The sequence below is a fragment of the Amblyraja radiata genome, chromosome 11, assembly GCF_010909765.2.
Source record: "Amblyraja radiata isolate CabotCenter1 chromosome 11, sAmbRad1.1.pri, whole genome shotgun sequence".
NCBI classification, from domain to species: Eukaryota; Metazoa; Chordata; class Chondrichthyes; order Rajiformes; family Rajidae; genus Amblyraja; species Amblyraja radiata.
Window position 1 is genome coordinate 62708480 of NC_045966.1, and position 60224 is coordinate 62768703.

The 60224-nt window shown below is 44.6% G+C and overlaps 1 protein-coding gene across 1 annotated transcript; it reads left to right on the forward strand.

Annotated features, from left to right (window-relative positions):
* Positions 1-489: 489 nt before the first annotated feature.
* Positions 490-38390, forward strand: LOC116978696 (E3 ubiquitin-protein ligase TRIM21-like). Its single transcript, XM_033030014.1, has 6 exons — positions 490-785; positions 6696-6785; positions 17281-17511; positions 23655-23677; positions 30504-30604; positions 37063-38390. The coding sequence occupies exons 1-6, from the start codon at positions 630-632 to the stop codon at positions 37581-37583; spliced, it is 1122 nt and encodes a 373-aa protein (XP_032885905.1). The 5' UTR covers positions 490-629; the 3' UTR covers positions 37584-38390.
* The last annotated feature ends 21834 nt before the right edge of the window (positions 38391-60224 follow it).

Consider the following 60224-nt stretch of genomic DNA (forward strand, 5'->3'; position numbering starts at 1 on the left):
GAGGTTTCCGTTCAGGTTTCCTAAGTGGGACAGGGGCATAACAACATTAAAAATACATTTAAACTGGTACATGCATAGGAAAGGTTTAGAGGGATATGGGCCAAACGCAGGCAAGTAGGACTAGTGTAGATGGGGCACCTTGGTCGGCAGGCTGGGCTGAAGGGCCTATTTTTGTGCTGTATGACTCGATGACTCTCTGTGACTCAAGTTCTTATTAAATCTTTCCCCTCTCACATTAACGTATATCCTAAATGCAGGCAGGTAGGACTAGTGTAGATGGGGCATTTTGATCAGCATTTAGAGGGCTTGTTTCCATGCTGTATGACTATTCCGTCTCTATATTATAAAATTGCAAACTTGGTTTTCCTCTTTTTGTTATGAACTGCTAAGAGCTGCTCATGTTTAACTTGACTGAGTTATAGTGGTGACCACATTGCCACGCCCTCTGTTAAATATTTATAAGGACTTGACTTCCTATTTCCTGTCTAGTGCTGTGCCTATGTCAGTGTGATCGTTGTCTGAAGAACACAATCCAAACTGCGAGGACATGTCTGAAATGTGAAACAGCTGTTTGTTCTCTGAACATAAAACTGAAGTTAATTGGAGCAGTTTACGCCGATCACACCCTAATGGAACCTATGACAGAAAGGCATTGCCTTGAGCACAAGAGACCTCTACTGTTCTACTGTAAAAAGCATGACGTGTGTGTGTGTGACTCCTGCATAACAGAGAAACATCAATCCCATACACTACTGAGTCTGGATCAGGCACAAGCTACAATTAAGGTACGTGGCACAATACACTGTGGGAGCATTTTACAGTTGAATATCACCATTAATTAGAGCGTTTAGTTTAGAGATACCGGAACCCAGGTCTCTGGCGCTGTGAGTCCGCACCGACCAGCGATCCACATACGGGGGACAATTTACATTAACCTGGAGCCAATTCAATTGCTCGGAGAAAACCCAAGCGGTCACGGGGAGAACATACAAACTCCGTTCAGACAGCGCCCGCAGTCAGGATCGAACCCGGAACCCAGGTCTCTGGCGCTGTGAGACAGCAACTCTGCTGCTGCGCCGCGTTGTCGCCCTGATACGATGCCCAGTCAAAGCAGATAGTGGAGATTAAACTTTGTTGCTTGCCCTGTTCTGTGTTTGTGGCTATGTGCTTTGCGTTATTTAGATTTGTTCACTATTAGACTCATAAGGTCACATGGAAATTGGCCTTTTGGCCCAACTTGATCATGCTGACCAAGTTAACATTCTGGATTAGTCAAATGTACCTACACTTAGCCCACATCTCTCTGTGAAACTTTGCTGTCCATGCATCTGTCCACAAATCTTTAGAAATCCAGATGTTTCCTGACGTTGAGCAGAGCTGCCAACACTCATGCATGGTGTATAATATTTTTGACACTGTCATATGCCTTTCTTACATATGCTGTCACTAAACAACCCTTCAGTAATTTTCCTTCCCCCCCATTTCAGAATAATAGTGTTTTAAGCCGATAACTCGACACGAGCACTGGCAATAAATAAATAAATAAATAAATAGTGCATCTTTCCAGCCCCTTATCTCATTGGTCACGCTCGGCTGCAAATCGTTGTCAATCTGGTGGACCATCTTCATCTAGTAGTGGGGGTTGGGGATTGGGGGGGGCTCACAAATGGAACAGCCTCTTCATCTAAATCCGGCCCTGGCCGCGGCCGAGATAGTCTCTGTGCCGAATTCGCCCAGGTGACCGGCATGGACCAGGCTATGGCTCGGTGCATCCTGGAGGATAACCAGTGGCTGCTGGAAGTAAGTACCAAGCACTGGATAGAAACGGTGGAAGATAGTGGCCTTCGAATGGGGGTGGTTGGAGAAAGCATCCTGCTTGCCTGCTAGATTTTCACTTACTGTAACTGCAGAAAAAATGTTCCCGATGTTGGGGGAGTTCAGAACCAGGGGTCACACATAGAAACATAGAAAATAGGTGCAGGAGTAGGCCATTCGGCCCTTTGAGCCTGCACCGCCATTCAATATGATCATGGCTGATCATCCAACTCAGTATCCTGTACCTGCCTTCTTTCCATACCCCCTGATACCTTTAGCCACAAGGGCCACATTTAACTCCCTCTTAAATATAACCAATGAACTGGCCTCAACAACCCATGTGGCAGAGAATTTCAGAGATTCACCACTCTGGAATCACTTCATCGACCAGTGGCACTAACGCCGGTGGTGATGAAGTGCTTTGAGAGGTTGATCATGGAGCAAATCAACTCCTACCTCGACAAAAACCTAGACCCACTGCAGTTCGCATACCGCCACAACAGATCAACGGTGGAAGCGATCTCGCTAGCCCTCCACTCCGCTCTGGACCACTTGGACAACAAAAACTCATATGTCAGGCTGTTATTCATCGATTACAGCTCGGCATTTAACACAATCATCCCCTCCAAGCTGGTTACCAAACTCGCAGAACTGGGTCTCTGTGCTTCCCTCTGCAATTGGAACCTCGACTTCCTCATTCACAGACCACAGTCTGTTCGTATTGGTGGAAATGTGTCAGCCTCGATAACAATCAGCACGGGAGCACCTCAAGGCTGCGTGCTCAGCCCTCTGCTGTACTCACTCTATACCCATGACTGCATAGCCAATCACGGAGCGAACTCCATCATCAAGTTCGCTGACGACACCACTTGTGGGGCGTATCACTGATGGGGATGAGTCAGAGTATAGAAGAGAGATCGAGCAACTGTCCATATGGTGCCAGCGCAATAACCTGGCCCTCAACACCAGCAAAACCAAGGAACTGATTGTGGACTTTGTAAGGAGTAGGAGGGAGACCCACAGCCCCATTTATATCAACGGGTCGATGGTTGAAAGGGTCAAGAGCTTCAAATTCCTGGGCGTGCACATCTCTGAAGATCTTTCCTGGTCCGAGAACACTAATGCCATTATCAAGGAAGGTCATCAGTGCCTCTACTTCCTGAGAAGATTACGGAGAATCGGTTTGTCAAGGAAGACTCTCTCTAACTTCTACAGGTGCACAGTAGAGAGCATGCTGACCGGTTGCATCGTGGCTTGGTTCGGCAATTTGAGCGCCCTGGAGAGGAAAGGACTACAAAAAGTAGTAAACACTGCCCAGTCCATCATCGGCTCTGACCTTCCTTCCATCGAGGGGATTTATCGCAGTCGCTGCCTCAAAAAGGCTGGCAGTATCATCAAAGACCCACACCATCCTGGCCACACACTCATCTCCCTGCTACCTTCAGGTAGAAGGTACAGGAGCCTGAAGACTGCAACAACCAGGTTCAGGAATAGCTACTTCCCCACAGCCATCAGGGTATTAAACCTGGCTCGGACAAAACTCTGATAACCCATTTTCTGTTATTTGCACTTTATCCGTTTATTTATTCATGTGTGTATATATTTGTATCATGGTATATGGACACACTTATCTGTTTTGTAGTAAATGCCTACTATGTTCTGTGTGCTGAAGCAAAGCAAGAATGTCATTGTCCTATACAGGGACACATGACAATAAACTCACTTGAACTTGAACTTGAACTTGAAAAACACAGTTTAAGAATAAGGGGTAGGCCATTTAAGACCGAGATGAGGACAAACTTTCTTCACCCAGAAAGTTTTCAATCTGTGGAATTCTCTGCCACAGAAGGCAGTGGAGGCCAATTCACTGGATGTTTTCAAGAGAGAGTTACATTTAGTTCTTGGGGCTAGCGAAATCAAAGGATATGGGGGAAAAACAGGAAAGAGTGATTTTAGATGAACAGCCATGATCATATTGAATGGCAGTGCTGGCTCGAATGGCCGAATGGCCTATTCCTGCATCTATTTTCTATGTTTCTATGCTTGAGTAAATGGCAATAAAACCCGGCCACTTGATTTTGAAGCATTCATGCATGGTGGAGGTATAATGTAGTCATAGAGTGATACAGTGTGAAAACAGGCCCTTCGGCGCAACTTGCCCACACCCGCCAACATGTCCCAGCTACACTACCTGCTTTTGGTCCATATCTCTCCAAACCTGTCCTATCCGTGTGTAAGAGTCTAACTGCTTCTTAAATGTTGGGATAGAGCTGCCTCCTCTGGCAGCTTGTTCCATGCACCCACCACCCTTTGTGTGGAAAAGGTTATTCCTTAAAAAGTTACCTCTTAAAAATACTTCAAACAAAAAACATTGAAATCATACTTCTACAATGCACTAAAACACGATCATACATCAAATTTGAAAATGTCCCTACCGTGGGAGGGGGGACACCCCTCCTCCCACACCCTCCCCCCACTAAGTTGCTCCACTCCCTCGCCGGGTACCCTCAAAGCCAGTGATCAAGAAAAATCTCATTCGAGAGTCTCGAACAAATTGGTTTATTCAGGGCTTGTACAATCTGGGAAGCACTTCAAGAGAGGCCTCAAAGGTACTCCTCTGATCCAAAATTCTTCCAGCATCTTAGAATATTTGTGTTACAATAGTTGTAGATGGATACTACAATTTCACAATGATTCATAACAAACCACATTTCTTTGTAATCTTTGATCCTTGTTTACCTCTATGGGAGTTACCTGTATGTGCCTGACAAATTTCCTCTGTAAACGTTTCCACTCCCCTTATTTACTCTAACCTCACCCCGTCTAAACGTACAGCCCTCCCTCCGCTCATTCTGCAGCAACCCTGTCAAGTGTGAGGTGTATTTTGGTATGTCAAATCAGGACAAGACTTACACAGTAAATGGTAGACCCCTGAGGAGTGTTGCAGAACAGAAAGATCTGAAAGTACAGGTGTATTATTCCCCAAAAAAGTAATGAACCATTTAACAAGGCGATGAAGTTGGGGTTTGGCACCCCACATGACACGAAGGAAAAGTATTAGTCTCCCCACCCACTCCCCATAGCTCAGATCCTCGATTCCCGGCAACATTCTCAGAAATCATCATAGTTTAGTTGAGAGATACAGTGTGGAAACAGGAGCTTTAGCCAACTGAGTCCGCGCCAAGCAGTGATCACCCATACACTTGTTCTATCCTATATACCAGTTCTATCCTGCACACTAGGGACAATTTTCTGAAGCAAATTAGCCTACAAACCTGCACATCTTTGGAATGTGGGAGGAAACTGGAGAAGCCAGATAAACCCCACATGGTCACAGGGAGAACATTCAGTCAGCACCTGTAGTCGGGATCGAACTCGGGTCTCTGGCGATGTAAGACAACAACTCTACTGCTGCGCCATTGTGATGCCCTTTACAACTTAATGGTATCTTTCTTATTGCACAGTAACCAAAACAGAATATATTTCACCGTACGGCTTCAGCAATGTCTTGTACAACTGTAACATAATGGCCCAACTTCTATACCAACCCCCTGCCAAAAACCGTCCTCGCCATCCACATTGTTCCCTGCGATGCCACTTTCAGGGAACTATGTGGAACGGACCCTTTGGCCCATAATGTCTGTGCTCAATATGATAGAGTGGAAAGTCTCATCTTGGGAACAGATGCAGCAGTCACGTGAAATGCAGAATAGGGGATAGTTTATTTGCAAGAGGCTGAGTTTGAGGAGGTGTAGCCCAGATCACTGCAAGAGTAAATGGATGTATAGGAGATTCAGTCAATTGCCCGCCCCATGTGATGAAACCAGAGAGATGAAGAAAGGGGAGAGAGGTGTCAGAGACAGTCCAAGTGAATCTGTGGAAGTTAGTGGTCAACTTCATGAAAACAATGAGTTCTGCATGGGTTCAGGAGGCTGGCCAGATGCAGTCGATAATGTAGTCGAGGAAGAGTTGGAGGTTGGTGCCAGTGAATGTTTGTGACAAGGACAGTACGACGTAACCAACAAAAAGGCAGGCATGGCTGGGACCCATGCAAATACCCTTGGCTAGACCTTGAACTTGAAGAAAGTGAATGGAGCCTTCTTTAAAAGGTTTAGGAAGTTCGGCACGTCCCCTACAACTCTCACCAACTTCTACAGATGCGCCATGGAAAGCATTTGAACAGGATGCATCACAGCTTGGTTTGGGAACAGTTCCATCCAGGACCACAGGAAATGACAGCTAATTGTGGACGCAAGCCAGACCATCACACAAACCAACCTCCCTTCCATTGACTCCCATTATACCTTTTCCTACCTCACCAAGGCCAGCAGCATAATCAAAGACAAGTCGCACCCTGGCCACTCCCTCTTCTCCACTTTCCCATCGGGCAAAATGTATAGAAGTGTGAAAATGCACACCTCCAGATCCAGGGACAGTTTCTCCTCAGCTGTTATTAGGCAATTGAATCATCCTACCACAACCAGAGAGCAGTCCTATACTACTATCTACTTCATTGATGACCCTTGGACTATCCTTGATTGGACTTTGCTGGCTTTACCTTGCACTAAACATTATCCCCTTATCATGTATCTACATACTGTAAATGAATTTATTGTAATCATATATTGTCTTTCCGCTGACTGGTTAGCATCCAACAAAAGCTTTTCACTGTACCTCGGTACACGTGACAATAAACTAAACTGAACTGAGTTTAAAGACAAGTTGTTGAGAGACATGTTGTCTCCACCTGTGATTAGGTGTTATCTTCTAAATCAATCTGACCAAATACACAGCTACATAGTCCTGTGACTTTGCTTGATGTTAAGCATCCTATGCAGATACATGCAGCTATTTTAAATGCTTCCTCTTTACTTTTGTAGGAAGATTTGAAGACAGATATTGAAAGACTTCAGGAAGAGATCTGCTCCATCAAACAGGATGATTTGAAGAGATCAGAAGCTGATGTAAAGGTAGAGAAAAATATAATTGTATTTAGACAGGGTTTCTCTCCCTGCTGAATGAGACCTTCAACTACATGATGTGTAGTGTGATCTGAATCACACTAGCGGTTCCCATGTGACTGATGGAACAGCTTAGATCTAATTATACCCACCGTTTGAAACGCAACCAGAGACAATGGACTTACTTACATGCCTGGATCATGTGGACATAGGAAGGAAAAGGAGGGACTTTAGTCCCACAGAACATAGAAGGGTACAGCTCTAGAACAGGCTCTTCGGCCCACAATGCCTGTGCTGAACATGACAGCAAGACCATCTCTTATCTACCTGCACATAATCCATATCCCTCCATTCCCTGCATATCCATATGCCTATCCAAAAGCCTCTTAAATGCCACTATTGTGTCTACCTCATTTACCACCCCCAGCAGCGCATCCCAGGCATTCACCACCATCTGTGTAAAATGGTCGCCCAACATCTCTTAACTTTGCCCCTTTCACTTTAAAGCTTAGCCCTCTACAATTTGATGTATCCATTCTGGGATAAAGGTTCTGACTGTCTATCCTATCTATTCTTCTCATCATTTTATATACCTGTCAGGACTCCAGCAAATTCCAGCATTTCAGTGAAAACAATCCAGGTGCATCCAACCTCACACTGTAACTAATATCCTGTAATTCCAGCCATTATTCTGGTAAACCTCCGCTGCACCCTTTCCAAAGCCTCCACATCCTTCCTGTAATGGGGTGACCAGAGCTGCATTCAATACTCCAAATGCAGTTGAACCAAAGTCCTATAAAATGACATCATGATTTCCTAATCCTTATGCCGACCTAGGAAAGTAAGCGGAACGTATGCCTTCTTCGAAACATCATAATAATAATAATAATAATAATAATAATAATAATAATAATAATAATAATAATAATAATAATAATAATAATAATAATAATAATAATAATAATAATAATAATAATAATACATTTTATTGTCATTGTAAATACATACAATGAAATTTCAGGCACACTGCCCGAGCGGAGCTCCAACGTATCAGATAAATAATAATAATGTATATTAATTCTGTTAAGGTTCAAGCCATTAATTGTATATTTTCCTCTTACATTTGACCTCCCAAGGTGTAACACATTACACTTGCTCGAATTAAACTCCATTGGCCATATTGCCACCTATTTCTAATCAATATCCCACAGCATAACTTGACAGCCTGCAACCCCAGCAATCTTGATGTCACCAACCTGTCTACGTTTACGTCCAACTTATTTATATATATTGCAAACTGCAGAGGTCCCCCCACACATATCCCTGCGGAACTCCACTGGCCACAGACCTCCAGCCTGAATATTGTCCTTCCACCACAATCCACTTCCCTATCCTCATCGATCACCTTCCTCAACTCAAAAAACTCGATCAAGTTAGTAAGACATGACCTGCCATGTACAAAGCTATGCTGATTATCCATAATCAACCCATTCTCTTCCAAATGGAAGAAAATCCTATCCTGTAGAATCCTCTCCAAGACCTCCTACCACTGACTCGGGCTTCACGGGCCTATAATGCGCTGGATTCTCTCTACTTGCCTTCTTAAATAATGGAACATTAGCATATGTGTATGAAGGTTGACAAATCTCTCGGGCCTGATCAATGTTCAAGAGCCCCAGAAGCTAGAGAGGTGCCCTGGCTGAGATTTATGAGATCATTAAATATGGGTGAGTTGCCGGAAGACTGAAGGATGGCAAATGTGGTGCCTTTTCAGAACGGCTGCAGGGTAAAGCCTAGGAACTACAAGCCAGTGAGCCTAACATCTGTGGTCAGAAAATTACCAGAGAATATTCCGAGGGAAAAGATATACATGCATTTGGATGGACAAACGTTGATAAGGGTATAACCAGCACGGTTTTGTACATGGGAGATCATGTCTCACAAATCTAATTTTTGCATTTGTGACCAAAAACATCAATGAGGGCAGTGTTGTAGATGTATACATGGATTTCAGTAAAGCATTTGACAAGGTTCCTCATGGTAGGCTGCTCTTGAAGATTAGATCGCATGGGATCCAAGGAGAGATAGCTGAATGGATAGAAAATTGGCTTCATGGAATGAAGTAATGGGTGATGGTGGAAGGTTGTTTTTCAGACTGGAGGTCTGTGACTAATGGTGTGCCTCAGGGTTCGTTGTTGGGTCCATTGCTGTTTATCATCTATATCAATGATTTGGATTAGAACGTACAGGGCATGATTAGTAAGTTAAAGATAGACCCAAAATGCTGGAGTAACTCAGCGGGACAGGCAGTATCTCTGGACAGAAGGGATGGGTGATGTTTCAAGTTAAGACCCTTCTTCAGAGTCGAGGGTCTCGACCCGAAACGTCACCCAATCCTTCTATCCAGAGATGCTGCCTGTCCTGGTGAGTTATTCCAGCATGTTGTATCTATCTCTGGTTTAAAGCAGCATTTGCAGTTCCTTCCTATAACAATGATAAGTAAGTTTGGAGATGACTCAAAAGTGGGTGGTATTGTAGTTAGTGGAGATGGTTGTCAAAAATTGCAGCAGGATCTTGATCGATTGGGCAGGTGGACTGAGGAATGGTTGATGGATACAGAGAAGTGTGAGGTGTTGCATTCAGGTGAAGTCTAACATGGGCAGGACCTACACAGTGAATGGTAGGCCTCTGGGAGTGTTGTAGAGCAGAGGGGTCTCAGAGTGCAGGTGCATAGTACATTGAAAGTGGCATCACAGATAGATAGGGCGTTCAAGAAGCCTTTCGGCACATTAGCCTTCATCTGTCAGAGTACTGAGTATTGAATTTAGGAGGTCATGTCGTAGTTGTGAGACCACATTTATAGTATTGTGTTCAGGGCCAGAAGTCGAGTGCCTGAGCCATAGGAAGAGGTTGAGTAGGCTAGGATTTTATTTATTGGAGCGCAGGAGGATGAGGGGTGATCTTATAGAGATTATAAGATCATGAGAGCAAATGAAAAGAGTATTTTACCCAGAGAAGGGTAATGGAGAACCAGAGGACATGGGTTTATGGTGAGATGGGGGGGGAGGGGGGGGGGGGGGGGGGGGTGGGGGGGGGGGGGGGGGGGGGAGGGGTGGGCAGGGGCCTATTGTACAATCCCATTAGAGTCCGTGCACCTTTCCTGGAGGAGGAACCCTCCAGTATGTCCTCTCTGAGTGCCGCCATTACAGTCTCCCTGATTAGCAGCACAACTCCTCCACCTCTTTTGCCACCATCTTAATCACGCCTGAAACATCAAAAACACTGAGCTGTCAGTCCTCTCCCTCTTGCCACAACATCATCGTCCCAAGCATTGATCCAGGCTCTAGGTTATTGTGCTTTCTCCACAATACTCCTTGCATTGAAATGGTCACACTTCAGCCGATCAGCGTCACCATATTCCTTCACTTGCCTGTCCATCTTTGAGACTTACTGGTCCTAACCTCTACCCTTCCGTCACTCCTTCCAATTTCTGAATCACTACTCTGGTTCCTCTCTAGTTTAAACTCTCCTGAGTAGCACTGGAAAACCTCCCTGCAAGCTTGAATATGTTCCGAGAAGATTTACCAGGATGTTGCCAGGATTCAAGTGACTGTGCAGGCTAGGGCTTTATTCCTTGGAGCGCAGACGGGTGAGGGGTGATCTTATAGTGGTAGGTGTATAGAACAAGCTGCCGGAGGAGGTAGTTGGGGCAGGAACTATCACAATGTTTTAGACACATTTAGACAGGTACATGGATAGGATAGGTTTAAAGCGATATGGGCCAGATGCAGGCTGGTGGAACTAGATGGGCCATGTTGGTCGGTGTGGGCAAGTTAGGCTGAGTGGCCTGTTTCCACGCTGTATCACTATGATTATGCATGGATTTTGATACCCTCCAGTTCAGATGCCATCTACCCCTCTTGTACAGGGAGCCTCTGTCCCAGGAGACATCCCAGTGATCTAAAAATCTGAATCCCTTCTCCCTGTACTAACTCCTGAGCCGTGCATTAATCTATCCTATCTCCCTATTCCTCTGCTCACTAGCACGTGGCACTGGGAGTAATCTGGAAATACCTATCCTCAGCATCCGGCTTTTTAATCTGCCTACTCCCTATAATCACTTTGCAGGACATCATCCCTTTTCCTACCAATGTCATTTGTGCCACTTTGCACAATATCCCGGCTGCTTGTCCCTCCTACCCCCACCCCCCTTCTCCTCTTGACAATGTGCCTGCAACCACTCTGTGACATCCTGGACCCTGGCACCAGGGAGGCAACACATCATCTGGTGTATTGTTTGCCACTACCGTGGCCCTACCTAACGGGTCTCCTATCACTATAGCTATGTCTGGTCTTTCCCTTCCTGGCTGTGACTCAGAGCCAGGCCTAACACCCAGTGGCCAAGCCGAGAGAATTCAATCACCCGTATCACTGATCCTAATCAAAATTATTTACTCTTCTGGGAAAGGCAAATGTAAGTGAAAATGAACACCTGCAGTGAACCTAGGAAGCATGATGAAAAAATCCTTCCCAGATGGTTGGAGCTCCAAACATCATATATTTAGGAGCTCCATGGGATTCCTGGATCATAATTATACTTTTTTTATATATGGGACTTCTTGTGCTGTCATCTCAGTTGATCACACCCGAGAGTCCAATAATCTCTCAGATATTTCAATGATGCCACTGTTGGCCTGTTTCCGCTAAATCACTCTACCTGGAGCCAGAGCTTAAAAGCAAAATCCATCAAAAACTTGTCATTCTGATCAATGCCCCAGTTGGACTGCAAATAGGATCACAGACGAGAAAGTGGTTTTAAAAAGTCAAAATCAAAGGCTCTTTATTTGAATCCGTGAGGTTTTGTGGGTGAATTGGAATAAATGATTTTGTGGCACAATTAGAGATAAATGCGTGTTAACTAACGGCCACTGTATTGTCCGAGAGATATATTGTATGGACTCGGGTTCTTCAGCCCACTGAGTCTGCCCTGATCATCCACCCATTTACACTGATCCATTGTTAATCCTGTTATTACTTCTCTACTCATCCTCTTCAACTCCCCCCAAATTCTCACCCTCAACTCCACGCTGGGGGCAAATTTCAGCAGCCAAGTAATCCACTAATCTGCATGTCCTTGGGATGTGGGAGGAAACGTGAGCACGTGAGGAAAACTCCACACAGACAGCACCCAAGGTTACGATTGTGAGGCAGCAGCTTTACCAGCAGTGTCTCTGTTCCATCTATCACCAAGGGTTCAGGATTTGGCTTCAAGATGACAATCACATGCACACTCCACCCAGGGCTGCAATAGAGCCGTGTGAAATCCCATCTAAGCTGCTGGTGAACCAGCATCCACACCATGATGTACAGCTGTCTCAGGGCAGCAGCTAGAAGGATCTCTTCCTTCTGACTGCGTGAGTAACCCAGCACCTTAAATCGGAATCGGAAACTACATCAAAAGGCCCGACAGTAAACTAACAATGGCTAACTTTTAAAGAAATAATACACCGTCAAAGAGTCATACAGCTTGGAAACAGACCACTCAGCCCAACTTTGATGACCCTCGGACTATCCTTGATCGAACTTTGCTGGCTTTAAAAGTGCAGATATTCATTTCCCCTTATCTACTAACTCAAACAATTCCAACAGATTTGTCAAATATGATTTTTCTTTCATTTATCCATTCACTAAACGTTATTACCTTATCATATATCTATACACTGTAAATGGATCGATTGTAATAATGTATTGTCTTTCTACTGACTGGTTAGCATGCATCAAAAGCTTTTCACTGTACCTCGGTACATGTGACAATAAACTAAACTGAATTGAACTTGCCCAACATGTCCCAGCCATACGAGTCCCACCTGCCTGCTTTTTGGCCCATATCCCTCTAAACCTATCCTATCCGTGTACCTGTTTAATTGTTTCTTAAACATTGCGATAGTCTCTGCCTCAACTACCTCCTCTTGCAGCTCTTCCCATACACCCACCATCCTTTGAGTGAAAAAGTTACCCCTCAAATTAGTTTAGTTCAGAGATACAGCACAGAAACAGGCCCTTCGGCCCACCGAGTGCAGTCCGACCAGCGATCCCCACACATTTACACCTTCCTACACACACTAGGGACAATTTACACATACACAAAGCCAATTAACCTACAAACCTGTACATCTCTGGAGTGTGGGAGAAAACCGAAGATCTCAGAGAAAACCCACACAGGTCACGCGGAGAACGTACAAACTCCGTACAGACAGCACCCGTAGTCAGGATCGAACCCGGATCTCTGGCGCTGTAATGCCCCTGTCCCACTTAGGAGACCTGAACGGAAACCTCTGGAGACTTTGCGCCCCACCCAAGGTTTCCGTGCGGCTCTCAGAGATTTTTGTCAGTCTCCCTACCTGCTTCCACTTCCTGCAACCTCCGGCAACCACCTGCAACCTCCGGGAACCTCACGGAAACCTTGTGTGGGGCGCAAAGTCTCTAGATGTTTCCGTTCAGGTTTCCTAAGTGGGACAGGGGCATAAGGCAGCAACTCTACCACTGCGCCATCATGCGCCTTTTAAATCCTATAAAATCTTTTCCCCTTCACCATAAATCTATGTCCTCTGGTCCACGATTTCTCCTACTCCTGGCAAGAGACTCTGTGCGTCTACCCAATCTAGTCTTCTTGGTTTTCAAAATAATGTTTTCATTTAAAATAAAATATAAGCTGGAAATTGATGCGGCACTTGGTCTCAAGGGAATTAATATCAGTATCAGATCAAAGTTAAAAATAAAAGTGAGGCAAGGAGCGAGATAATTTCAGAATTTAGCAGTATTTAGCAGCCAAGGTATTGATAGGAATGGGAAACTAGAATATGAAGACAGGCTACTGAGAAAAGTAAAATTAGTTGATCTTTCATAGCCACATGGAAAGGAAGAGATTAATAAAAGGTTCCTAGCAAACTAAGAAATGAGAACATGGATTGGATAGTAAGGATATGGCAGAGATATTAAACAAATATTTGTCACTGTCTTTTGTAAAATATCCCAGAAATAGCGGAGAGGTGCAGGGTGAGAGTAAATTCGAAGCTGGAAGATAAGAGCAATAATGAAAAACTAGTTCAGACAAAACTAATGCAAGAGAAAAAGATAAATTCCTTGTAGCTGGGGATTGATATTCTGCTGGTTATGGAGATAGTGGATACATTGGTGGTCATTTTTCAAACTTCCTAAGATTGTAAAATTATTCCCACAGCCTGGATAGACATAATTCCCTTCTTCCAAAGAGAGAGAGAGAAGCAAGGAACTACAGACCAGTTAGCCAGTAGCTGAAATGTAAATATGTAGGAAATTTCATCAGGGCACTGGAAAAATATTGTTAGGATGTGGGAGACAAGGCATGGATAAATGAAAGGGAAATCATATTTGACAAATCTGTTGAAATTGTTTGAGTATAATAGATAAGGGCAAACCAATATCTGCACTTTTAAAATACCTCTAATTTGGTGACACACAGGTGATTATTAAATAAAATTATAGCTTATGTCCATAAAATGCTGGTGTGGATTGTAGATGAGTTAATGGACAGCAAACAAGGACTACTAATGTGACATTTGGACAGACCCACGTCGCAGCGGCCTCTGCAATCCTTCTGGCTTTTTTTATTTTCTTGTCTCGTTTGAGTGTAGTTATAGCGGTTTTTTTAACTGGGTATGTGTGTGTGGGGGGGGGGGGGGGGGGGGTGGTGGGAAAACTTTTAAAATCTTTTCCCTGTACGGAGGACCCAACATTTTCTCTGTCGGGTCTCCGTTGTCGTTGGGGCCTAACACCGTGGAACGGCCTCCAACCGAAACGACCTGGGGCCCCAGTCACGGAGCCTGCGGACTTACCCACCATCGTGGAGCTGACCGAGTTCGGAACGGGAGGAGCTGTGGTGGCTCGCTGCTGCGGCCCGACCCCGGAGATTCGGACGCTCCAGCCGCTGGTCTGGTGGACGGTGACACCAGGAGCCCGCGGGTCCCTTTTCGGAGCTTCCACATGGCAACTTCTCCCGCCCAAGAGTGGTGAATCTGTGGAATTCTCTGCCACAGAAGGTAGTTGAGGCCAGTTCAATGGCTATATTTAAGAGGGAGTTAGATGTGGCCCTTGTGGCTAAAGGGATCAGGGGGTATGGAGAGAAGGCAGGTACAGGATACTGAGTTGGATGATCAGCCATGATCATATCGAATGGCGGTGCAGGCTCGAAGGGCCGAATGGCCTACTCCTGCACCTATTTTCTATGTTTCTATGTTTCTAATATGGGCCAAAAGTGGACAAATGGAACTAGCTTCGATGGGTCATCTTGATGTGGAAAAATGAGTATGACTGAAGGGCTTGTTTCTGAGCTGTATGACGTGGTGACAAAGTGAATAACTTTAGGGGTGGTGGGCTCTGTTGCAAAGGTGCTGGAGGAATGCGGGCTGGGCCCCAGTTGTTCACAATCTACATCAATAATTCGACGAGGGGATCAAATGTAACTGAGCAGAGGTGTTTCAGCAAAACCTGCACTTGGTCTCGCCGATATTTAGCAAGACAATCACCGAGCCTGTTCACCTCCGCTCAGTCCGCCAAAACCAACCTGATCTCTCAGTTGCTAAACACTTTAACTCCCCCTCCCATTCCCACACTGACCTTTCTGTCCTGGGCCTCTTCCATTGTCAAAGTGAGGCCCAGCGCAAATTGGAGGAACAGCACATATTTTGCTTGGGTAGTTTACACCCCGGAGATATGAACATTAACTTCAAGTAGCCCTTGCTTTCTCTCTCTCTCTCCATCCCCTCCCCCTTACCAGTTCTCTGACCAATCTTACTGTCTCCGACTACACTTTATCTGTTTGATTTGTTCCCTTCTCCCAACTAACAATGATCTATTCTCCATTTCCTTTGTTCTGTTTTCATACCTTGCTTTCCTTATCTATACACTTCCTTATCTATGTACCTCCCCTCCCCTGACATCAGTCCGAAGAAGGGTCTCGACCCAAAGCGTCACCCATTCCTTCTCACTTGCTTTCCCTCTCTCTCCATTCCCTCCCCCTTCCCAGTTCTCCCACCAGTCTTGCTGTCTCTGACTACATTCTATCTCTATCCCGCCCACTCCCATGACATCAGTCTGAAGGAGGGTCTTGACCCTAAACGTCACCCATTCCTTCTCTCCAGAGATGCTGCCTGTCCCGTTGAGTTACTCCAGCATTTTGTGTCTATCTTTGATTCAAACCAGCATCTGTAGTTCCTTCCTTCACCTTAAACCTATAACCTCTGGTTTTCGATTTTCCTACCCTGAGTAAAAGACTATGTATTCACCCTGTCAATGCCCCTCATGATTTAATACACTTCTATAAGATCACCCCTTAGCCACATGTGTTCCAAGGAATAAAGTCTAAGCTTGACAAATCTCTCCCTTTCGCTCAGGCCCTCAGGTCCTGGCAACATCCTCGGTATATCTTCTCTGCTCTCATTCCAGATTCATGACATCCTTACTATAGCAGGGTGACCAAACTGAACACATTACTCTAAATGCAGCCTCACCATCATCTTATATAACTGTAACATCCCAACTTCAGTAGTTAATACCCTGAATGATATTCAAGGTACCAAAAGCCTCTTTTACTTCCCTGTTACCTGTGATGCCATTTTTGGAGAACAATGCACCTGTTCTCCTACATGTCTCCTGTACAATATTCCCAAGAGCCATACCATTCACTGTGAAGATCCTCCCCTAGTTTGACTTTCCAAAATGCAACACCTCACAAGTATCTGCATTGAATTCCATTAAGCCATTCTTCTGCCCACTTGCCCAGCTGATCAAGACCTCCTGTAATTTTTGATAACCATCTTCACCATCTATGCTATCACCTACTTTAATGTCTTCTGCAAACTTACTAATCCTGCCTTGTATATTCTCATCCAAATCGTTGACAAACAGCAACAGGCCCAGCATTGATCACAGAGGCACACCACAGGCCTCCAGACTGAAAAACAACCTTCCACCATCACCCTCTGCTTCTTCCTTCCATAAAGCCAATTTTCTATCCAAAATCTGCTGTCAAACCAGGGTAGGACTTTCACAGTGAATGGTAGGACATGGAGAATGTTCTAGAGCAGAGGCACCTCAGAATCCATCTACATTGTCCCTGAAAGGGTAAACAAGAAGGCTTTCAGTACACTGACCTTCATCAGTCAGGGTATTGAGTATAGAAGTTTGTATGTTATGTTACTGTTGTACTGTTGTACAAGATGCTACAAGTGCTGTAAGGCAGCAACTCTACCGCTGCGCCACCTTGCATTCTCCTCATGATCGTATACACCTCTATAAGATCACCTCACAGCCTCCTGTGCTACATGGAATAAAAGCCCTATTTCCAACTACTGCTTGTTCATTTAAATAGAAACCATTTGAAGTTATTTTTACAAGTGATCATTCGTACTTGGGTTAAGAGCTGCATGAAAAGGCAGTTTGTAATGAGAACTGGTTTTGGTTTCAGGCACAGGTCATTGAACTGAAAAGAAAACTATCCAAAAGATACTACGACAGAAAAAAGCAGCTGGAAGAAGATGAAGAATACATCCTGAGATTAATTGATGATGAAGGTCTACGAACTCTGTCGCGGATTAAGAGCTATTCTGAAACATTAACCAGGGAACAGGAACGGATTATACTAATAGATCACGAAGCGCAGAGTCTGGAACAGGGAGACTCCCTCTCCTTTATTCAGGTACATCTTGCATATAAATAGTAACATGGCTCTGGAATTGGAAGGTGTACGTAATGTAATGGGTGTTCACTGGTGCTAGTGTTTCTCTCTTCCCTTACTAAGTTTGTTTTACACTTTTTTTAATTACAATGCAAATGGAGACTAGTTGAAGCGTTGAGTCACTCCAGATTCTTCAAGTTCTTCAATCTGGGTTCTCTCATCCCATTTTATTTTTACTTTGCCCAATCAAACCCTCTCCTTTTGCCACTGGCGATGAGTCGAATCAGTAGTAAAGAAGGCAAACGCTTTGCTAACATTTATTTTAAGAGGGCTAGAATACAAAACAGGGATGTAATGCTGAGGCTCTATAAGGACTCATTTTCAGTATTCTGAGCAATTTTGGGCACCATATTTGAGGAAGGAAGTGCTGGCTCTGGGGTCCTGAGGGGGTTTACAAGAATGATAGACACAAAATGCTGGAGTAACTCAGCGAGACAGACAGCATCTCTGGAGAGAAGGAACGGGTGACATTTTGGATCGAGACCCTTCTTCAGATTGACGTCAGGGGGAGAGGGAGATAGATAGATAAGGAAGTGAAGGTGTGAAAATAGGGCAACGGGAATGAAGATCAAGGAAAATGTAGAATAGACCATTGATCGCTGGGAAAAGGTATCAACAAAGCAAACAGATAAAATGCAGCAGAGACAGTAAGACTGGTCGGAGAACTGGGAAGGGGGAGGGATGGAGAGAAAGGGAAAGCAAGTGCTACTTGAAGTTAGAGAAGTCAATGTTCATACCTCTGGGGTGTAATCTGCCCAAGTGTAATATGAGGTGCTGTTCCTCCATTTTGTATTGGGCATCACTGACAATGGAGGAGGCCCAGGACAGAAAGGTCAGATTGGGAATGGGAGGGGGAGTTAAAGTATTCAGCAACTGGGAGATCAGGTAGGTTCAGGCAGACTGAGCGGAGTTGTTCAGAGAAGCAACCTCCAAGCCTGCACTTGGTCTCGCCGATATACAGGAGTCCACACCTGGAACAGTAGATACTGTAGATGAGGTTGGAGGAGGTGTAAGTGAACCTCTGCCTTACCTGAAAAGACTGTTGGGGTGCTTGGACAGATTTGAGGGAGGAGGTATAGGGACAGGTGGTTTGGGTGGGAAGGGACGAGCTGACCAGGGAGTTGCGGAGGGAACGGTCTATGCGGAAAGTGGAAAGGGGTGGTGTTGGGAAGATGTGGCTGGTGGTGGAATCCTGTTGGTGGGGAAAATGTTGGAGAATTATATGCTGTATGCGACGGTTGATGGAGTGGAAGGTGAGGACTAGGGCAAATCTGTCCCTGTTATGACTGGGGGAGGGGAGCAAGAGAGGAGCTTTGGCGGGGTACCGAGGAGACCCTAGTGTGGACCTCGTCTATGAAACCTCATAGGAGGAATTTATTTAGTCAGAGGACGGTGAATCAGTGGAATTCTTTGCCACAGAAGGCTGTGGAGGCCGTCAATGGATATTTTTAAGGCACAGATAGAGATTCTTGATTGGTGCAGGTCAGGGGCTATGGGGAGAAAGCAGGAGAATGGGGTTGGGAGGGGGAGATAAATCAGCCATGATTGAATGGCGGAGTAGACTTGATAGGCTGAATGGCCTAATTCTTCTCCTATCACTTATGACCTTACGACGTGCCACCACATTTGTCCATTCTGTGGACATTTAGTTTGTGAGATGACCACTTCCTGAAATCCCTTCAACTCTTTCATATCACCAGCAACCTAACCAGTCTCTCATCATGGATGTGGCGATCAAGAAAATGCCTCTGCGTATTTACTTATTTAGGCACCTGAGAAGATTCGTCATGTCCGTGAGGATCCTCTGCAATTTATACTGATGCGCTCTAGAAAGTATTCTGAGCAGGATGCATCTTACCCTGGTATGGCAATTCCTGAATCTTGATCTCCTGAACCTGTGGTGAACACAACCCAGTCCATCACAGGCTCATCACTTCCTTCCATCTTTCACACCCCATCATCAGAGAGTCACAGAACTGTACGACACAGACACAGGCCCTTTATCCTATCTTGTCCATGCCGACCAAGTTGACATACAGGGCTATTCCTATTTGTTTGCCTTTGGATCATAGCCCTCTAAAATCTTGCTATCCACATATCAGTCCAAAGGATTTTTTAAGTTGTCATTGTATCACCTTCTATAGCTTTCTCTGGCAGCTTATTCCAGATAATGTTAAAATTGTACAAGGCATTGGTGAGGCCAATTCTGGAGTATGGTGTACAATTTTGGTCGCCTAATTATAGGAAGGATGTCAACAAAATAGAGAGAGTACAGAGGAGATTTACTAGAATGTTGCCTGGGTTTCAGCAACTAAGTTACAGAGAAAGGTTGAACAAGTTAGGGCTTTATTCTTTGGAGCGCAGAAGGTTAAGGGGGGACTTGATAGAGGTTTTTTAAATGATGAGAGGGATAGACAGAGTTGACGTGGAAAAGCTTTTCCCACTGAGAGTAGGGAAGATTGAAACAAGGGGACATGACTTGAGAATTAAGGGACTGAAGTTTAGGGGTAACATGAGGGGGAACTTCTTTACTCAGAGAGTGGTAGCTGTGTGGAATGAGCTTCCAGTGAAGGTGGTGGAGGCAGGTTCGTTTTTATCATTTAAAAATAAATTGGATAGTTATATGGATGGGAAAGGAATGGAGGGTTATGGTCTGAGCGCAGGTATATGGGACTAGGGGAGATTATGTGTTCGGCACGGACTAGAAGGGTCGAGATGGCCTGTTTCCGTGCTGTAATTGTTATATGGTTATAAGGACTACCGCCTGAGTGAAAACCTTTCCCCTGATGCCCCTCTTAAATCTCTCCTCTCTCACCATTATACCCACTAGTTTTAGAATCCACTATCCTGGGAAAAAGATAGTGAACATTCACTTTATCCATGCCCCTCCAGATCTTGTACACCTCAGGAAGGTCATTCCTCACTGGGATTTTGACCTAATCTTGCACCATTCTGCTGAATTTGTGCTGACAGTGCATTCAGAAAGTATTCAGACCCCTTCACTTTTTCCACATTTTGTTATGTTACAGCCTTATTCTAAAATGGATTAAATTCTTTTTTTAAATCTTCAATCTACACACAATATCCCATAATAAAAAAGTGAAATCAGGTGTTTAAAATGTTTTGCAAAGTAATTAAAAAGAAATAACTGAAGTATCCCATTTACATAAATATTCAGACCCTTTACACAATACCTTGTTGAGGCACCTTTGGCAGTGATTACAGCCTCAAGTCTTCTTGGGTATGACGCTACAAGCTTGACACACCTGTATTTGGGTAATTTCTCCCATTCTTCTCTGCAGATCCTCTCAAGCTCTGTCAGGTTGGATGGGGAGCGTCGATGCACAGCTATTTTCAGGTCTCTCCAGAGATGTTCAATTGGGTTCAAGCCTGGGCTCTGGCGGGGCCACTCAAGGACATTCACAGACTTGTCACGAAGCCACTCCTGCGTTGTCTTGGCTGTGTACTTAGGGTCGTTGTCCTGTTGGAAGGTGAACCTCCGCCCTAGTCTGAGGTCCAGAACACTCTGGAGCAGGTTTTCATCAAGGATCTCTCTGTACTTTGCTTCGTTCATCTTTCCCTCGATCCTGACTAGACTCCCAGTTCCTGCCACTGAAAAACATCCCCACAGCATGATGCTGCCACCACCATGCTTCACCGTATGTATGGTATTGGCCAGGGGATGAGCAGTGCCTGGTTTTCTCCAGATATGATGCTTGGAATTCGGGCCAAAGAGTTCAATCTTGGTTTCATCAGACCAGAGAATCTTGTTTAGGTGCCTTTTGGCAAACTCCAAGTGGGCTGTCATGTGCCTTTTACTGAGGAGTGGCTTCCGTCTGGCCACTACCATAAGGCCTGATTGGTGGAGTGCTGCAGATATAGTTGTCCTTCTGGAAGGTTCTCCCATCTCCACAGAGGAATTTTAGAGCTCTGTCAAAGTGACCATCGGGTTCTTGGTCACCTCCCTGACCAAGGCCCTTCACCCCCGATTGCTCAGTTTGGCCGGGCGGCCAATTCCATGAAGAGTCATGGTGGTTCCAAAGTTCTTCCATTTAAGAATGATGGAGGCCACTGTGTTCTTCGGGACCTGCAATGCTGCAGAAATTGTTTTATACCCTTCCCCAGATCTTTGTCTCAACACAATCCTGTCTCGGTTTACGGACAATTTTTAATGTCATAGCAAAGGGTCTGAATACTTATGTAAATGTGATATTTCAGTTATTTATTTTTAATTACTTTGCAAAAATTTCTAAACACGTGTTTTTGCTTCTTCATTCTGGGGTATTGTGTGTAGATTAATGATGAAAAAAAATTAATCAATTTTAAAATAAGGCTGTAATGTAACAAAATGTAGAAAAAGTGAAGGGGTCTGAATACTTTCTGAATGCACCGTACATTAATTGTTGTATTTATCAATACTGTGTGTATACAGATTACTCTGAGCTTCATATGAACAGGGAATTTCATTGCACCATGCCGTATATGATAATAAACCTGTATGATTTGACATTTCCTCCAAATCTGCTCGTCCTGAACACAAAGACATCTAGATTTCCATCCAGACAGAGGATGCAGTACATTCAACAGGATTTAGACAAACTCCTAAACATCTTTCAACAACAGGGATAAAAACCCTACAAAATTAATCTCTAGGATTGTTGGTGCTTCCTCAGCTTCACCCGTGCCAGGTTCATGTAGTCTCAGCCCAATTCTGGGAATGATGCATCATCTGCCCAAGTCTGAGGTTGTTGGGACACTTTTAGCATAGATTCAAAGGTATCCCCATAGTCCTAGCGTGAGAACAATGAGTGATGGAGACCTATCAGCTCAATGGTGAATGCAACCCTTAGCCCAATAGTGGCATTGTTTAAGTTCCAGTGGAAGAAGCAATAGTGACCAACAGTGGTGCCCACACAGCCCAGCATTGCAAGTGCCAAAGCCCCAGTCTCTGGGAGTACTATTGTTCTGTTAGCACCAGCCTGGGAATAATGGAATCTTGGGATCAATGAAGCGAGTGTTGGAGTCTCCTTGGCCGATCAGTGGGAGTGGAAATACCTGCTCAGATCAACACTGAGATCAATGAAGTCGCTAAAACTCTAAAATGGGTGTGTTGAGTCTCTCCGCTCAACAGCTGAATTGATGAAGCCTCCTTAACCCAATCCCCACACAAACCAATCCAGTGGTGTTAATGTCCCACCAGTCTGTAAATGTCAGTGTTGAGCACCCATCACACAATAACAGGCCCCGTCAGCCTGAGTTTTTAAGGCATGTTTCCCCTCCTAGCCCAATAGTTCTGAAGATTCTCAGTCCAGTGAGTATTAGAGCCAAGCTCCCCAAATCTAATGGTATTTGTCGTCATGCCAACAATGAGCATTGGTAACCCTTCAGCCGAACAACAGGAAAAAGAAGATCCCACAGCTCAAACATCCGAAAACAATGGAGATTTCGCATACCTTGTTTCTCCACCATTTTTGTGTACATCCAAAAACAATGGATCTGTTAACCCCTCAAACCAACAATTGAACTATTCCAAGTACCTTCTCAACCCAACTGTTGCTTTGTTGGTTCCCTTCAACCTAAAAATGTGAGACTTGGTGCCCCTTGGCCCTTTTTAATGGTGCATCCTTAGACCAACAATAGGCATGCAGCGATATTCTCACACCAGGGATAAGGCCCCTCGGTCCTGCAGTGTGTGTTGCTCCCATTCCCTCACTGAGAAAGTTGGTGGCCCTCATTACTGACCGGTTGCATTGATGCCTCCTCAACCAAGCTCAGCAGGTGTCCGTGGCTGCCCCTTCAATTCTGTCCCGCTAATATTGGTGCTACAAAACCCTTCTAAAGAGGGTTTTCACGCTCTATTCTGGGAATGGGTGATGCCCGTGCCCTCCTCTGAGAATGTTTGCATTTTAGTACCTCCTGCCTGTGGAGTACTGCTGCTTTTTCAATATAATTGTCCGTAGAATGTGGGATTATGAGGTATTCCTATGATGAGCACCACCAGGTTTACACTCTGACCCTCTGCACTCTCCCGCCTGTGATTGGTGTCTGTTGACATGGGGTATGAGATGTTTACTGATTGATCCTATTTCTCTTTTTATTTGCAGAACTCTAAGCCGATCCTTTCCAGGTGAGAACATTTCATTCATCTGGCGTCTGCTGCTGGCTGTGAGCATTCCTGTGACTGGGAGAGTGAGAGTGGGATGTTGTGTGAAAGGTTCTCAAAGTGGAGCCGGTGAATGGTTGATCCTTGAGTAATAATGACCATGGCTTGCAGTGTTACTGGTGGTGACTTGGATGTGGGAGAGGCATGGGCTATTTCATTTAGAGATACTCGGACATCTGTTAGACAGGAAGAATGACATGAAGAGAAAACCATGAACGCATCTACATTCGGCTGAGAAATGAACTTTAAAGCAGCAGACTATGCATGTACAAAATGCATTGATCAACATGCGCAATGTGAAAAGTATTGCATGGTGTCCCAGCTTGGAATGCTTTGCCAAGGTGATGACATGTGTGGTGTTTTGCTGTAACGTAGCCTTCTGATAAAGTTGTTCACAACATTTTTCTTGTAGTTGACGCATTGTGAAGATCATGTCGGCTGTTCCACGTGATGGTTTATAACCGGCTTGTGTCTACGGGGAAAAATCTTCTCGGCTAAAGGCTTGAGTCGGTTGTTCATGATGCGAGCGAGGGCCTTGCCTGCTGTAACCAATAGGGAAATTCTAGGATAGTTCCCGCAGTCAGATCGATCGCCTTTCCTTTTGTAGATGGTAACGATTGCTGAGTCTCTAAAGTCTCCTGGTACGTCTTCATTTATCCAGATCTTGATGAAAAACAACAAGGCAGATGGAATCGACGCAATACCAGCAGAGGTCTACAATATTGGAGCTAACCTGCTCCATTACCAACTGCATCAACTTCTCATCAAGATCACTGGTATCATTGTTGCTGTTGACTCGTCATGGCTATCCCTCGAGGTCGAGGATGATGGTCTACGTTCTGTTGTTTTTATGGACTCTCAGGTGGCTTATGAGTCCAATCCTGGCTTTGAAAGTTCTTCGGCATTCAGGACAGGTAATTCCAGATGGCTTTGGTTGTTGCTGCCTCTCTTTCCGTTTTCTTCTCTTTTCTTCTAATTCTGGGCATCTCTCGGCTTCGAAGGTCGCTGTTCCTTCTTGGATGATGGTTCATCAGTGTTTCCTGTCCTTGGCATTGGTTTCCCAGTTGTCGGTCGATTTCACATTTCTTCATGCTAGTTTTTAAGGCGTCTTTGAATCTCTTCTTTTGCTTGCCTCTTTTACGTTTGCCTTCTTTAAGCTGGGAGTAGAAGGTTTGCTTTGGTAGACACTTGTCTTCCATCCGAACAACATGACCGACCCATCTTAGTTGGTTCTTGATGACAAAGGCTTCGATGCTAGATGTTTTTGCTTCATTTAGCACGATGACGTTGGTTCTTCTGTTTTCCCAGTTGATATTTAAGCTGCTTTGATGGAACATTTCAAGTGTATTCAGATGGAGTTGGTATGTTGTCCAGGTTTCTGATGCATCCAGGAGCGTTGGAATCACCACTGCCTTGTACAGTAACATTTTGGTGTCTGTTCGGATGTCACGATTTTGAAAGACTCTCGTTCGAAGACGTCCAAAAGCTGTTCCAGCACACTTAAGACAATGTTGGATCTCGTCATTAAAGTCAACATTGGAGGAGAGGTGACTTCCAAGGTATGGAAAGTGATCCACATTTTCCAGGGTTGTTTCACCAAGTTGAATTGATGGTTCGTTGCGATTTGTCTCAGTTGGTGATGATTTGTAGATAACCTGAGTCTACTTGGAGTTGATGGTAAGTCCACGTTTCGTGTATGCACTGTTGAAGGCAGTCAGGATCTGTTGTAGATGATTTTCTGAGAGAGCTGCAACACAGTTGTTGCTTGCGTATTGGAACTCGATGAGGGAGCTCATAGAAGACTTAGTTTTGGACTTGAGACGGGCCATCTGTTCTGTAGACGATTCCAATTCCTGGGGGTAGGTCGTCCTGGATGATGTGGATGGTTGTCGCAATGAAGATGGTGAACAGTGTTGGGGCAATCACGCATTCTTGTTTCACTGCTGCTCTGGCTTGAAACGGCTCACAGTTGCTGTTGCTGGCCATAACTGTGGCAAGCATGTCATCGTGGAGGAGTCTTAGGATTGGAATGTACTTTTCAGGATATCCATAGGTGGATAGGATGTCCCATAAGAGTTCCCTTGATACCGAGTCGAAGGCCTTAGTGAGGTCGATGAATGCCATGTACAAAGGTTGAAGATGTTTACAACATTTTTCTTGTAGTTGACACATTGTGAAGATCATGTCAGATGTTCTTCATTTATCCAGATCTTGATGAAAAACAATAAGGCAGCTGGACTCGACGGAATACCAGCCGAGGTCTACAACATTGGAGGTAACCTGTTCCATTACCAACTGCATCAACTTCTCATCAAGATCACTGGTATCACTGTTGCTGTTGACTTGTGGTGGCTATCCCTCGAGGTCGAAGATGATGGTCTACGTTCAGTTGTTTTTATGGACTCTCAGGTGGCTGATGTCCAATACTGGCTTTGAAAGTTCTTCGGTATTCAGTAGCAATGTTACAAAATTTTGAGATTTTAAAAATCAAGTCTGCAATTTATCCCATCAGATAAAGCATAAAATGAAGTTTAATTTGACACCTAATTCACTTTCATATCTTCAGTATTAAAAAAGTTATGGCCATTTTCATACTCGGAAATTAGCATCTTGTTCCCTATTGCTTTTCCATTGACTTCAAGGACAGTCAACTGGCCATACCTTTATTAAAAATTAAGAGAACTGAAATACATTTTCAGTTATTATAGATTGAAGCATTCTGAAACATTCTGAAACAAATATGAAACTTGGATGACCTGAAATTAAAGCATATAATTAGTTAGTTACCCAATTGTAGCTAATTCCAAAATTCAATTACTAGATCTAAACATCTATCCATTTCTTAAGAAAATATTTACAGTTTTAAATAGCCTAAGTGTCCAAAGAACATTCACACAAGAAGTCACAATAAAACATGATTTTTAAATCTCATTGTCATTAATTTATAGGCCAAATGTAAGTGTTTAATTGCTGTAAATTAATGGCCATTTAAATCAGCTTGCGAGTGGGATTTTGTGGAACGCGCTGGTTTGGAACGTTGCGATTGCAGTGATTTTGAAGCCCATGTCGGCATGAAAAACACTGCCGGTTCGGATGGGCCCCCAAGTCACCTTCTCGCAACTTATAATTTTGAATAAAGGGATCTTAAGAAGCACTTTTTAATGTAAATATAAACTGCCTACCTTGCCTTGTCCCCTATGTGAGATCCGTCCCGTTGTCGGCGTTCGCGGCTTTAGAGGATGATTTTTATTCTACTATAGCAATTAAATAATCCAATTTAGTTTAAAAATAACTGCAGCGAACGCATTTTGCAGCGATTTTTCGTCAGCAACTAAGCAGGCTGAACAACCTCGATTTCAATAGCCTAGAGAAAACGGCATTTTAAACCCGCCCCCCCCTCTCAAAGGCGCCAAAGTCGCGCACACGGGCAGCGGCAGAACTGCAGCACCGCTGAAGGTAAGTTTTGCAACATACCTACATTCAGGACAGGTAATTCCTGATGGCAGATCAGGCTTTGGTTGTTGCTGCCTCGCTTTCCTTTTTCTTCTTTTTTCTTCGAATTCTGCGCATCTCTTGGCTTCGAAGGTCGCGCGCATCTCTTGGCTTCGAAGGTCGCTGTTCCTTCTTGGATGATGGTTCGCCAGAGTTTCCTATCCTTGGCATTGGTTTCCCAATTGTTGATGTCGATTGCACATTTCTTCATGCTGGCTTTTAAGGCGTCTTTGAATCTCTTCTTTTGTCTGCCTCTTTTACGTTTGCCTTCTTTAAGCTGGGAGTAGAAGGTTTGCTTTGGTAGACACTCGTCTTCCATCTTGCTGTGGGGATGTTTTTCAGCAGCAGGAACTGGGAGACTAGTCAGGATCGAGGAAAAGATGAACGAAGCAAAGTACAGAGAGATCCTTGATGAAAACCTGCTCCAGAGCGTTCTGGACCTCAGACTGGGGCAGAGGTTCACCTTCCAACAGGACAACAACCCTAAGCAAACATCCAAAACAACGCAGGAGTGGCTTCGTGACAAGTCTGTGAATGTCCTTGAGTGGCCCAGCCAGAGCCCAGACTTGAGCCCGATCGAACATCTCTGGAGAGACCTGAAAATAGCCGTGCATCGACGCTCCCCATCCAACCTGACAGAGCTTGAGAGGATCTGCAGAGAAGAATGGGAGAAATTACCCAAATACAGGTGTGCCAAGCTTGTAGCGTCATACCCAAGAAGACTTGAGGCTGTAATCACTGCCAAAGGTGCCTCAACAAAGTACTGAGTAAAGGGTCTGAATACTTATGTAAATATGATATTTCAGTTATTTTTAATTATTTTGCAAAAATTTCTAAACAACTGTTTTTGCTTTTTTTATTATGGGATATTGTGTGTAGATTGATGATGAAATATATAATTGAATCCATTTTAGAATAAAGCTGTAACAATATGTGGAAAAAGTGAAGGGTCTGAATGCACTGTATTTTAAATGTTATTTGACCTGCCTCAACTACCTCCTCATTCCATACACCTACCACTCTCTGAGTGAAAAGGTTGCCCCTTGGGTTACTATTAAATCTTTCCCCTCTCACCTTAAACATATGTCCTCTGGTTCTTGATTGCCCTACTCTGGATAAAAGATTCTGCACAATCTCCCTGTTAATTACCCTCATCATTTTAAACACCTTCATAAGATCACCCCCTAGCTTCCTGCGCTTCAAGGAATAGTCTAGCTTGCTCGATCTCTCCCTATAGCTCAGGCCCTCAAGTCCTGGCAACATCCTCGTAAGTGTTCTATGGACTCTTTCCAGCTTAATGACAACCTTCCTATAACATGGTGACCAGAACTGAACACAAGATTCCAAATGTGTGCTAACCAAATACAACTATAATGTATGCAACTTCTATACTCAATACCCTGACTGATGGCCAATTTACCACCAAAGCAGGTGAGAAATTGGAGAATGGTATGGATGGTGATGAAAGAAAGTTTAGTGGACAGAGTAGGGAGCAGAAAGGCAGGGAACAAGGAAGGACTTTTGGTTTAACTTATACAAGAGGTCTAATACGTAAGACCGAGAAACTCGTGGAATGGATAGGTAGGTGCAACTAGGACAGAAGCCTGGCTAAGAGAGGGGCAGGACTGGAAGCTTAATGTTCCAGGGTACAGGTGCTTCAGGAGGGACAGAAGTAAGGGTAAAAGAGGAGGGAGTGTTGCGCTATTGATTTAGGAGGATGTTAGCACAGTGGTCAGAAGTGACATTACTGACGGTTTGTCCTATGAGGCTACATGGTTGGAGCAGAGAAACAAGAAAGGGATGATCACCTTGTTGGGAGGACACTACAGGTCCCCAAATAGTCAACAGGAATTAGAAAGCATATATGCCCGGAGATTGCAGGCAGTTGCAGAACTAAAAAGGTTGTCGTAGTAGGGGAGTTTTACTTTCCCAATATCCACTGTGAATGTCATAATGTGAAAGGTTTAGATAGGTGGAATTTGTCAAATGTGTTCAAGAGAGTTTCCTCCGGCAATATGTGGGGGGCCCCACACAGGCAACGCTTGATCTAGTGTCAGGCAATTGGGAGAGGAAATTGGATAAGGTATTCATGGATGAGCCTTTTGGGACCAATGACCACTGCTCTATTAGGTTTGAGATAGTTATGGATAAAAAGAGGGCGGGCCTACAAGTTAAAATTCTAAATTATCATAAGGCCAACTTTGAGGGTATAAGACAGCAACTTGCTCACGTTGACTGGAGTAGGTTGTTTGAAGAAAAAGGCACATCAGGAAACTGGGATGGTTGTAAAAGATGCTGACAATAACAGGCCTTGCACGCTCCTGTTAGCGTGATGGGCAAGGCAAGTGAGCGTAAGGAAGCAAGGTACTATCATAACATTTGAGAAACAATGGGACAGGTACAGGGATAGGGCAGGTTTAGAGGGTTATGGGCTAATTGCAGGCAGTTGGGACTAGTGTAGATGGGGTCGGTGTGTACAAGGGGCCAAAGGGCCTGTTTCCACACTGCATGATATTATAACTCTAGTCACAGGCCTTCAGTCCGAAAAACAACCTTCCACCATTACCCTCTCCTTCCTACGGTGAAGCCAGTTCAATCCCTCAAGTCCTGGCAACATACTTGTGAAACTGTTCTGTGATCACTACAGCTCAATTTCATCCTTCCTATAGTATGGCAGCCAGAACAGTACATAATACCCTTGTTGTGTTCTCACCAATTTCCCACATATATATATAAGGTGACGTCCCAACTAGGATGTTCCGTCCGATGGCATGTCACCTGCCATCTTCACCACCTTGTCTACTGTGTTGCCACTTTCAGGGAAATATGTACTTGTACCTCTAGGTGTCGCTGTCTACAACACTCCACAGTGGTCTGTCATTTACTGTTTCAGTTCGGCCCTGGTTTAACTTATCAAAATACATAGGTTTTCACTTATCTTCCATTTGCCTCTTTAGCTCACTTTTTCTGTTTTATCGTAGATAACAATCACTATCCATCACACCACCAATTTTGGTGTCATCCACAAGCTTACTAATTATGCCCCCCACATTCTCATCCAAATTGTTAATATATATGGAAAACAGCAGCTAACCCTGTGGCACATCTCTGGTAACAGTCCTCAGAGATGCTGCCTGTTCCGATTAGTTACTCCAGCATTTTGTCTATCACCAGGAATTAAATTTGTCTTCATTTGTAGTGCAGAGGAGGTTTATAAAAACTGGCTGATAGGTTTGTATTATTGCCAGGTTTAATTCCCATTATAAATGTTGAAATATTCCATCATTCTTCATCACAGATTGATTGAAGCACAGGACGTTATTGATGTAGACAAATCAGCATTCACCCTGAACCTCTCTGCCGAATCTCATCTAATCCAGAAGAGGCTGAATAGATCGGGTAAAGTATTACTCAGACATACTTCATGTTGTATATTAATGATTTGGACGAGGGGATTGAAGGCTTTGTGGCCAAGTTTGCAGATGATACGAAAATAGGTGGAAGAGCAGGTAGTGTAGAGAAAGCAGGGACACTGCAGAAGGACTTGGACAGGTTGGGAGAGTGGGCAGGGAAGTGGCAGATGGAATATAATGTGGTAAAGTGTGGAGTCATGCATTTTGGTAGTAGGAATAAAGGCGGGAGAGAATCTCATTCTAAATGTGGAGAGAACCCAGAAATCAGAGGTTCAAAGGAACATGGGAGTGCCAGTGCATGATTCCCAAAAAGTTAATCTGCAAGGAATCGGTAGCAAAAAAGCAAACTCAATGCTAGCATTTATTTCAAGAGGGCTAGTAGACAAAAACAGGGATGTAATGCTGAGGCTCTATAAGACACTGGTCAGGCCGTATTTGGAATATTGAGTAATTTTGGGCACCATATCTAAGGAAGGATGTGCTGGCTCTGGAGATGGTCCAGAGGAGGTTTACAAGAATAATCCCAGGAATGAGTAGGTTAACGTGTGATGCGCATTTGTCAGCACTGGCCCTGTACTTGCTGGAGTTTAGAAGAATGAGGGGGGACCTCATTGAAACGTAAAGAATAGTGAAAGGCTTGGATAGAGTGGATGTGGAGATGATGTTTCCACTAGTGGGAGAGTCTAGGACAAGTGGTCATAGATTCAGAATTAAAGGAGGTTTGTTTAGGAAGGAGACGAGGAGGAATTGGTCAGCCAGAGGGTGGTGAATCTGTGGAAATGTTTGTCACAGAAGGCTTTGGAGGCCGTCAATAGATATTTTTAAGGCAGAGATAGATAAGGGGCTGTCCCACTGCGACTGGATCGACCATCAGCGATGAAACCGCGAGCTGGATCGACAGACCACACACACACACACACACACACACAGACACACACACACACACACACACACACACACACACACACACACACGCACACACACATCACAAAGGCGGGGCCAGGGAAGCGGGGAAGCGCTGTCTGAAATTCACAATGCAGAGGAAGGTAAAAGACGGCTGCATAGTGTACGGTAAATCCTTTAGAGAGGGGGGGGGAGAGAAGGGGAGAGGAGGGGGAGAGAGAAGGGGGGAGAAGGAGTGGAGACACTTTTAAAAAGTCAGACACCGTTTAATAAAGTTTAGCGGGCATTTTACCTACCGGTCGGTTTTCCTTGGTCCTGAAAACTCCAATGAGCCAATTATAATGCCTGGTCAGCGAAGGAGATTGCCCACGGCTGCCCTCGACTGCGTGTAACTACATAGCGCCCCCACTCCACTGCATTACGAATAAAAATGAACCATGCCGACCAAACTTTACTCGCGGAAATTTTTTAACATGCTGAAAAACTTCCCGCGACCTAGTATGCGGGAACTTCCCTCAAGCATGAAGGAGAGTTCCAGTGACCTCATAGGACCTCCTAGGACCATGTGTCGACCATGCTGCGAGTTTGAGTCGAGGGCAAACTCTTCTAAACTCGCAGATTAGGTCGCCCAAGTGGGACAGCCCCCATAGATTTTTAGACCTTTTCATTTCTAGGCATCCTCACCACCCAGTGATGACCCCTTCTCCCGTCTGCAACGGACCCCCTCATCTTGGATCCCCCCGGATGGCCCTCTACCTTCTTTTCCAACTACCGGTGGGACATCAACCGCCTCAAATTTTCCACTCCCCTTACTCACTGTATCCTCTCCGCCCCGAACGTACAGCCCTCCACTCTCTCAGCAGCAACCCCGACTGGATAATCAAACCTGCCGACAAGGGAGGTGCCGTGGTAGTCTGGTACGCTGACCTCGACCGGTCTGAGGCCAGGCGCTAACTCTCAGACACCTCCTCCTACTTATCCTTGGACCATGACCCCACAGACAAGCACCAGGCCTTAATCTCAAACACCATTACTGATTTAATCAACTCCGGCTCTCTGCCCTCTAAAGCCTCCAACCTCATCTTTCCCCAGCCCCGCATGGCCCAATTTTATCTTCTCCCCAAAATTCACAAACAGAACTGTCCTGACTGACCCATTGTTTCTGCTTGTTCATGTCCCACCAAATTAATTTCCACATACCTCGACTCCCCCCTGGTCCAATCCCTCCATACCTATGTCCTCACACGCTCTTCGGCTCTTCAATGACTTTTGTTTTCCAGGCCCCATTCCCTCATCTTTACTGTGGATGTCCAGTCACTCTACACCTCCATCCCCCACCAGGAGGGTCTTAGAACCTTCAGTTTCTTCCTAGACCGCAGAACCATCCAATTTCCATTTAGCAATACTCTCCTCCACATAGGTTCTTTAGTAACTTGTCAGTTTCTTTGTTGAACTAAATTAAGGCGCATGTTGCAATCAAAAGCGCTTGAACAATTGGTTGGGAAGAAAGCCAAACTGTAAGAAAGACGACTGCGCCTCCTTTTCAAGAGCAGCCAGCTCTTGCTGGTCCTTACCCTCAACAACTTCTCCTTTAACTTCTCCCACTTCCTCCAAATCCAAGGCATAGCTAAAGGCACACGCATGGGCCCAGGCTATGCCTTCCTTTTTGTAGGGTAAGTCGTACAATCACTGTTTCAGCATACACCGGCCCTATCCCCGAACTATACCTGTGCTACATTGACGACTGCATCAGTGCTACCTCCTGCACCCATGCAGAACTCATGACTTCATCAACTTCACCACTAATTTCCATCCAGCACTCAAATTCACTTGGACCATCTCTGACATCTCCCTACCGTTTCTAGATCTCACTGTCTCCATCACAGGAAACAGACTATTGACCGACATCTACTACAAACCTACTGACTCCCATATTTATCTTGACTACACTTCTTCCCACCCTGCTTCCTGTAAAGACTCTATCCCCTACTCCCAATCCCTCCGTCTGTGCCACATCTGTGCCCAGGATAAGGTGTTCCATACCAGGGCATCAGAGATGTCCTCATTCTTTATGAAACGTGGGTTCCCCTCTTCCATTATAGATGAGGCTCTCACTAGGGTTTCCTCGATATCCCGCAGCTCCGCTCTTACTCCCCCTCCCCCCATTCAGAACAAGGACAGAGTGCCCCTTGTCCTCACCTTCCACCCCATCAGCCGTCGCATACAGCATATAATGCTCCGACATTTTAACCTCCTCCAATGGGATCCTACTACTGGCCACATTCCCATCTCTACCCCTTTCTGCTTTCTGCAGAGACCGAAACTCCCATGTCAACTCGTCCCTTCCCACCCAAACCACCCCCTCCCGGGTACATTCCCTTGTAACCGCAGGGGATGCAACACCTGTCCCTTTACCTCCCCCTTCGACCCCATCCAAGGACTCAAACCGTCTTTCCAGGTGAGGCAGAGGTTCACTTGCACCTCCTCCAACCTCATCTATTGTATCCGCTGTTAACTTCTCTACATCGGCGACACCAAGCGCAGGCTCGGTGATCGTTTCGCTCAGTCCATCTTAACCTACCTGATCTACCAGCACTTCAACTTCCCCTCCCAATCCCAATCTGACCTTTCTGTCCTGGGCCTCCTCCATTGTCAGAGTGAGGCCCAGTGCAAATTGGAGGAACAGCACCTCATATTTCGCTTGGGTAGTTTACACCCCAACATTTACTTCTCTAGCCCTTCAGATGACTTCAGATAGCCATTGCTTTCTCTATCTATCCCCTTCCCCTTCCCAGTTCTCCCACTACTTACTGTCTCCGCCTACATACTATCTTTGTCCCGCCCCCCTCCCCTGAAATCAGTCTGAAGAAGGGTCTCGACCCAAAACGTCACCATTCCTTCTCTCCACAGATGCTGCCTCACCCGCAGTTACTCCAGCATTTTGTGCCTACCTTTAATTTAGACCAGCATCTGCAGTTCTTTTTTACACATAGATATATTCTTGATTAGTACAGGTGTCAGAGGTTATGGGGAGAATGTGGTTAGGAGGGACAGATAGATCAGCCATGATTGAATGGTGGAGTAGACTTGATGAGCTAATTTTACTCCTATCACTTATGACCTTACGACCTTATGACATATTGGCACCAGTAAGAATAAGCAGCTTTTGTCCAATATAAGAGTAGTTAGGTTTATGACAAAGATAGTTGTGTTTATGGGTTTCAAACAGCAGGGAGAGTGTTATTAACTGCGGCACTGCAGTGTTTGTACTGTGTGTCCTTCACTCTCATATTTACATGCATTCTTATTGGTAATATGGGACCCTGACTCTCCAGAAAATATTGACAATTCTACCTTGAATCTATCAGTAAATTCTACAAGATACAAGATACAAAGAATAGCCAAGTATGTAAGAACATACAAGGATTTTGATCTGCCATTCAAAAAAGCAGCAAGGCACCCAAATACATAGAAATTAACAAAAACATCCACCACAGCGCACTGTGATGGAAGGCAATAAGGTCTTATCTTCTTCCCTCCTTTTCTCCCGTGGTCGGGGCAGTGAAACCATCCACATTTGGGGCGATCAAAACTCCTGCAGTCGGTGATCGAAGCTCCCATGTCTGGTGAATCGAAGCACCCACGTTGGGGCGATCAAATCTCCTGCAGCTTGGAGCTCCTGATGTCGGTCCAAACCAAGGGAGCGCCAGCTCAATTATGTTAAGCCCCCAAACTCCCACGATTGGAGCTCCTGAAATCGATCCCTGACAAAGGGATCGCAAGGTCCACAATGTTAAGTCCCCAGGCTCCCACGGTTGGGGCTCCCAAAAGTCGATCCACAGCAAAGGGACTGTCAGCTCCATGATGTTAGGCCGAGGTGCGGACGGAGATACGATACGGAAAAAGTTGCATCTCCGTCGAGGAAAGAGATTTTTGAAAGTTTCCCCCAACCCCCCACATAATGTAAAACTAAAGATACACTAGAACAGGCACGTGCCGTCAGGGTGGGCAAGGTAGGCACTGCCTTCCCTGACTAAAATTATGAAATGGTAATTATTAAATATAAATAGTAAAGGCATGGGAGGATTATGCCTATTTAAGAGATCGATCTCTTAGGTGGGCATAATTCTCCGTGCCTTTCAACCGTAGCACTTGCAACACGTGAAGGTCTGTGCAGCCCACGTGCCGTCAGCGCTGCTTCAAGCCGTCAATGACAAGCGGGGGTGAAGGCAGCAGAAATTCATCCTTTGCAGTACTGCGCAGGCGCAGCGCAAGTTTCTTGGCGGGTTTTTCAAATATGGATTGTCATTATTTTAAGAGTATCTTAGGAAACAAAGAGAGAAGAATGGAGTTTGTGTACCAATAACGCAGTAAGTACATTTCTTGGTGCTTTATGTTTTTAAATACCGTATTTCCCGGGGTGGGGGGGAGAGCTCCTTTCACAGTGTTTGGGGAGTCTGGCCCGGGGTAAAGTTGCGGGGAGGGCAGGAGCATTGTGAAGGAGGGGATCGGGGCCAGTAACCCACTTGCGACGCTTCGGGCATGAAGCCACTGCATTGTGGCCGGGGAGTGAATTAGCTCTGGTGGCTGTGAGTGGCTGCCGGGATCGGACAGCCCCTTCTGCCGGTTCCCGCTCACCTCTGGCAGTGCTCTCCATCTGAAAACCTCTCTCCTGCTGCACGCCGGCCTCAATCATATCAGCCGCTTCCCACAAATCCTTAAATTCCGACAGCGCACTCAAGGGACTAATTGAGGTTACTCGGCTGTGGGAATTTAAGGATTTGCGGGAAGCGACTGACATGAGCGAAGCTGGCGAGCGGCAGCTGAGAGATGTTTAGTCGGAGAGCACTGCCAGAGGTAAGCGGGCTGGCAGAAGGCGCTGAAGTGGCAGCCGGTTCTGCTGTCTGGTCCCGAGGCCGCTCGCAGTCACCTGAGCTGCTTCCCTCCCCGGCCACAATCTTTCCCAGAAGTGGCGGCCAGTTCTGCTGTCTGTGCCCGGAGCGCTGCGGCAGCAGTGAGTGAGTTACTGACATGATCTCCGACCCCCTCCTTCTCAACACTCCTGCCCTCCCTGCAACTTTAACCCCTGGCATAGACTCTCCACACGCAGTGAAAGGAACTCTCCCTCCAATTGGTCCCTTGAATTAGTATTGTCATTCAATAAGATGACAACTGATTCAACGTCCCTGTGTGCTCCCGTTTTTCCCACCATCTCTCCACCTGCCTTCATCCTCCGTCCCCCACCCATTCAGTAATAAAAAAATGAAGGAGATTTAGAAGCCTTGGGCAATTGTCACTTATTTTTATTTTTTATTTTTATGGAGAGAACAAAGATTTTTTTTTAAACCGACTGACTGCCTACCCTGAGTAATTACTCACGGCACGTGCCTGACTAGAACATACATTTAACAACAGACTAAAAACAACAAAAGAAGAAAAGGACAAGACAAACCGTTGTTGAGGCTGCCAGCGTATGGCGCCACCTAGGGGAATTATCTGAGCAAAATAAACTTGACTGACTAAACTCATTTCTCCCTCTAGGGAAAAGACCACTGATGTTCCTGGACCCAAAGACAGCAAACTTCTACTTGATTCTGTCTGATGATCACAGAGCAGTAACTCTGGCTGAGCAAGAACAGAGCTACCCGAATAACCCAGAGCGCTTCACCGATTATTACCAAGTGTTCTCTTGTGAAGCCATTTCCTCGGGATCCCACTGTTGGGATGCGGAGAGCGATGGGGAACAATGGGGCATGGGGATTGCGTATGACAGTATAAAGAGAGAGGGGAAGTATTCTTGGTTTGGGGAAACCACTCATTCATGGTGTTTATATTTGAGTACTGATTCGGTTGTTTTCTGGCACGATAATGAACGCACTGATATCCCAATTATCCCATCTCAGAGCAAGATTCGGGTTCAATTGGATTATGAGACTGGGATTGTGTCATTTCACCACGTCACTGATTCTCTGACACTTTTACACTCATTTCATAGCACCTTCACTGAACCCGTATTTCCAGCATTTTGTTGTTATAGCAGCTCACTCAAACTGCTAAATTAATCCTGACTGTTGTGATTATTACTTTGTTAATTTGTGTCCTATGTATGGAAAATTTTTAATTCCAATAATCCAGCATTAAAGTTTGAAGTGCTGATTGATTGAGCAAATGTGAGCATATCAGAGAGAGTTAGTATACATGTGTCAAAGCAGGTTATATCTTCTTGCGTATGGCGTGCACAGCTTAAAGTTGTAGGACAACTTGTTCTATTTGATCTATTTGTTTGTGCACGTCGGGTTGATTGCATTAGTCGACAGGGTGGACCAGGTGAAGGTTGCAATCTCCCACCCCAGTAGGTAATATTTGGGGCGGTCAATTCAATAGTTTCATCTAATTCAATAGTAGATTCCAATCTAGACGTGTTTATTGTCATATACACAAGTGTGGTGAGATATCGGTACAATGCAAATCTTGCTTGCAGCAGCATCACAGACATGTAGACACGTAACACACAAACATAAACTATGCGTAAATTACATCTAAATTCTACAAGACTGAAGAAAGACACAAAAAAAAAACACAATTGTGCAAAATGCAATTCAAAAACAAGTGCCAGAGTGGTCCATAAGTGTTCCATCGCCGATGTAAGTTGTATCTGAATCTAGTGGTGTGTGACTGTAGATTAGTTACTTTACTTACTAACCAATGTAGTGCTTTATTATCAGAAGCTCTGCCTACTACCACACTATTCATATTATCGCAACCCGACATGTGCAGTGAGTCTATGCTGCTGTACAGTAGAAGCAACTTGCTATAGTGTGCTATATGTGCTTATCAATAAATACCATTGTACCAACCTTTGTACCATGTTTGTGAGTATGTGTGAGTTACTTGACATGATGTCAGACGTATTTGACCCACTCCGTGTTTAAGTATTTCAGTTTTTATTTCAGTATATCGGTTTTATTTTGTTTTCACCCATTTTATCCCGTGTGCGGACGCGGCGCAGACAGACAAGAGGCTGAAGCAAAGAAGCCGAAGCCAAAGAACTGAATAGAAACGAGGCCGAAACTCCAATGAACTGAAAGAGTCCAAAGACGAAACGCTACTAACCGAAAGGATAGGACGCCTAAATGCAAACTAACAGAAAGGGCGGGACGCCTAAACGCCTACGAACCAAAAGGCTGCGTCGCCTAAAAGCAAACTTACCGAATGGCCGCTCAGTCGAAACGCCAGAATGTTGATTTGACAGTTCTTCCATTTTAATCATCTCTTCATGATGCAACAATTCATGTGAATCAATGCTCGTGATTCCTCAGCCTTGCTCATAAGGCTCCTTGCATTAAAATAGAAACAATTTTGAGTTGGTAAAGGCTAAGACGTCCTTCTTTCATTCTCTCACTGTGTGTGTGTGTGTGTGTGTGCGTGCGTGCGTGCGTGCGTGTGTGCGTGCATACCTCTTTGTCTGCCAAGATCAAGTAGAAATGTTGTTGGAACACTTGAGGAGCGTTAAGGTGGATAAATCCATAGGGCTTGATGGGATCTATCCCAGGTTATTGAGAGCAACAATAGAGAAGATTTCAGGATCCTTAACAAAAATCTTTGTATCTTTTCCAGCCACAGGCAAGGTCTCAAAAAAATGGAGAGTAGAGATGCTGTTCTTTTGTTTAAGAAAGGATACAGAGATAATCTAGGAAATTATAGGCCAATGAGCATCACATCAGTGTTAGGGAGGCTATTGGAGAGACTTCTTCAGGAAGTGAGCCAGTGAGAGACCTGGTATCCTGGCCAGGACATCTTACTCTGGTCCCAGCACTCAGAGGAGAATGATGTTTGGAAGGGGAAGGGAAGAGCCAGGCCTCATGTTTACAATAATGATGTAAGCCAGATCGCCCCCTCCACCATCAATAAACCCTCTCGACCCAGTCAGAGTTCATGATCAGTAACCTTTTAAACCCATTCAGATGCCCGACTGATGCAGCAACTTGTGCAGCTAGCAGTCAAACCAACAGGACAGTCTGCAGAACTCTCATTCATCTCCAGTGTTTGCCGCTGTAACTAGGCCCTCACCCTAGGGGCCCTCTGTGCATCTATCTCCAAATGGAGTTTATACAATCACCTAAATGTGTGGCATATAATGATGTACTTGTTATTGTGTGTCTGTTTTCTCGATGGAGAAGCCTATCCAACTCATAAATGATGCCGGAACTGTCGCTAACGTTTTATTACGAGAATCGATCCTTAGGTTTGGAGTCCCCGAGTAAATATCCTGTGACAACGGCTATTACTTTTCAGGCAAGTGGTGCTGGAATTGACAAAAGCTTCGCAGTACAAACATTACTTCACTTGTCTACACCCACACTCGAACGGAACCGTCAAGCAGCAGAATGGAGCCTTGGGAAATAAATGAGCTGAATTGTGCGAGGAGACTGGACTAAAGTGGTATAATTGTCAGCTGTTCATTTGACAAAATCAGGACATTTTTTGGCTAATAATAAAATGTCCTGATTTTGTCAAATGAACAGCTGACAATTATACCATTCCTTAGCTTGCATCTGAGTAAAATTTATTTCAAGACGCATTTATGATTCACGGATATTTAAATGGTGAATGTAGCTTCAGAAGCGTTTTCATTTTGCATGTTAAAACCCACCCGAGAACCATGGGCGATTTTGCTATTTTACTGAAGGATTTCAAACTTTTAATACTTTTCATCTAACAAATGAATAAAGATAACAAAGCCAATAATGCCACTTTTGATGAAATGCAGCGAGCAAACGCGATAATTCCCGATATTTTGGATCTTTAAATCTCCACGAAAAATGTCCGCTATCAACTTCCGCTTATTTTGCCCCTTCTGCTCCCTCTTGTATTTACCTTAGTTTCTATCTTTTTTTTTAACTGTAAATTTAGGTAGCTGTGCCTCACGGTCATCCCGACTGGCTCAGTAAATTGCAGTTCAAAACCTGGCCGTTTTCGATGTTTTTAACGGGTGTGAAAGTGCGTGTTTTCCCATTCACTAACATGTACCGGAAGTGACGCTTGTCCCCCAGTTAAAATTTTCGGTCACGTGGGTGCGGATCTACGCTCCAGTGAACTTTCGTGAAATCACCCTATAAGAGCCTGTTGCAGTTGCCGGCCTCAATCCGGTCGTCCTGTGAACCGTCGTCCTTCTCGGTGCTGGCCCATCTTCAACCTTCTTGTCGCAGGGTCGCCTCCTGCCGCCAACCTCGAGGGCAGAAGGTAAAATTCCTGGTCTCCTTACCATCCCTTTGTTCAGCGTCTGGCACTGTAGCCGATTCCTTCCACTTCCTCTCCGGTTCCTGGTCTTCGGCGGCGAGCAGGGGCCGGGCTCAGCAGCTTCCCTTCCCGCGGTGTGCGGGCAGAGCCTCTTCTGCCACCCGTGACTCACTGAGAACTCCTGCCATCCCCACTGTGGCACTTCACAGCCGGTTGCCATTGGACCTCCTGTTGGCCAAGGAGGGCAGTACTTGTGCCACTATTGGTCGGCAGTGTTGTACATACATTCCTGATTCATCTGAAGACGTCAGTGATGTCATACCCAAACACAGACTGACAAGATCAGAAAGATTGGGCAAGAACTGCACAGAAAGCCTCCTTCATTCATCCTGGGGACTCTTCATCTCTTCACTCCGTGCTAGACCTCTGGGGCAGCTCCATTGGGCAATGGGAGTAGGGGGCTTTATTTCTGCTGGTTGTAATATTTGTGTTCATCACGATGAAAATAACTCCGTGAAGTGACAGCTCAAAGCACAGCTGCCTCCATCATGATGCTACAACAAACCACCCCTGAGATAGTTACTGACTGCGGAGTTCCAGAAACCACGGGCTATTGAACTTTAGCAAAACATGATGTTGTCCTTTACACAGCAAAAGCGGGGAAGTGTGAAACCTGCAGCATGACAAGGGATAAGATAATGTGCAGCTGCACAGACAATGACCATGGGAACCTCTCTGCACCAAGCCTCACAGAACAACAACCTTGGTAAACTTTGCTCTAAGATCATAAGGTCATAAGTGATAGGAGCAGAATTAGGCCATTCGGCCCATCAAGTCTATTCCGCTATTCAATCATTGCTGGTCTATCTCTCCCTCCTAACCCCATTCTCCTGCCTTTTCCCCATAACCTCTGACACCTGTACTAATAAAAGATGTACCTAGCCCCCCCCCCCCTCACCCCCATTCAGATTAAATTAAAAATTGAAATAGTATGTAATTTCATGTGGGAAAGAACTGCAGATGATGGTTTACTTCAAAGATAGACACAAAAAGCTGGAGTTACTCAGCGGACCAGACAGCATCTCTGGAGAGAATGAATGGGTTAACACATCTAGCCCACAGCCAACAATGGCCCGTTTCCTAGATTGTTGCTACTTTTTTGCTTTACTTTCATTCATTTGTTCTAGAATGCTGGAGTAACTAAGCAGAACAGGCAGCTCCTCTGGAGAAAAGGAATGGATGATGTTTCGGTTCGAGACCCTTCTTCATTCATTCTATATCTCTCTATATCACCCTTTATATCTCTTGTTTTGCTTTCCCCTGACTCTCAGTCTGAGGTAGGGTCTCAACCCGAAACGTCACCTATTCCTTTTTTCTAGAGATGGTCTTATTCCCCCCAAGTATGTAATGCCTATTGGTTACCAATACTTATAAGAATTATGGGATTAGTTATTAGAATTTGTTTCTATTGGTTATTAATACATCAGAATATTTTGAGATTAGTAATTGCACTTGCTAATAAGAAATTAGAGAGTGCACAAAGTTCCAAATGTTTAATGTCTGTGTAAAAGTTGACAGTTTTTAGTAGACGTTTCGAGCAGTGGGACTGCACTGCTCTCCTTGTGTACAATTAAGTAAAGTGCGTCAGGAAAACAAATGAAAGTTGTCAGAGTCCAGTTGATCGGCGACAACATTATAACAGTCTCCAGAGCCCAGCCATTGACTGTGGAGCTCCTATGATCTAACAGAGCAGCCTACCATGTGGAAACTTATGTCCCACTTGGCCGTCATTTGCGCGCCATTTATGCCACCTGGTAGCATGTGGGTAGCGTGGGACGGGAGCATGGAGTGGTGTGGAGGAGTGTGGAGTTGCGCGCGGTATCGCGGAGCGCGCCAGGATTTCGTGCTGCATGAAATCTTCACTGCCACCGGCTTGTCACGTAAATGACGGCTATATGGGACAGGGTGACATTTCGGGTCGAATGGGTGACGTTTCGGGTCGAGACCCTTCTTCAGACTGAAACATCATCCATTCCTTCTCTCCAGAGATGTTGCCGGTCCCGCTTAGTCACTCCTGCATTTTATGTCTATCTTCAATTTAAACCAGCATCTGCAGTTCCTTCCCACAGATTAATTTGGTCTGCAGCTTGCTACTTTTCATTCACCTCTTTTTTTGAATAGGGGGCATTACATCTGCAGTTTTTCCATTTGTTAGCACCACTCAAGGAACTGGAACATTTTAGAAAATCACCATAAATATCATAATCTGGGTAAATATCATAAACTGCGTATTCAAATGAGATCACGCGCTCCAGACGGCTGTGCGGACGCATAAATGATGGCCAAGTGGGACAGGCCCTTTATAAATGTCTTGATGGTCCATGTGGACAATGTCTATGGCTTTGCCCTCATCAACCTTTTTTAGTTAGTTCAACACCATCAAAATCAAGGAACTGATTGTGGACTTCGGAAGGGGTAGGATGGGGACCCACAGTCCCGTTTATATCAACAGGTCGATGGTGAAAAGGGTCAAGACCTTCAAATTCCTGGGCGTGCATATTTTCGAAGATCTCTCCTGGTCCCAGAACACTGATGCAATCATAAAGAAAGCACATCAGCGCCTCTACTCCCTGAGAAGATTACGGAGAGTCAGTATCTCAAGGAGGACTCTCTCGAACTTCTACAGGTGCACAGGAGAGAGCATGCTGACCGGTTGCATCGTGGCTTGGTTCAGCAACCTGAGCGCCCAGGAGTGGAAAAGGCTGCAAAAAGTTGTAAACACTGCCCAGTCCATCATCAGCTCTGACCTCCCTACCATTGAGGGAATCTATCGCAGTCGCTGCCTCAAAAAGGCTGGCAGCATCATCAAGGACCCACACCATCCTGGCCACACACTCATCTCTCCGCTGCCATCAGGTAGAAAGTACAGGAGCCTGAAATCTGCAACATCCAGGTTCAGGAACAGCCTCTTCCCCACAGCCATCAGACTATTAAACACAACTTCAAACAAACTCTGAACTAAAACAGCCTATTGCGCTTTATCTGTTTATATATGTGTGTGTATATATATATTCTATTGTTTATGGACACACTAATCTGATCTGTATTCATGCCTACAATATTCTGTTGTGCTGCAGCAAGCAAGAGTTTCATTGTCCTTTCAGGGACACATGACAATAAACTCTCTTGACTTTCTTCAAAAAACTCAATCCGATTTGTGAGTCACAATCTCCCACGTACAAGACCATGCTGAACCCTCAACTGTAATATTTACTGTCCTCAAGAAACTTCCATTAAATGTTACAAGTTCCCCAGTCCTCACATCTTTCCCCACAGTAAACACACAGGAGAACTACTCATTAAGGACCACAGCCATCTCCTTTGCCTCCACACAGAGATAACTGCTTTGATTTCTAAGAGGCCCTATTCTCTATCTATTCACCCTCTTTCTCTTGATGTACATAACATTTATGTGGATTTCCCTTAATATTATCTGCCAGCACTAACTCATGTCCCCTTTTAGCCCTTCTGATGTCCTCCTTAAGTCTGTTCCTCAGTTCCCCAAACTCCTCCAGGGATACACTTGAATCCAGTGTCCTATTACTGTCACATGTCGCCTTCTTTTTCCGGAACAAAGCCTCATTTTTGTTTGTCAAACAAGCCTCCTTACATCCACCTGGTTAGCCCCACTCTAACAGGAACATGCATGTCCTGAAGATAGACACAAAATGCTGGAGTAACTCAGCAGGACAGGCAGCATGTTCTCAGCTCCATCCATAAGGCCTCATTGGATGAACCATCAGTAATGTCATCTTGGACTACTCCGGTGACATTCTCCTTAATCAGTAAAGCAACATTCCCTCCTCTTTTACCCCCCACCCCTATATCTCCTGTAGCACCTGTACCCTGGAACTTTAAGTTGGCAATTATATACAATTTCTGTAATGGCTACAACATCCAAGTCGCATGTACCTATCCATGCCCTGAGTTCATCCACCTTATCTAAGCAAGTGCAATTCAATCCAAAATAAGTGCAATTCCAAGTATGAAGTATTGCATGTTGGGAGGTTGAATGTAAGACTAAAGTATGTAGTTAATGGCAAGACCCTTAACAACATTGATGTACAAAGGGATGCTGTGGTCCAAGTCCACGGCTCGTAGAAATTGACAACACACGTAGATAGAGTGGTAAAGAGTGGTGTATGGATACCTGTCTTCATCGGTCATGGGATTCAGCAAATAATCTTGCAGCTTTATAGGACTTATCCACGTAGATTATGTTGGGTATATGGAACAAGCTGCCAGAGGAGGGAGTTGTGGCAGGTACTACAACAACATTTAAAATACATTTGGACAGAATAGAAAAGGTTTTGTGAGATATATGCCAAATGTGGACAGGTGGGACTAGTTTAGATAGGGTAGGTTGGTCAGCATGGGCATGTTGGGCTGAAGAATCTGTTTACGAGCTGAGTGACTTTCTGACTTTGGTTGGAACACATTCCGAGTATTGTGTGCAGTTCATAGATACATAGACAACAGGTGTAGGAGTAGGCCATTCGGCCCTTCGGGCCAGCACCACCATTCAATGTGATCATGGCTGAACATCCACGATCAGTACCCTGTTCCTGCCTTCTCCCCATACCCCCTGATTCCGCTTGCCCAAAGAGCTCTATCCAACTCTTTTAAATTCATTCAGTGAATCGGCCTCCACTGCCTTCTGAGGCGGAGAATTCCACAAATTCCCAACCCTCTGGGTGAAAAAGATTTTCCTCATCTCAGGTCTCCAAATCTGAGGAAGGACATTATTTCCATAGAGGGAGTGCAGAGAAGGTTCACCAGACTGATTCCTGGGATGTCAGGACTGTCCTATGAAGAAAGACTGGATAGACTTGGTTTATACTCTCTAGAATTTAGGAGATTGAGAGGGGATCTTATAGAAACTTACAAAATTCTTAAGGGGTTGGACAGGCTAGATGCAGGAAGATTGCTCCCGATGTTGGGGAAGTCCAGGACAAGGGGTCACAGCTTAAGGATAAGGGGGAAATCCTTTAAAACCGAGATGAGAAGAACTTTTTTCACACAGAGAGTGGTGAATCTCTGGAACTCCCTGCCACAGAGGGTAGTCGAGGCCAGTTCATTGGCTATATTTAAGAGGGAGTTAGATGTGGCCCTTGTGGCTAAGGGGATCAGAGGGTATGGAGAGAAGGCAGGTACGGGATACTGAGTTGGATGATCAGCCATGATCATATTGAATGGCGGTGCAGGCTCGAAGGGCCGAATGGCCTACTCCTGCACCTAATTTCTATGTTTCTATGTAAATGGTCTACCCCTTATTCAAAAACTGTGGCCCATGGTTCTGGACTCCCCCAACATCGAGAACATGTTTCCTGCATATAATGTGTCCAATCCCTTAATACTTTTATATGTTTCTATAAGATCCCCTCTCATCCAAAATTCCAGTGAAAACAAGCCCAGTTGTTCCATTCTCTCATCATATGACAGTCCCGCTATCCCGGGAATTAACCTCGTGAACCTATGCTACACTCCCTCAATACCAAGAAAGACCTTCCTCAAATGAGCAGACCAAAACTGCACACAATACTCCAGGTGTGGTCTCACTAGGGCCTTGTACAACTGCAGAAGGACCTCTTTAACACTCAACTCCTCTTGTTATGAAGGCCAACATGCCATTAGCTTTCTCCACTGCCTGCTGTACCTGCATGCTTACTTTCAGTGACTGATGTACAAGGACACCCAGGTCTTGTTGTACTTCCCCTTTTCCCCTGACATCATTCATATAATAATCTACCTTCCTGTTCTTACCTCCAAAATAATCTCACATTTATCCACGTTATACTGCACCTGCCCACTCTAACCCAGTAATGTCCTATGTGGAACCTTACCAAAGTCTTTCTGAAAGTCCAGGTGCACTACATCCACTGTCTCTCCCTTGTCCATTTTCCTCATTATATCCTCAAAAATTTCCAGAAGATTAGTCGAGCATGATTAGTCAAGCATGAATGTTGATTTCTCTAACATCAAGTAACCCTTGCTTTCTCTGTCCCTCCCCACCCGGGTTCTCAGTCTAGTTTCACTGTCCTCCTGATAACATTTACTCTCGGAGGTACACACAATTGCTGGGGAAACTCAGCGGGTGCAGCAGCATCTGTGGAGCGAAGGAAATAGGCGACGTTTCGGGCCGAAATCCTTCTTCAGACTGATGGGGGGTGGGGAAAGAAAGAAGGAAAAGGGGAGGAGGAGGAGGAGCCCGAGGGCGGGCGGATGGGAGGGTGGGAGGAGACAGCTAGAGGGTTAAGGAAGGGGAGGAGACAGCACGGGCTAGCCAAATTGGGAGAATTCAATGTTAATGCCATAAGGACGCAAGGACCCCAGACGGAATATGAGGTGCTGTTTCTCCAATTTCCGCTGTTGCTCACTCTGGCAATGGAGGAGACCCAGGACAGAGAGGTCGGATTGGGAATGGGAGGGGGAGTTGAAGTGCTGAGCCACCGGGAGGTCAGGTAGGTTATTGCGGACTGAGCGGAGGTGTTCGGCGAAACGATCGCCCAACCTACGCTTGGTCTCACCGATGTAAATATGTAAATTGGAGGAACAGCACCTCATATTCCGTCTGGGGTCCTTGCGTCCTTATGGCATTAACATTGAATTCTCCCAATTTGGCTAGCCCGTGCTGTCTCCTCCCCTTCCTTAACCCTCTAGCTGTCTCCTCCCACCCTCCCATTCGCCCGCCCTCGGGCTCCTCCTCCTCCTCCCCTTTTCCTTCTTTCTTTCCCCACCCCCCATCAGTCTGAAGAAGGGTTTCGGCCCGAAACATCGCCTATTTCCTTCGCTCCATAGATGCTGCTGCACCCGCTGAGTTTCCCCAGCAATTGTGTGTACCTTCGATATTCCAGCATCTGCAGTTCCCTTTTGAACATTTACTCTCTGTATGCCTTGTATCACCTTCCCCTCAGCCAACAATGAACCATTCTACATTTTCATGATGATCATCTGCTTTGATCTGTTATTTTCACATCTTATCCTTCCACAAATCTCTAGTCTCCCTCTCCCCTGACTCTCAGCCTGAAGGAGGGTCCAAACCCGAAACATCACCCATTCCTTCTGTAGTTATGCTCCTAGAGCTAATCCCCCTTAGTCTAGTTCAGTAAAACACTGAGTCAAGCACTGGATCACTAAACTTTATTTTTTGAAACAATAACAAACTCCCTATACAATATCTAACCACCGCGGGTCCGATCCTTGTCACTGCTTGTTCAAGCCCTTCAGCCTCGTACAAGCAGGCACTTCCTAAAGGTCATGCAGTCCCAAGCACCCCTCCAGAAGATCAACAATGATCCTCATGGGGATCACCTTTTATAGGTCATCGGACGCTGTGGGACAGAACTACATGGGGGTGGCAGACCCTACAAACCAATCACACATATCGAGCACCAATCACACATATCGAACAGTAAATGACAGTTCCCCAACCCAATTACAAAGTACCCCATTACAATGTTTCTACAGAAGCTTCTGGAAGGAAGTCAGTTGACCAAGTAATGCAACATTTTCCCAGGTATTATAAACAACTCAAACAAGGTTTCACACTTCAGCCAATCATCAAACAGCAGCACAAACACCTTGCAACATTATTAACAGTATTTACAACCTCTCTGCAGCTGGCCAATCCTGATCATGCATTTGCAATACCTCGGAGCTTCTCTGCAGAGTCCTCATGAATTTTAACAATGAAGAGGACATCTGGACCTCACCTTATCTGACATATCAATCTAGGACCTAAACCTTCTGGCACTGGCTCGCAGCTTGTAGCTTTTCACAAATAAAGACCAAGCAGGCCTCTAAGCAGTTGTTTTTATAATAACTCTAATTTGGCCAATATTAACATTCCTCCATTTTATCATAATGATAACTCATCATTAATGATAACCAAAATACAATTGTGACTGCTTTATTCTAACAGATATCTTAACAAATATATGTTGATGTATTTTCCCAGAATTTCATCAAGCCCGAATTTGCGTGGGCGTAGCAGCATGATTTCCGTCTGATGGATCTTCACCTCCCGAGTTTTCATGGGCGCATATCCCCTCCATCCATCTTGATAATTCATCTGTGCTGAATCCATAGTAGAGTATGAGGTTTCTGAAAGAATCTGGAATAAAGTTAGCAGTCCATACTCCCACTGGTACTCTTACAGCGGTGGAGATGTACCCATGCATTCCTCCCTTCCTCCTTCAACAAAAGGCCTCTCACTATATGCTGCTCTTCCTCTACAACATAACTCTCTCAACACTAGAGTCAAAGATAGAATGTAGTCGGTCATCTCCACAGTTACATGATGGAAGTTGATTACGTTCATTGCATTTTGATTCTAGGGCATTCTTTAGGGTCTATCATAATGATTTCAGCTGGGCTAAGTCTAGATTTCCCCACAGGCATGACTCCTATTTGAAACAAATCTATGGGAAGTAATTTTAATCAAACCAATTTCAGTCTTGTCTCTAATTTAGTCAATTTTAGATTCAACAGTTTGATCTACAAATCCAGTAGCCTGTGATCGATACTCATAATACAATTGCTGCTGGATCTCCAGCTGTTTGCATAATATATATTAGTTTGTTCTAATATGATGTGGATCATTATCTAAACTAAGACGAATAAGAATGCCAAATCTTGGGATAATTTCTCGTTAACTCCTTGATAACAATTGCCGCTTTATTATCAAGGGTTGGACAAGTTTTGATCCACCAGCGGAATGCATTGACTTTGACAAACACGTACCTATAACCATGAAACCACCTCTAATTTGATGTAATCCTTCTATAATATCTTGAACAGACCCATAGGCAATAATGGTTCTTTTTCTCTAGGTGGTTAGCATCGACCTCTTGGAGGGAGACTTGATATTTAAATTTTAATCTACCTTATTATTTTTGTACTATCATCTTACGTTCCCAGGGTATTCTTTCACTGTCAGATTGACACCACAATTCCTGATATCTATCAGGGTCTAACCTCTCCTTGATGACCATTAAATAGTCCTGTCCCATTTATGACTTTTTCTGGGGGTGAGACCTGAAAAGATATCAAGTTAATTTATGTACAGTGCCTAAATCAACATTTTCAATTATTTCTGAAATAGATCCCATGCTATTCTGGTAAGCCATTGTTAAGTGCTAGGTTAAAAGTCAATCCAATAACTCTGCCAATAACACGATAACCATGTCCTACGATTTCCTGGTAGAGGGTCAAATTTGCAATTGGTTATAAATTGTTATACGTAGTATTTTGAATTTGGGCGTGGAGGTGGGGGGGGGGGGGGGAGATAAGGGGAGAGAAGGGGGGCGGGGGGAGAAGTAGTGGAGACACTTTTAAGAAGCCAGCCAACTTTTAATAAAGTTTAGCGGGCATTTAACTTGGTGCTGAAAACTCCAATGAGCCAATTTAAATACCCGGTCAGCAAAGGACATTGCCAACGGCTTCTCTCGACTGCCTGCAGCTAAATAGAGACCCCACTCCACTGCACTACGAGTTCAAAAGAACCATGCAGACCAATGTTTACTCGCGGAAAAATTTTCAACATACTGTAAAATTTTCCTTGAACAAACTGAGGCCGTGAGTTTGCGGGAACTTCCCTTGAGCATGAAGGAGAGTTCCAGTGACATCCTAGGACCACATGTCGACCATGCTGCGCGTTTGAGTCGAGGGCAAACTCTTCTAAACTCGCAGATTAGGTCGCCGCAGTGGTACAGCCCCTTAAGGCTGCTAGAAATCTGATGTGTTGTGTTGGAGTAATTGTCTGTTGTATCACATCCCATGGGTCTTGGGCGTCTACATAGTATCCATGCATTGTAGTTCTCAAGTAATCTACAAAGGAAGCAGGTAACTTCTTTCTGTTAGGGATCTTGCCTAACACTGTCATCATCTCGTTGGGCTTCCATGGGATGTGGGCATCTGTCGTGCGGGGATTATTTGCATCCGCTGCACTAACCGGATCAAAAGTTAGGATAGGCACTTTCCTAACTGGGAACTGCCAACGGGTTATTTGCTCTGCTCTCATAATATTTGCTATATCGGGATCTGTTTTAGTATCTCCAGCTATTGTCTCACCCTCAGAGGCACTTTCCTCCTCACTAAGGGAATCACGGTACCTTTCAAACAACTACTTATTATCCCCCGCTGCCCATCTAATTAATCTCGGCACAGGCTCGCAAAGGCACTTCGGATGTTGTATTATCCCTTCAAAGCTCTTATCCGTGAATACTGGCTCTATTCTTATGCCCCCTAAAATTCCCCTTTAAAATTGCAACAGAAAACTAAGTATTTGGGTATCCAAATTACTGGAAAATACAAATCATTATTTAATGCTAATTTTATGCCGTTATTAAATAAACTGAACGTGTTGATTAAATTCTAGAAAACGCTCCTGTTGTCATTAATAGGCAGAAGAAACACTATAAAAATGATTTTTTTTACCACAAATATTATACCTATTTTAATCTATACCGTTATATATACCAAAATATTTGCTATATCAAAAAATTAGACTCTAATATTACGAACTTTATTTGGGACTATAGATCCCATAGAATTCAAAGAGAACACCTGTGTAAACCCAAAGACGCTGGGGGACTTTCACTTCCAAACTTTTTGTATTATTATTGGGCAGTGCATATTAAGAATATAATTTATTGGTTGGACAGCTCTTCCCAACCGACAGAATTAATACGAATGGAGAAAGAGGATTGTTCTCCTTGTAATATAGGAGCGACCCTCTTCTCCCCGATAAAACTGAACAACACAATATATAAGAATAACCCAATTATCCATAATACAATAAGAATTTGGAAACAAATAAAATTAACTTTAAAATTAAGAAACCTATCAGTGTTAACGCCAATAGTGAATAATCCTTCATTTAAACCATCTCTTATCGATAAAACATATAACCAATGGGAAAGAATGGGAATTAAAAGGATTGGCAATATGTATGAAATGGGAAATCTGTTATCATTCCAACAATTACAATTAAAATTTAAGTTGAAAAATATTTTAAATATCTTCAGATCTACGATTTCATGAAGAAATATATACAAAGACATCAAACTATGATTTTAGACCCACTGGAAGAAGCAAAGAATATTAAGGCTGACTCACAGAAATTAATATCATATTTATATAATAGTATTTTAAAAATAGAACTATCATCGACAGAGGCATTTAGAGAAGTTTGGGAACGAGAATTAATGATAAAAATCACGAAAGAAACATGGGAAAAGTATTTGATATATATACACAGATGTTCGATGAATGTAAGACATAACTTAATTCAATTTAAAATTTTACATAGATTCTATAATTCAAAAACTAGACTGAATAAATTTTATCCAAATATTTCTCCCATTTGTGATAAATGTTTATCTCAAAATACCATTATAACACACTCTTTTGTTTCCTGCATAAAACTTCATAAATTCTGGAGCGATATCTTTGAAATATTTACAAAATTATTCAAGATAAAAATTGAGCCTAACACTGAAATTATTATACAATAATAATAATAATAATATATCTTTTATTGTCATTGCACGTCAGTGCAACGAGATTTAGTATGCAGCTCCACTGATGTACAAGAAAGGTAAATAAATACAATACATAAATAAACAAGCTGAATTTATTGACGTGACCATCTGAGGGAGACTGTCCAAAGGGGGTGGGTGGGCACTCATTAGGGCCGGTTCAGAGCCGCTATAGCTCTTGGGATAAAACTGTTCCTGAGTCTGGAGGTTCGGGCGTAGAAGGCCTTGTAACGTCTGCCGGAGGGAAGTAGTTAAAACAGACCGTGGCAGGGGTGTGATGAGTCCTTATGGATGCTGAGGGCCTTCCTGAGGCACCGCGTGTGGTAGATGCCCTCCAAGGCTGGTTGTTCCCGTCTCCCGTTACTTGAAGTAACGGGAGACGGGAACAAATTGAACACATTTCAAAATTCATTTTTTAATTATGGATTAATAATGGCAAAAAAACATACTTAAATTTTGGAAAAATACACCCATACCAATGCTTAAAATGTGGATTTTTAACATGTTGGATACAGCACATCTTGAAGAAATGCGATTCCTCCTAATGGATAAACCAGACCAATTCTTAACGAGTTGGTCTCCATTTATCGACTTCTTGGAAGCATATGGTGCAACAAAATCGTAAAAAACAATTGTTTCAGGACTGGGTGAAGGATGGTCAAGAATATAAATACCTATCTCCTATAATCTCCTACTTTCTACTCTTTCACTTTCTCTCCTTTTTTTCTCTCTTTTTTTTCTCATTTTCTCTCTTTCCTCCCTTTTCCTTTTCACAGACCATACATCACACGTTTTTCAATTGTTTATTATCTATTCTCTCTTTCTCTCTTTTATTATTTAAAAAAAATGAAGCTTTACATAAAATGTAACATGCCAATATATATTAGGCACCTCGGTGCCACATTACTGTACTTACTTCTAATAAATATAAATTAAAAAAACAACAGTGTATCTAACATTCAAAACTTTAAATCAAAAGCAATACACAGAAAATACAATGAAACAGTTGACAAATCTTAAACACACTTTATACTGCAGCTTCACAAATGTTAACTATTAACAATTTCAACAAAGTATTTATCATACACAAGTTAACCTGGAAGAAACTATATACACTTTACAACAGCTTCCAATATGAAATCCTTGAATAGAAACTAACCAACACTTCAATATGAGATCTTGAATTTGGTAAATTTGGATCGAAAATTTTTCAACTTGTTATTTTCTTATCCAATTGTCTTTTTAGTATGCAAATTTAAATTAATTTTTTTATGCAGACGTCTTTATTATGATTAAATTCCAAGATTGGTTAAAAGCATTTTCTGCCAATTATACTTTAACCACTGAGTTCCCAGTACCTTCACGAGACTCTTCCCCCTTCTTTTCAGAGTTCCAGATACCACTCACACAGGCGAGGACTCAAACCCTCATAGGCTCACCCATGGGCTTCTTCCTTTCTACCTGCTTGATACCGGGTGTCAGCGCGTGTCCGCTTCACGCTGGAAGTCGATGCCAATCTTTAAAGTACTTTTCCAATTTGCACCCTAAGCAACGATACAGTACTTCACCTCTGAGTACTGCTCCGACCCAGTCCTGTATATTCAAATATCCAGCCAATCGGATATCCCAGTCCGGGCAGGGACCCAAACCACTCAGCTAATTTTTGGATATCAGGCCAGCTTAATGATACCTAACTTTTGGATTTTGCAACAGCTGTTTGGCTAATTTTGAAGGGCCTTTCACCCCAAAAGGCAAGGATGCCCTTATCGCTTGCTAGACTACTGTTCTCAGATCTTGTTGGGAACACCAAGACAAGCGAGCGAATAATCGATCCGCTCTGACAAGCAAAGTGGAAAAACCGTTGCGAAAACCGCACCGTGGCGCCGATTTCTCCTCTCGCAATCTGGAACGGCTCAACGCCACGAACGCATACTTATGTCTGGGGGTCTGTTGAGATCCCGGACGAGCCCCCAATGTAATTATGCTCCTAGAGCTATCCCCCAATAAATCTACTTCAGTAAAACACTGAGTCAAGCACTGGACCACTAAACTTTATTTTTTGAAACAATAACGAACTCCCTGTACAATGCCTAACCACCGCGGGTTCGATCCTTGTCTCTTCTTCTCCGAGCCCTTCAGCCCAGCAAGCGGACACGTCCAAAAGGTCACGCAGTCCCAAGCGCCCCCCAGAAGATCCTAGTGGGGATCACTTTTCATAGGTCATCGGACCGTATGGGGCCTATCAGCAGAGAGCAGAGGCCACCCCGATTGAAGTCCCGTCACCCCTTTGCTCCACAAGGAAAACAACTCCTAGCATCCATCCAGCCAACTGGACAAAAGCACACTGGATAGCCACCAAGTGGTAACAGGAGTGGAAGGCATTACACAGCTACATCTCTTCACCAGATAAAAGCTGTCCAGGGTCAGACCTCCCCAGAGGAGCATGGATGAAGCTCAACAGCCTTGGTACTGGAATTGGGCGTTTCAATGCCAGCGTGTGGAGATGGGGGCTCCGCTAGAGCCCAGCCTGTGAATGCGGAGCAGAACAACAGACAGCCATCCGTGTCATCTCTGGGTGCCCCCTCTACCACTCACCAAATGGAGCTCAAGGCCTGGCAGACATTGACGCAGAGACACCAAACTGGCTGCTCAACACCCGGCTTGAGATCTAACTATTCCTTTGGTTTACGTTTCATTTGCAAGAAGAAGAAGAAGGACCCTGTGGGGCAGAACTACATGGGGGTGGCAGCCCCTACAAACCAATCACACATATCGATCACCTTATGCGGCAATTGACAGTTCCCCAACTCAATTACAAAGAGCCCCATTACAATGTTTCTACAGAAGATTCTGGAAGGAAGTCAGTGGACCAAGTAATGCAACATTTTCCCAGGTATTATAAACAACTCAAACAAGGTTTCACACTTCAGCCAATCATCAAACAGCAACACAAACACCTTGCAACATTATTAACAGTATTTACAACCCCTCTGCAGCTGGCCAATCCTGATCATGCATTTGCAACACCTCTGAGCTTCTCTGCAGAGTCCTCATGAATTTTACCAATGAAGAGGACATCTGGACCTCACCTTATTTGACATATCAATCTAGGACCTAAACTTTCTGGCACCGGCTCGCAGCTTGTAGTTTTTCTCAGAGAAAGACCAAGCAGGCCTTGCAAATGCAAAGATCCTCCATTTTCTAATAACTCTAATTTGGCCAATATTAACTCTTCTCTCCAGAGATGCTGCCTGACCTACTGAGTTACTCCAGCATTTTGTGTCTATCTTTGGTGTAAATCAGCACCTACAGTTCCTTCCTACACATGGGTTTCCTCTGGGTGCTGGTTTCCGCTTTCATCCCACACCCTAAATGTGTGCGTGTTAGATTAATTGGCATTCTCCAGTGTGTGGGTGAATGGGAGAATCTGGGGAGAGTGGATAACCAAGTGGGGAAAATAAAAGAGAATTAATGTGTAGGAGAGAACTGCAGATGCTGGTTTAAACTGAAGATAGACACAAAACGGGACAGGCAGCATCATGGAGAGGAGGAATGGGTGACATTTCGAGTCGAGACCCTTCTTCAGATTGATGTCAGGGGAGAGGGAGATACATAGACATGGAAGTTTAACGTGTGACAACAGGACAAAAAGAATGGAGATCAAGGAACATGTGGAACAGATCAATGTTAGCTGGGGGAAGTTCACAGCAACAAAGCAAACAGAGATAGAATGTAGCTGGAGTCAGTAAGACTGGTGGGTGAACTGGGTAGGGGAGGGGATGGAGAGAGAGGGAAAGCAAAGGTTAATTGAAGTTAGAGAAGTCAATGTTCATACTGCTGGGGTGTAAGCTGCCCAAGCGAAATATGAGGTGCTGTTCCTCCAGTTTGCGCTGGGCTTCACTCTGACAATGGAGGAGGCCCAGGACAGAAAGGCCAGATTGGAAATGGGAGGGGGAGTTAATGTGTTTAGCAACGGGTGATCAGGTAGGTCTAGGCGGACTGTGCGGAGGTGTTCAGCGAATTGATCGCCAAGCCTGCGTTTGGTCTCGCCGATATATAGGTGTCCACACCTGGAACAGTAGATACAGTAGATGACGTTGCAAGAGGTGTTAGTGAATCTCTGGTTCACCTGAAAAGACTGTTGGGGTCCTTGGACGGAGTCGAGGGGGGAGACAAAGGGACAGGTGTTGCAGCTCCTGCGGTTGCAGTGGAAGGTACCTGGGGAAGGGGTGGTTTGTGGGAAGGGATGAGTTAACCAAGGAGTTGCGGAGGGAACGGTATCTGCGGAAAGCGGAAAGGGATGGAGATGGGAAGATGTGGCTGGTGGTGGGATCCCATTGGAGGTGGTGAAAATGTTGGATGATTATGTGCTGTATGCGACGGCTGATAGGGTAGAAGGTGAGGACCAGGGGGGCTCTGTCCCTGTTACGACTGGGAGGAGGGGGAGCAAGAGTGGAGCATTGGGATATTGAGGGGACCCTGTGGGCTCATCTATGATAAAGGAGAACACCCTGTTCCCTAAAGAATGAGGACATCCCCGAGGATTGAGATAGGATTATGTAAGTGGAAGTTGGTGGTTGTCCCAGACTTGGTGAGCTGAAGGGCCTGTTTCCTTACCGCATGCCTATATCTCTTTGACAATCCAAGCATTAATAAAACTTCTCCGGCAGGAGGCGCTGCACTGGCAGCAGCCTGTCGGCAGCGTGTCCGTCTTTTTTCAACTTTTTTTATTTTTTTAGTATGTTTAAAAGTGTGTTTTTAATGTTTCCTTGTGTGTTATGTGTGGGGGGTGGTGTGGGGGGGTAAGGGCGAAACCGTTTCGGCCGCCTCTTCCATGGAGAGGCGACTTTTTCAGGTCGCCTCCCCCGTGGCCTAACATCGAGGACCGGCGCGGACTTTCCCGGAGACGCGCCCGGAGCTTCAGCGGCGGGCACAGCGTGGACTCTCGGCGCGGAGCGGGTGAGACCTCGCTGGAGGGGAGCGCTCCGTTACGCTGGCCCGCGGTAGCCGGCAGCCTGAAGCCGCAGTCTGCAGAACTCCAGCTGGAGCGGCGTCTACAGCCCGGGATCTCACGTGGAGGACCCGGGGGGAAGAAGAAGCTTCCACCGCCGGCCCGCGGCCATCTTCTACCGCGGGCGCGGTATGGACTTAACATCACCCCAGGAGGGGAGCTTCGACCGCCGGCTCTGCAGACTGCGGTGCTTCCGGCTGCGGCACGGCAGGTACTTTAAAACTTTGACCGCCGGCCTGCGGCCTACACCAGCCTGAAGCCGCGGTCTCTGGTTGGGAAGAGCCGATCCTGGACTCACCTTGACTTTGACTTTGTCCCTTACCATCTGGACGCCCATAGCAACGGCTGTGGAGGGTGGTGGTCCCGACCACGGGGGAAAATGGAGGAGGACTGGCCAAGCTCTGTGCCTTCCACCACAGTGATGAATGCTGTGGTGGATGTATGTGTAAATGTTTTATTGTGGTTGTGTTCTTTATTATTGTACCGCTGCTGGCAACCCAAATACCACCGACCTTGGTTGTGTGGCAATTAAATTATTTCTATTCTATTCTATTTCTATTTGTCTATAATCACATTTTTGGTGGGAGTCTGCGCTGTGCAATTTGGTTCCATTCCTGACATAGCAGGGAATGACGTTCTCGAAGGTAACAGGTTATAGAGAAATACGACAATATAATATTGGGGCGGCCTAGTAGCGCAGCAGTAGAGCTACTGCCTTACCTGGGTTCAATGCTGACCATGGGTGCTGTTTGTACGGAGTTTGCACGTTCCCCCAGTGACTTGCATAGGTTTTCTCAGGGATCTCTGGTTTCCGCCCATACTCCAAATAAGTACAGGTTTGTAGGTTAATTGGCTTGGTACAATTGTAAATTGTCTCTAGTGTGTGCCGGATAGTGTTAGTATGCGGGGGATCGCTCGTCGGCACGGACTCGGTGGGCCGAAGGGCCTGTATCTCTAAACTAAACTAAATTAAAAGACTTCAGCCAGGAGATTTATGAGCACCATCGAGCATCCATTTACAAAAATCCTACACCAATCTCATTTTATGGTCCCCACATTCACATCAACTGCCCCCAGCTTCTTCCATTTATTTACATATCAAAGGCAATTTACTGTGGCTAATTAAGCCGCTAATCTGCACAAAGGAGCAAAATGGAGGAAACCCATATGATCACCATATGATCACCGGTAGAATGTGCAAACTGCACACTGACAGTGGAGCATCAGTAGACTTGATGCCTTACCAGAGACCCGGGTTCAATCCTGATTATGTGTTGTCTGTATGGAGTAGGCATGTAGTTTGTACATTCTCCCGATGACCACGTGGGTTTTCTCCTGGTGCTTTTGAGGTTAATTGGCTTCTGTAAACTGTAAATCATCATAAGATTAAAAGGTCATGTGATAGGAACATAATTAGGCCATTCGGCCCATCAAGGCTACTCCGCCATTCAATCATAGCTGATCTCTCTAACCACATTCTCCTGCCTTCTCCCCATAACCTCTGACAACCGTACTAATCAAGAATCTATCTATCTCTGCTTTAAAAATATCAATTGACTTGGTCTTCCCTGTGGCAAAGAATTCCACTGATTCACCATCGTCTGACTAAAGAAATTCCTCCTCATCTCCTTCGTAAAGGAACGTCCTTTAAATCTGAGGCTGTGACCTCTATTCCTAAACTCTCCTACTGGTGGAAACATCCTCTCCACATCCACTCTATCCATGCCTTTAACCATTCGGTAAGTGTAGTAACACATCCCTAGTGTCCAGGATAGTGCCAGTGTACAGGGTGATTGCTGGTTGGCATTTTTCAGCTTGAAATTGTGCAATCTGGTGCATACTGTAGCGAGTCTATTAACTTACACTTGAATGCAACATTTATGCTTCAAATTGAATTAGGTATGAATAAGGTTAGGCTAAATTACATTCCTAACATTCCACAGTAGAGCCAGGCTCTGATCAACAGGTGCAGCACATGAATGACCTTAGTATATTCATGTATGGAAATCAGATGATTATTCATGCTTTTATGCATATATAAATATAGAGAAACAAAAACATAGAAACAAAGCTAGAGGAGTCAGACTTCCATCACTGTTCTGCACAAATAAATCAATCAACCTTCCCCTTTGACAATAGAAACAAGATGAAAATAATGCCACATATTCAACTGTTCAATGAAATTAAGATATATATGTAAAACATATATATGGAAACAGGCCCTTCGGCCCACCAAGTCCACACCGACCAGCCATCTACCATACACCAGTTGTATTCTACACGCCAGGGACAATTTACAGAAGCCAATTAACCTACAAACCTGCACTTCTTTCGGATGTGGGAGAAACCGGAATATCCAGAGAAAACCATGTGGTCATAAGGAGAATGTACAAATACTGTACAGACAGCACCCCTAGTCAGGATCAAATCTGGGTCTGTGGTGCTGTAAGGCAGCAACTCTACTGCTGCACCACCGTGCCGCCCCATTAAATTCTTTTTTTCTGTTATATATTTATTATGGTGTCACGTCAATAAAGATGAACACATGATTCTGATTTCTGCCCTTAATTGGACAACACACATCTCCAGTCATTGTGTTTTATGGCTGGTTTTCAGCCTCTTCAGTCTGAAGGTCTCAACCCGAACCATCACCTATTCTTTCTCTCCAGAGGTGCTGCCTGCCTGCTGAGTTATTCCAGCTTTTAGTGTCTATCTTCAGTTTAAACCACCATCTGCAGTTCCTTCTTACACTCTTTGTTAAGCAAAACAGGTCCTATTTTCATAATATTATTCACCTCAACTAAGTAGTTTCTTCACCTCTGTTGCTGCAGAGAATACAATTCCAGTTATCA

Excerpts from the sequence above, each read along its gene's own strand:
- LOC116978696 (XM_033030014.1), top strand. The coding sequence starts at position 630 with ATGGAACCTATGACAGAAAGGCATTGCCTTGAGCACAAGAGACCTCTA. Across the intron at positions 786-6,695 it reads AGGCACAAGCTACAATTAAG|GAAGATTTGAAGACAGATAT; the intron begins GTACGTGGCACA and ends TTACTTTTGTAG. Across the intron at positions 30,605-37,062 it reads GAAGAGGCTGAATAGATCGG|GGAAAAGACCACTGATGTTC; the intron begins GTAAAGTATTAC and ends TTCTCCCTCTAG.